General features: G+C 50.6%; 4 protein-coding genes across 6 annotated transcripts; 1 reads left to right on the forward strand and 3 right to left on the reverse strand.

Moving 5' to 3' along the window:
* Window positions 1-14,918: 14,918 nt before the first annotated feature.
* Window positions 14,919-21,303, reverse strand: IRF8 (interferon regulatory factor 8; the record flags this gene model as incomplete). The annotated part of the gene is made up of 8 exons (XM_080637979.1): window positions 14,919-15,331; window positions 16,402-16,517; window positions 16,837-17,223; window positions 17,903-17,950; window positions 18,262-18,373; window positions 18,832-18,920; window positions 19,961-20,144; window positions 21,130-21,303. 8 exons carry the CDS (start codon window positions 21,301-21,303, stop codon window positions 15,155-15,157), a joined length of 1,287 nt encoding a protein of 428 aa, XP_080494105.1. The 3' UTR covers window positions 14,919-15,154.
* Window positions 21,304-27,105: 5,802 nt separating this feature from the next.
* LOC308231995 (dual specificity protein phosphatase 22-A-like) lies at window positions 27,106-41,460 on the reverse strand (the record flags this gene model as incomplete). The annotated part of the gene is made up of 7 exons (XM_080637929.1): window positions 27,106-27,312; window positions 31,391-31,562; window positions 32,310-32,384; window positions 35,204-35,253; window positions 38,984-39,066; window positions 39,668-39,701; window positions 41,440-41,460. The coding sequence occupies 7 exons, from the start codon at window positions 41,458-41,460 to the stop codon at window positions 27,106-27,108; spliced, it is 642 nt and encodes a 213-aa protein (XP_080494055.1).
* Window positions 41,461-43,176: 1,716 nt separating this feature from the next.
* COX4I1 (cytochrome c oxidase subunit 4I1) lies at window positions 43,177-48,351 on the reverse strand. Of its 3 annotated transcripts, none has more exons than XM_080638238.1 (5): window positions 48,241-48,351; window positions 47,364-47,443; window positions 45,408-45,575; window positions 44,212-44,343; window positions 43,177-43,441 (listed from the first exon to the last, which is right to left on the reverse strand). In XM_080638238.1, the coding sequence occupies exons 2-5, from the start codon at window positions 47,440-47,442 to the stop codon at window positions 43,305-43,307; spliced, it is 516 nt and encodes a 171-aa protein (XP_080494364.1). In that variant the 5' UTR covers window position 47,443; window positions 48,241-48,351; the 3' UTR covers window positions 43,177-43,304. The 3 variants fall into 3 exon arrangements, with proteins under 3 accessions (XP_080494364.1, XP_080494363.1, XP_080494362.1); XM_080638237.1 differs by lacking the exon at window positions 48,241-48,351 and adding an exon at window positions 48,111-48,239; XM_080638236.1 differs by lacking the exon at window positions 48,241-48,351 and adding an exon at window positions 47,966-48,006.
* A 116-nt stretch (window positions 48,352-48,467) lies between these two features.
* On the forward strand, window positions 48,468-58,392 carry EMC8 (ER membrane protein complex subunit 8; the record flags this gene model as incomplete). Its single annotated transcript, XM_080638235.1, has 5 exons — window positions 48,468-48,677; window positions 54,035-54,111; window positions 55,502-55,571; window positions 56,094-56,188; window positions 56,464-58,392. 5 exons carry the CDS (start codon window positions 48,468-48,470, stop codon window positions 56,621-56,623), a joined length of 612 nt encoding a protein of 203 aa, XP_080494361.1. The 3' UTR covers window positions 56,624-58,392.
* Between the last annotated feature and the right edge of the window lie 2,556 nt (window positions 58,393-60,948).

Genomic DNA, 60,948 nt, shown 5'->3' on the forward strand with positions numbered 1-60,948 from the left:
GGTGACATAGTCTAGTGTGAGGTGTCCCTGCCCATAGCAGGGGGTTGGAACTGGATGATTTTAAGGTCCTTCCCAACCCAAACCATTCTGATTCTATGACTGCCCAAGCCCTGATGCAACCACAGGTTCTGGGGCTCATTCCCCCCATCTTTGCTCTTCCAAGGGGTACCCATATGTGGATGCACAACTCCGCAGAGCCGATGGCCCCATAGCTTCCCCTTTCTCAGAATACATCACGATGCTTCTCCAAAAAACAACAGAAACAACAGAAAACAGACCCCCCAGAAAAAAAAGCAATCCTGGAACTTTTACTTTTTTTTGGCCCTTTTTTAGGTGAGTTTTGCTGCTTTGCAGGTGGAATTTGGGAAGTTGCTGCAGGTTTGGTAGCTTTCAACTTCATATTTTCACTTTTAAAGTCTGCTGCAGTGACTAATATCTGCCTGCCCATATTACATTACCTTGCCCTGGAAATACCCACCAGTACATGGAAAATGATAAAAAACCATCTCTCAAGGAGCCTCTGATTTCCCTGAAGATCTTGTGAGAGTCCCAGGGGCTGTTGGGGGCCAGGAACCCATGGTGGGAGAGCGAGGCCACCTTTACCCTGCCTCTGATGCTGAGCAGCTTCCCCAGAGGTGGTGGCCAAGTGATGCCCATGGGACCTGAACATTGTCCATCTGACCTCACCAATACTGCTTCCCCATGACCCAAACCTCCATGGGGGCATACAGCCACCAGAACTTCAGCCCCCAGCCAGGTGGTGTAGGTTGCAGCCCACCATCACCTTCACCATCACCAACCCAGGGGATGCTCATGAGGTCCTTGGTGGAGTCTCAACCCAAAGAGCAGCTGCACTGAGCTGCTCGGCCCAAACCCCATCATTCGCAGTGTCTCTGCTGGTATCTCATCACCCTACGTATCTCACAGCATCCAAAGCTGCCCTGACCCTGACACACACACCGGAGCCAGGCTTTCCTTGCCGTGACGGCTGCTCTTCCCTTTGCCCTCCCCTGCACACTTCCTAGCCCAACAAGAGTGTGTGCTGGTCTTCAAAGCACAAAGCTCGGGATTTATAAATAAAAGAAATAAATAAGGTCTTTTTATGTTCAAAATTAGCCCCAGGCAGACAATGTGTACGCGCAGTGAAAGACTCGGTTTCCTGTCTGTTTGTTGAGGCTCTTAACAAGCTTCCTCTGTATCACAAACCCAGTCGGAGGGCGGAAAGGGTAAGGACCGAACTGAAATGTGTGGAGTGGGATTGCACAACATCCCTGGCCACCAGGCAGCCTTTGGGGTTCACAATCCCATAATCTGGGAGGCTTGGGGGTGCAATGTCCCTTCTGTATCCACCTACCAGGGGTGGTTGAAGACCCCCATTGGCTGCAAGGATCGGCATGGGACTGCCAAGGAGGCACAAGCTTTGTCCCAAGATAGTTCTTTAGATCCGCAAATGAGTCTTTTGATTTCTTGACCAAAAATATCTTCCTTCTTAACACATGGGACCAAAGGAAGAGCAGGACACCATCTGCACCAGGCACCTTTCACTGATGCTGCCCTTGGAGCCGCAGCCAGCATCAATGGATCCATAGCCTGGAGGATGCCTGGGAGGATAATCCCTGCTGGGAGTGTGGGAAGAGCAAAGCCAGCGCTGAGAATGATGATGCAGCGTTGTTCTTGCGGTATTTCTGGCCCAGCCAGAAGTGGGAAGTATCAGAAATCTCATGAGGCACAGCCTGGCCTTGTGAGATTTCCAGCTATTTTGCAAACCTCCCGAGGCCTGGATTCATCTCTGACCTGGTTTTCTCCCTCTTTCTATTGTTTATCCCTGTAAAACACCCTTTCCCCTTAAGGGGAAGTCTACCTCTGCCTCATCACCCCAGTGCAGGTACAAGAATGGGGCAGGAGCACAAAGGCTAATGTGCCATCACACCCTGCCACCTCCAGCACCAAATATTAGTGGTGAAAAAAAGGATGAGCAGTACAATGGCATTAGTAACAGCAGCAGAAAGGAAATACATCTCCTATTCATTGGCCTACTCAATAGGGCAGAAAAACCTTCCTCCTCAGCCCTGCAGCTTGTCTGGGACCGTATTTATTGAATAAACACAGTGTGTGATGGAAGAGAAGCTCCCTTGTTCATAGATAACTGTATTAAATGTGTCCCTCTGCACAGGGATGGGTCCTGCTGTCCCCAAGCTCAAGTCCCACACTCATGCTCAGCAAGTTGGGGGCTGCAGGAACATCGGGCACAGCCACCCGGAGCTTCCCAGTGTGAGGCCAAGGGAATCCACGCTCCCAGTAACCAACATAGCAGCTGGAATGATAGCTCCCCTCCGTCAGAACACTTTTATTTCCTTCAGGCCCAAACATTTGGTCAAAATGCCTGCTTTGAGTTTTGCTGGGGATGGGCAGAGCTTGAAAATTGCAGAATCGAAGATAAATGAGAGAAGAGCGTTATCTTCACTTTCCACTCTGAAGTTCCATGTGGACAAAGACAAACGAACCCTTTGATCACTTCTAGCATGCATCCAATGGGAAGGTACATCCTGGAGCTGATACCTACAGTTTCCCTTTTTCCTACCTCCTTCACCTCCCATCTCACCCGTGCTAGGCACACAGAGGAACGGATGAGGCTGCAAACACTCCATTTCCTCTCCAGCTGCAGTTTTGCCTCTTGTGAGCAATCCAGCCCAGAGGCAATGACAAAAAAGCAGCCCTAACCCCAGCAGTGTTAAGCAACCAGCATTCTTGGGGTGCAAAGCCATTATTTTGCAGGCTGCCCCACTGTGTGCCATGGCTACAACAGTCCCTCAGAACTGGGGACCTATGGAGTCACGCACGAAGGAGTTCCGCAGCAAGTCAATGCACCCTGATCCCTCTTCCCAGAGCTCCTCTGACTTCCCTGGAGGAGACGAACCTGCAATGGGACACAGCAAAGAGTGCAGCTTGACACGGACAACATGTTGCACCAACCTAACTGAGCAGGGATAATTCATTCAGGTGGTCCTGGAGACATCCCCATTGCTCCTGGAGGTATCAGAGGTGCCGTTATCATTGACAATGGCATTTGTCCCGATGCCTCAGCTCTACCTGATTTAAGCCGCCTCAGAAATGCTCAATTCCTGCAAACCTCTTGTTCAGAGAAGCTGCATGGAGACCTCATAGCAGCTTCCTGGATCTGAAGGAGGTTACAAGGATGCTGGACAGGGACTCTTCATTAGGGACTGTAGTGATAGGACAAGGAGGAATGGGTTCAACTGAAACAGGGGAAGTTCAGGTTAGAGGTAAGGAAGAAGTTCTACTGTGAGGGTGGTGAGGCACTGGAACAGGCTGACCAAAGAAGTGGTAAATGCTCCATCCCTGGCAGCGTTCAAGGCCTGGTTGGGCAGAGCCTTGGGTGACATGGTTTAGCGTGAGGTGTCCCTGCCCATGACAGAGGGATTGGAATTGCATGATCCTAAGGTCCTTTCCAACCCTAACCATTCTGTGATTCTATTAAATAGCAACTCTAACAATAGAGATGATGAAGGAGAGGCCAACGCACATGCTCAACCCCATTACTAGACAGCAGCGACTCCACTCACAAGCAGAAGAGGCTCGACAGCTCACAGGGCTTTTTGCCCTCTGCGTTCTCACTGCGAACCCTGAGAAAGACAAAGCAAATAGGGGAGGGATTTGGACCGAGGCCGGCGCTGACAGGAAAGCAGCTCACGCATGACTTCTTGCTCAAAGAGATGTAAATGAGCCTCGATGCCATCACCCCAGTGCAGACCCGGTGCCATCAGTCACCAGGTCCCAACGAGTCACCTTTTCTGCCCAGATTTCTGATGTTTTAAAGCAGGGGCATCCCCGTGCTCAGCATCCCACAGCAGGAAACCAAAGAGCCGATACCGCCATAAGAGCAGCGTGGTGCAGGTGAATTCATTCCTGGCAGAGGCCAAAGTCCAAGCTCAGACGCAAGGCTCTGTTTGCCATCAAAAGGAATGGATCTCATCCCGGTGTTGTGTCTGATCCCAGCAGGAAAATTCCTTCTTGCCTCTTCAGGGAGCCTCAGTTGAGCAAACTAAATATTTATTTGGTGGATTTTGCTTTTCTGCGCACACGGGTTTTGTTTAGTTTCTATCTATTTGCTTTTCAGAATCTGGTCTCAAGCCAGAATCCCTCTTCAAGTCTAGGTGCAGTAACAAACGCACACATTAAATAGCTGCACAAAGGGCAGGGGTTACAGGACGGAGAGGCATTTTCTCAGCTCATTTCAGTGAAACTCCAGGTTTTGGCAGTGTATCAAACTGAGAGCAGCTCTCGGTGTGTGGGGATTTCTATGTTCTTTGTAGCTTTGTGGATTTTTAAAGCTTGGGTACTTGTTTTTCATAGGAAGCAGGGGTATTTCAGGGCCAGAGGAGTATTTCCAGCACCTGCAGCATCAGAAGCTGAAGGGTGTGACGGAAAGATGCTGAGTTTGAATGTGAAACAGCAGCAGAGCCAGCTGAAAGCAGCTCTGGCTCTGCCAGCCTCCTCTTTTGGCCAAGAATACATATATATAAAATGGCTAAAATTGCAGAAAAGTACAGAATAGGAGAGAAATGATAGACTGACAACTATTTCTCATCTCAATTAAAACCAGAGGCATGCTTAAGTCAGCTCAGATTGGATTTATAGGCAAAGCAATGGGTCCATGGGTCACCACAGGCAAGATTCCCATAAAGCCAGGATTACCTCACCGTGCCCATCTGATGGCTCAGGATGGATGCAAACATTCACAGTATGTCAATAAAAGACAAAAGAAACATTGCACTTCATTCCCATCTCCTGTTTTAAGATCTGGCCCTGCTCTGAAGAGCAATCACCTCTTTGGCAAGAGCTCAGCATCCATCCATGGCAGCCATGCAAAATCAAGAGTGAATTATTCAGTTCCCTGGGCTCATTTCCAGCCTTACCTCCATCGATTGTCCCTGGGATGATAAGGCACACAAGAGTTGTGGTGTGTCAGTTCCTGCTGAAGGACTCCCGGAGATGAATGAAATCGTGATGGCGCAAGGTGATAACCAGTGCTGGCCCTGGATGATTCAGCCTTCAGCAAATAAACCTTCATGCACAGGCAAGGTTTTTGTTGGTCCTGCACTCAGAGCTGAATCACCATCACTGGAAGTGTTCAAAATCCATGTAGATGAGGCCCATAGTGACATGGGTTTGTGATGGCCTTGGCAGTCCTGGAGTAAAGTTGGACTTTATGATGTTAAAGGTCTTTTCCAACCTAGTTGTTCTATGATTCTATGATGTTGCTGTGCAGAAATGCTCTGTAGGCTGCATTCATGGTTTCTGTCTTTAGAAATGGACTGCTCTAAACTCTACCAGTTTCATAAAAAATTAGGGTGAAATCCTCAGTTTTCCACTCAAGAGCCAAAATTAAGACAAACGGCCAGAAAAGACACAGCCACGACCAGCACAGCAACCCCTTTTGTCCAGCAGCTCTAACTGATGTCACTTTACTAGAAACATGAAATGATTTGTGAACAAGGCAAAACCAAGGCAAGGTTTTGTTTTCATGCTTCTGTTTTCACACCAAAGGCTGAAAACCTGCTGTATTAGACCGTGACATTGAAAGGCAGTTTCAGACTCATGGCAATAAGAGCTCCAAGCTAGGATGGGCACTAGCAAACCAGCCCAGGCAGACTCCAGCCTATTACTCAGAACCCTCCTTCAATGACTTCTCTACGCTTTCTGGCTCATCCTTGGTGTGAGAAGCTTCACCCAGAAAGGCTGATAGAGGGAAAATCAAGAAGATGGGCTCTACCATTCACAACAACCTTGGAGCACATCTTCCACTGCTTTTTCTAAACACCCCAAACCATTGCCCTCCTCCAAAACCCATTTCACCTGAGCCACCACCACTATATGGTGATGTATCCCTGGCTCTTCAGAGACAGAGGAAGGGGATTCCAGGCCTTGGTTGAGGGCTTGCACTGTTCCTGCCCCACTTCACCCCATGGCTCAGTTGGGACTTGATGTTTCTCCTAGGGGAGTTGCACACCGTGACTTTGACTGCCCAGCACAGCAACCTGTAAAGCCCCTTGGTTTCTCACAACCCACAGCAGGGCTATAATTACACCAGAATTTCCAGTCTCTTGTAGAGACCGAGAGTTTCCCACAATCCACCCCAAGGGCACCCCAAGGCTGGGCACAACAGGTTCGTTTTCCCCTGCCATGCTTGGCCTCCTGCCTCCACGAAAGGAGACCCAACACCGTCTCTTGCTGTGGCCAGGAAAGAGGAACCAGTACAGCGCCGTGCATTAAAGATGCTCTCAGGCTCTTCAGGAGATTCCCCCTTCCCAGGAGTCACCAGCCGTGTTTTCTGCCCGTTGGGGATAACCTTCTCTCTCCTCTCCCCTCCCTTCTCCGTAGTCCACCTCTTGGCTGTCATTCCATAAGGGATGGCCAACACGCTCTTGAGCAGGTTAAGAGCATTAAAGACATCCATGGAGAAGAGCAGACCTAGGGACTGTAAGCCACCACATTGCAGGTGCAACCTGTGGTCCAGGCTGTCCCTCAGCCACTGGTTTTTTGGGGTTCAGAACCCCAAGATTCACCTGCCAGGCTTGCTCCTTCCTCTCACAGGGATCTATTGATTGATGTTGGGTGTAAGACCTGGGCTGGGTGAATACTTAGCAGGCCATGGTATGGCACATGCTCACCATTCTCTATTGACTTTCATCAGCTCCTCCTTTGCTCCATCAGCAGGAAATCTTTTCCTCCATCCATCTTCATCCCTCACCTTTTTGGTTTGCTGTTGGGTGGTGAAGACCACAGCCCACCTTCCCCAGCTTCCCCACCTTTCCCACCACAAAGCTCCTTCCTTCAGGCTCCCCTTGCCCTTGCTGGTGACACCACAAGGACACATTTCCCACTGCTTTTTCCTTCCTTGCCTTAAGTGCTATCAAATGGTCCTTTCTCCACCTGAAAGCACCCCAGGAGACAGAGCTGTGAGGCTTTGCCCATCTCTTTATGGAGTGGGTCCAGATCTCAGCAGCACCCTGGGGAAGGAGGTTGCGTTTAAGGTGATGGGCAATTGCAGCAGAGAAAACCTCAGAGCAGGAACTTGGGTAGAAGCAGCAAAGCAAAATGGCAAATTCTAAACATTTGGGATTTTTTTGAAAGAATAAAATAAAACCAGACTGTCTTTACTTGAGCAGAGGTGGAAAAATGTAGAATGGTTTGGACCGGAAGGGACCTTAGAGATCATCTGGTTCCAGCTCCCCTGACACCTTCCAGTAGATCAGCTTGCTCAAAGCCCCATCCAAGCATCTCTTGGAAGCTTGAATTTAACTCTACCAGCTTTTATTCCATGCTATGCGTTTACATCACTTAACTTCAAAGGCAAAACTAATAAAGATAGAAGCTTATAATTTCATTGATTCCCCAGCCTGATGTCTCTATTTTCTTACTGGGAAGGCGAGCTGCCTTTCGCACCCTGCGGACGTGTCCATGGGCCAGATTTATCTCGGGGAGAAGTGGTTACTTCTCAAGAGAAATACAGAACAGAAAGATCCAGGCAAGGGAATCACTTGTTTCGAACCACCGTGCTGGTTCCACATACCTTGGTCCCCCCACCCCAGGCCTCCCCCAGGAGCTGCAGCACCCAGCTCATGGGGACCTGCTCTGCATAAAAATGGGGAAATGCTGATTTTGGTAGGAACCTCGCCAGGAGCCTCAAGAAGTTTCGGGTCCCAGGGTGGGTTTGCACAGTGTTTTCCTAAGGTGCAAGGCTAAACAGGGAATGGGTGTGGGAAGAGACCAGGGTTGAATGAGAAGAGTACCCTTGGTTTAACGAGTGGAGGTGACTTCGCTGGCATGGAGAGACCAAGGGGATGTTTTATGGCTTCTGGACATGGCCACTGCAGTGTGGCATGGATGGAGCCTAGCTCCAGTGCACCAAGGCATCTGATTTCAAGGAAATGTGTGTTTTCTTTATGGTCTCAGTGAGCAGATAGGTTATTACTCAATTACAGCTCCAGTTTCTGAAATGGAGCTCAGCACCACACTAAGAGGTAGATGCAATCCCCAATCACAGCCAGATCCAAGCACCACATTCAGATCAGCTGGAGGCCAAAACTGCTGTTTAAGGGATATCACTGATCTCCCCATCCAGGTCTGCTCCAAACACCTCTCTCTGTCCAAATCATAGACTCATAGACTGGTTTGGGTTGGAAAGGACCTTAAGATCATCCAGTTCCAACCCCTTGCCACGGGCAGGGACACCTTCCACTAGACCAGATTGCTCCAAGCCCTGTCCAACCTGACCTTGAACACTGCCGGGGATGGAGCATTTACCACTTCTTTGGGCAACCAGTTTGTGCCTCAGCACCCTCACAGTAAAGAACTTTTTCCTTATATCTGACTTGAGTCTCATTTGTTTAAGTTTAAACCCATCACCTCTCACTAGGTCCTGCAAACATCTGTATGGCACAGCCACCTCCTGCAGCACTCGGCTTGCAAACAGAAGTCCCATCCACGTGCTTTGCTCTCCAGTGTTATGGAGGCTTTCTCTGCCATCTGCTCTCCCTCAGCCTTGAGTTACAGATTATGGGGTTTTATGGCAGATGAGCTCACAGTCTGGCTCAGCGGGACCCAGTCAGCAGCAGAGCACAGCTGGACTCACAGCAGCAGCTCCCACACCCAGGCATCGTGTCCATCACTTCTTGGCTCACTGCAGTGGAGATGCAGGAGATGAATCACAAAACTCCCTTTGAAGACCATCAGAAGAAGAACCACAAACTGCAGCACCCTGGAGGTTGGTATTATTGAAATCCATAGCCTGCTTACTCCATCATTCATTGTAAGGTGCTGGCACAGGGTGCCCAGAGAAGCTGTGGCTGCCCCATCCCTGGCAGTGTTCAAGGCCAGGTTGGACACAGGGGCTTGGAGCAAGCTGCTCCAGTGGAAGGTGTCCCTGCCCGTGACAGGGGTTGGAGCTGGATGAGCTTTAAGGTCCCTTCCAACCCAAAACAATCTGGGGTTCTGTGATTTGTGGTTCTCTGTAGAACATCCAGCACAGATAAAGGAAGCTTTACATAAGCCACGTGAATTACGCTCTCAAAAGAGCTGGATCAATTTATCTGAGCACACAGCTACTCTCACACAACGCGGAGGGGAAAAAAAGGAGGAAAGGGAATGATTCTCCACCTTGGATTGGGTTCTTAATTGCCACATTACAAAACTCTCTTTGTGCATCAGTCTGAAACGCCTTTTTGCTTCTTCTCATCTTCTTCCCATCAATAGAACTTCCCATCAGTTCTAGGGCTGGGTCAAAGTTCTTCCATGTTATTCTTCCAAAGAGAAGCAAAGGCTCAGATTACCTGGTACGCACAAACTATCTGGCTCTATTTTATGGTTCCAGACACTTTGATGCATCAGGGTGTTAGTGTTATTACAAGCAAATCACACGCACTAAAAACAGGCTCAGAGCAGGACAGACCATCTAGGTGCATGCAAACTGGAGGGGAAGGGAGGGGATTTCAGCCTGGACCTCGGTTTCACGCGCTTGGTCTCATAATAAACCCAAAGCTCTGACAAACCAACACAAGCTTCACCAAATTTCTTCTCTTTGTGTATTTTTGCAGCTGTGGCTTGGGTGGAGCCTGTTTTCATGACCTTGTGCCTTCTGTTATGGCAAAGACTCGCAGGAGGAAGGGGCCATCTGTCAAAATGGATGCAAGGAAATAAGTGGCTGTCATGCTTGCTGGAGCTTGGGATGTCCTTTTCCTCTGTGTGAGACCTTTCCGCAGCCAAGTTTAGCTTGAGGAAACACAGTCTGGCTGCCTCCCCATGCTCAGACCCTGCAGTTTCAGCATCCTCATCCTCAGCTCTTCCCACTGCCCTTTCTCTTTTTGGACAGTCCTGATGGAGCTGGGATGCTCAGAGCTGATGAGGTGCCTTTGGACCATCCCTCTCCTCCCATTGCCTGCTCAGGTCTGGCTTTGAGTGCTGTGGGTTGACACATGAACCAAGCCATGGCCACGTAGGTGGCCATCCAAAGCAAGTGTGAATTGGAAGTGCCACATAACTGCTCATCGAGCACTCACACAATGGTGCACATCCTTTGACTTCCGCCAAAGACAGCTCTGTGTGTGTTATCCTTCCACTCTTCCTTCACATGGCATCCCAGAGGTATCCTTGGTGATAAGACCACCAAAGGGGGCACAAACACTTTGGAGATAAGGCCCCGTACCTCTCTCTTCCCTTCCGAAAGGCAAGGGAGGAGATGTCCTGCCGGTGGTGACCATGCGAAGGAGGTTGCTTCCCATATTACAACACGCTCACAGGAAGAGCCCAGAGATGCTCGCCGTGGACAGGCTGCTGTGCTGAAACAGGGCATTGAGCAATCAGTGCTGGAAACCCTGGTGTCTAGAAATAAAAAGCGACTGTTTGTTTTCTAACGCTTATGGGGGCCAAGCAGCAGCAGGTTGGAGGAAGCAGCTGTAGCTGGTGCATGTTGTATTCCTGGGCAGTTCAACTGTGACCTGGGACCTGGGGTCATCTCTGAGTGCAGAGCACTTGGCCCCCAGAGATGGATGGAGGTATCTGCAAAGCTTTTCTTGTTGAAATGGGCAAGATCTTAGTAGTTTTAGCTGGACCAAACTTCACCTTCCTTCTCCCCACCACAGCAAGCCTGTTCTCCATGCACGTTTGTCACCAGGTTAACTCCTCGCATTGTACTTCAAGCATGTAGGAGGAATGGGTAGAAGCTGGTTGTATTCATAGACATGGAATTCTGCTCCTGAAGCCACACTCAGTGATCCTTTTTGCATTTGTTGAAGGGCATGTCATGGAAAACTACTGAAGTACATCATGAACACTGATAACACGGCAGGGTATAACCAGGCTTGTTTTCTCCCAAGGACAATGCTTCATGCCTTAAGTGATGACAAATCTAGAAGTAAGGTTGGCTTTGAACCCAAGTAACGCACCAAGTCAGTGAACAAAACATCAGGTTGGGGCTGCAGTGTTTATCAAGTCATTTGCAGTACCCAGAAATCAAAGCGTTCCATTAACACCATGGAGTAGATGTCTTTATGCTGGAAGACCTCAGAGAAGGGATCAATAGAAAATTCACCCATGTTGTGTGCCCTGGTCCATCCTTCTCTGAAGGCTGATACAAGGATTGGGTAAGCACACTGATCCTTCCCAAACATGCTTGAGGAGAACCCTGTATCTCCTGCAAGTAAAAGTCACTCTTCCTCCATGGAAGCCAAGATCCTCTCTCCTTCCCATGAGAAACTTTTGCTCTGCCTTTCTGCTCCTGAAGGTAGGAGTTTACTATTGGCATGCCCCAGAAAGTACCTTCCCATGTCCACAGGGACTGCAGCCCCCTCCAGAGGAGCAGCAGGACCTGGTACCTGGTTTGGCCTCCCCAGGAAGCAAGGAAGTATCTCTGCATCAGGCAGGACTTTAATGGTATTGCTGCTCCAACTCAAATACACGCTCAAGGTGTAGGAAACCACATGCCTTCTGGGGAGGACAGCCTTTGATCTTCTCATTCATGCTACCCAGGATAGTTCAGTGTAGAGGATGCAGCCTGTGCTACAGATGCGATGTGCATCCCCAGGATTTGGAGGCAGGACCCTCAGATGCAGACACAGGACACTCTTAGGACTTGCCAACACATAAGCCATTGATGAAGAAGCGCCGACACCAAGCACAAGGTTTCACTTCAGTGAAGTGATAGAGAAGAACCCAAGTGAACAGAAACCAGAGAAAGTATTTGAGTCCCAGTCACCCAAAACCACTGAGACTTGACACAGATGCACTGCGCAGCTCACCCGGAGCCAGGCGAGGTGCAGGGATGGGGTGAGGATGCTCCCGGACACCAACAGCACCAGGTTCCCAGCCAAGGTGATGGGATCAGCAGTGTTCTGCTTTCCTGGCCGAGGAAAAGCATGAGAGGTGGAGGAATTCCTCCTGGCTTTGACAAAGTCTGGGCAAGAGCATCCCTCTGTGCCATCTGGCACAGTTGCCCCAAACCTGCTCCTACCTGATGGAGCATCTGGTCCTTCGTGAGTAAGCAACAGCCTTGAAGGCTTCTCTCATATTGGAAATGCAGCTTGGGACAGGCATTAGTCACAAGCCAAACACTGCAAGTCCTACCTGAGCCCTGAGCAAACAAGGGGACCCCTGCCCACAGTAATGCACCCCACTGGGTTATCCTTCCTGCATCCCACCTCTGCCACGCGATGCTGTGCCGCAGTTTCCTTCCCATTCCCTCTACACCCACTAGTGGTCTCCTCTTGGACGTGGCTTGGAAGCTGTTTGGGACGGGAATGGTGCTGCTGGTTTTATGAAACGAGGCACAGAAGGGACCCAGACTGAGCTCTGGGCTCTGATGGTAGCACTAAAAACAAGCGGTGCAGCTGCATCCAACAGAAGGTACCTCCACTCCCTGCTGCTTCTTCGTGGTCTTGAGGTGGAAATTGAAAGAGCCCTGAGGATGCAGCACGTGGCTCCCGGCAGCTCAGGATGGTGGTTTCTGAGGAAGGACTCGCACCAGCACATGTGGGGGAACCGCAAGTGGCATTTATGGTGTCCCAGCCTGAGCCCATCATGCGCTTCACAACGGGGCACGCGTTATTCCAGCACACACCATAGCAGGTCCTTGCTCCCGCCTCACCCATGGTGGGGTGAGTCTTCTTCATGCTCTGAGAGAGCAACAAGGACTGGGATAGGATTAAACCCCATGGGGACACTGTGATGGTCCTCAGGAGCAGGGAAAGGCTGGGGGGGAATGGTGATGGTGCCCCTACAAGGTGCCATCTCCACCTCTGTGACCAAGCATCCCATAAGAGCTTAAAGGAACTGGGCACTTATTGCCCTTAGTGTCCTGTTTCATCCTCAGAAATCTTGCTCTGCACCATCTCCACTCATAAGCACCAAAGCGTGTGTAATGCCAGAAAGGGATGTGCACAGGGGAAGAGGCAGGACTAAAAGCATCCCACCAGCACGGTTGGGGCACTGAGCACATATTAGCCATAGAAAAGGCTGCTCATTGTATAAATACCTCGGAACGCAGGTTCCCCCTTAGTCCTAAAGTATAACCATAAAATTCCAGCTGGGTCTCCTATCTCAGAGCACCTTTAAGCTGCTGTATGTGTGTCTTCCTGTGCACCTACTGTTCCCTGGGACTGTAACCTCAGGGACTTGCCCTGAAGGGATGCAAGGGGGCCAGCTTCAAGTCCCACAAGAGCTGAGCACTTAATTCTTTCAGGGAGGCTTCATTGGGAAGACCAAGTTGCTCACTCAAACCACCTGGGAATCCTGCAGATAGAACAGCCCCTTGGCAGAAGTGAGCTGTGGTCAACTCACCCCAAGTCAAGGTGTGTAAGTCACCTTAAACGTGCCCTCCCCACACACGCTCATGTTTGGAAAGGTCTCACTCAAGCAGGGAAGACAGCTTTGCACACATCTCTTAAGGATGGATGATGCTCCAGCTGCTTGGATCTACAGGCATCCCCTTTGCAAATGCCTACATCCCACCCCAGGGTCACGCGATGAGGACTGGTACTTCCCTGCCTGCACCCATTAGCAGGGCTGACCCAGAGCAGATGGCACAACCTGCTGTGCGGATGGAGCCAGAGTTCATGTTTGTCCTTCACAGTGGGCAAGAGACAGACCAAACATGGTCCTCACACTGCTTCCAGGGCCTCTTGATGCATTGCCCCAAACACAGCCTTGACATGAAGGCAGGTGAGGGTGCAGATGCTCTGTCTCCCCCACTGCACCACTGGCCTCATTCTACAGTGGTGTGGTTCTGAATAAATACCACCATCCCCACTAAACCAGGCCCTGTGAGAAAGCTGGATGGGAAGGACAGCAACGAAATGCTCAAGCAGGCAATAACAGCAAGAGGACCATAAATTACTGCCCCCACCCCATGGCACAGCTCAGTGGTGTGGGAGATGAGCAGGGATCTATCTTCACACCCCCTGGAATTAAGGCTCTACAAATGACACCCTTTTCTTCCTCCATTGCATCACAGCATTTTGGCTCCATCCCCGAGATGGAGCAGGAGGGAGGTGACAGCAGATTAACACAGACCCCACCGCAGTGAAGACCAGGGCAGGAGCAAGTCAGAGATACCAGACTCCCCCCCATCAGGTTTGGGCTCCCACTTATCACAACCAAGAACCACATTGCAAGAGAAATACAAAACATAGCACTTTAATTGCAGGGGGATAAAAAAAAATACAAAAGAGTCAATAAACCTCAGGCATAAAATAAATAGGCAGCTTCGTAGCACGCACACATGTGCAGCCCTGGTTTGTGTCAGCTGCATGAACATGCTTTGTTGTCAATCCACAGAGCATGTTAATGAGGATTTACACATGGATGCCACTGCCTGGTCATGCTTGGGAGAGACCAACACATGCGTTTGGGAGGGTGAAGCCAAACTATTCAACTATGCTGCGATCTTAAAAATAAAAGATATTTAATATTTATATAAACTCTGTCTCTGGTTAGGAAAAATTAAGATTCCTAAATTCTTATATTCAACATTCACATATATAATCTCTGCATTTCCAAATTTCAAAATACTTCAGTATTACAGATAGCAAAAATAGAGGGATTTGAGAAGGTCCTGCTTGGAAGGCATACCCTGGCTTCCATCAGCAGGACTCTTGGTGGGGGGGGGGGGGGGAAGCTGATTTACAGAAAGAAATTCCTATATTTGAGCATCTTAAGGCCTTCTGAAGAGTTATCCCCTAACAAATTGCTACTCTCAGCAAGGCCTGAGCTGCAAACCACTAGAGCAGGGCGTTATAGCTGTTGAGCTTTGGATCTGCTTGACTGGCCACGAACAAAGACAACACAAAGCAAAGCCAACCCCAGCCCAGACACTCCCTCCTCCCCCTGCCATTAGCTACAGACATCGGTACTGGGACTACCCTGCTGGGTACAAGTCATTTCTATCAGCGAAGATCATGTTGGCAGGATGGACGCTGAGCACCCAACCTACAGCAATTTTTACTGTTGTATTTATAGACTCTGGACTGGAAACAGCAAAGAACAAAAGCCAACTTTCCAGAAAGGGAATTCAGGCACTGTGAGGACCAAACTGGGTCTAGATCACCCCAAACCACAGCACTATGACTGCAGAGAAGGAGGCTCAGACAGCAATCTGCTGGTTTTCCCTGAAGCGCGGCCGCTGGTGCGTTGCACAGATGTCCTGGAAGATCCTGTACACTTGGTCATGCTGCGTCTCATCAGCTGTGGGTAGCATGGGGCTGCTGCTGCAGGTCTTCCCAGCCTCCTCCGCCACCTGCCTGACACACAGCTGCTCCACCTGCACAAGAAGAAGTCACGAAGACACTGAACAAAGAGGAACCTCTCTGGGCATCTCCCACTGATGGCATCCACCCACATCAGCACAAGCAGTAGGAAACAGGGTGGAAGAGACACGGCAGAGTCATTGTGCTACCAGACATGGGTGGCCAAGTCCACCCAGGCCAACAGGTCCAACTGCACAAGCCACCTTGGCACAAATATCTCTAGAATAGGAGCGGTCACAAGAGCTCCTCTCCCAGCAGATCTATAGGGAGGTAGGAGACAGCACATGCAAAGTGCTGGCGCAGACACACAAAGCAGGAGGTGACCAGGGCAGAAAGATGTGCAGGAGGCAAAGGACCGGTCTCTGAACTTGTGAAATCAGGACCTCACAGACTTAGTGGGTCTGCTTGCTCAAGGGCAGATGCAGCATCCTCCCTATGTCCTCCTGCCATATCCCTCCTTCCACAGCCTTGTCAGCCCAAGGGGGTCCCACACTGGGTGCAGGCTTCAGAAACACCCTGGTTGTTGCCCCAAGGCTTTGAGATCCCAGAATTGCTCCAGCTCCTCCAGGGATTATTTGGCCAGAGCCATGGCGACTGCCCCTCTCATCCCATCTCCTCCTTCACCCTCCTGAAGGTTTCCCAACCCCACTGCTGTGCACCATGGTTGTTTACCACATCTATTGGCTGTTCAGCTTGAAGCTTTCACTTAACCATTCCAGGGATTTATTTCACCATTTCCTAAATGAGAGGGCACAGCTGCCAGTGCCAAAAGGCACAAACAGAAGGAAGAGAACAGATTTCTAGCACTTTAAAGAAAGCTTTTTCCATTTGGGAGCTTTGTTTGCAAACACGATCTACACAGATCAAGGAGTCTCTGAAAAGCAACAGCCCAAAGCACCTCTCAGGAGGCTGTGGATAAGCACGTACCCATGCCATGCCACCCCATCCATTCAGGCACCCAAATGACCATGGTTCTGGGGGGATGAAGCTAAAGCCCTATTTGAGGGGGAAAAAAAAAAAGGGAATACAGTCCAGACAAGGTGGGAAATCCATCATCAGAGCTCCAAAGGGCAGCCCTCCATACCTGCACAAGGATGAGCTTATACCGCAGCGGCACAGCATCTGGGAACTCCTCTCCAAAGCACAGCATGACTCTGCTGTCTGGGATGCTTCCCTGGTTGTTGTAATACTGCTGCAGCTCTGCAAGGAGAGAACAGTTGGAAGCTGCCTGCCAGCCTTTGCTATGCAAGTCTGGGACCAAGCACCCTGCCACAGAGGAAAGCTGAGGGCTCAAGAGAAGCTGCTTTGTTGTGCAGAGCCTCCAATCGGGATGCATTTGCCAAGTGACACAAAACACCAGGTTATTCCTCCCTAGATCTGGTAGCATCAGCTACTCATGCAGAACACTTGGGTGACCCATCAGTGATGGGCAGGGACAACTGCAGAGTGCTCTGAGGCAAAAGGGCTCTACCCTTTCAAACCCCACTGAGTGGATAAAGATGGGAATGCTCCTACAAACCTCTAAAGAACGAGTTGGTATCAAATATCTGCACCACCTCATCCCGGTCCAGCTTGTTGGGCCTGTCCTTGTAGATCATGGTGTTCCCGCTCCAGAAGACCCTGCCCTGGCAGAGCCTCTTGATGAAGATGCCCTGCTTGTTGCTGTGCAGCAGGACCCCCCTCTCCAAGTGCCCAAAGAGCTTCTTGGTGATCTGCTTCTGGCGGTCATTCTGGATGGCATCAGCAGAGGGGAACCGCACGTGCTCCAGGGCATCCGGGGCATAGAGCTTCTCCCCATGGCTGGAGGGCTGGCTGAGCGAGAGCCGGCAGCCCTCGCTGCACGACGTGGTGATGCGCCCCACCAGCCTCCCGCTGTAGAAGAAGCTGATCACCATCTGAGAATAGCCTGGGGAATGATGGGGGTGGAAAACACCATCAGGGGAAGACAAACCCTGCCTGCTCTTCACTGCAATGCACACACACTGAGAGAGCAGCTGAATTTCACAGGAGCGAGTCTCACTTGATGGAGGAGATCTCCATCATGGAATCAACCAGGTTGGAAAAGACCTCTAAGATCAAGTCCAACTGTTCCCCAGCACTGCCAAGGCCACCACTAACCCATGTCACTGAGGGCCTCGGCTACATGGTCTGGGAACACTTCCAGGGATGGCGATTCCATCACTTCCCTGGGAAGCCTGTTCCAATCCTGATGACCTTGCTAGAGGACATCTCCATCACTCAGGCTGGTAGCAGGGCTGATCAAGCAAGAGCTCCTGACACCAAACCCCTTCCTTCTGCCTTTGCTCCACACTTCCCTTACTGCAGGCAGATCTCTCCATGCCAAAGACATGGTTTATCCCAGGGCAACTCCCCATGCCAGGGCCATGGCCATAGGACACAAGGCAGGATGTGACCCTACTCTGCATGCAAAGCCTGTGGATACTCAGGAGGGTGCAGCACCCCCAAAGCAAAGCCTCCCTGCAAAGGGAGGGCACAGTCACCTTCTGTCACAACACACATGAGGCCAAGCCCCAAAGAGGCATCTGATGGCCACAGTCTGCAGCCAAGCTGGGGACCTGCCTTACCTGAATGATGCTGCTCGTAGCTGGAGTATCCATTCATCAGTGGCAATGCTGTGGGTAGAGAGAAAGCCAAACTGAGCCTATATGCCCAGCTCCCAAATGCCAGTCCCCTCCTCTCCATCAGCCTTCTGGTTTTCAGGCACATAAGGCTTCCCAGCTCCCACACAGGAGACACCAATAAACACTTCCAGGTGGATTTAATCTTGTGCAGTGCCTAGTTGGTTGCCTGGTACCACGCACAGTGCTCATAATTAGTACTTTAAGCATTAATAAGATAAAATACAACTGTTGTCCATTACACATTGTCTGCTGCTCCAGCCATAAATCTCAGTCCCATCAGACATGAGACAACAGCTACTTACCAGGGCTGGGCTGCTGCACCCACCAGTCAGGTATTGGGGGGTTTCTGCAGGTCTCCTGGGGTGGTGAGGGGCTTCTCTTGATGATCCCCAGGTACTCATCTACACAGGGGGGCTGTGAGACAGAAGGCACTGAGATCAGAACAGGTTCAATGCCTCAGGCAGCCACTGGCCTACACTGAGGCACTTGCAGTGCTCAGAGAAGGTCCAAATGGCAATGCCAACAGGATGCCAATGAATTTTGTTAGAAAGATCAAGTTTGGCCTTCCCAAGGTTGCACACTCAAATAACACCCTCCAGGGCTACTGAGCAGAAGCAGCCCAACGCAACACGGCCAAGAAGGGGATCAGAGCTGCAAACCAGCCTCCATCCTCCAGCAAAGGTCTCACTTGCCCGGATGCAAATAAAGCACGAGGTGTTCATCACAACCATGTGCTGGCTCACATGAATGAGCTGCAATACCCAGTGCTGCTCCCCAGTGCTTTGCAGACCGAGCTTTAGGAAGGCAACAAATGCTATCAGGCAATTGGACATGAGCCCACCTCCAGCAAGGCACCCACAGTGAAGGCTTACCTCTTTCATGAGATCATCTATTGCAGAGGAATTACAGTCCATCTCCGTGACATCATTCAGGCTGCTCCCATTGGCAATGCCTGCTTTGCCTGGAAAGGGAGGCCAGGATGCAGTGAGGACAGACACACTCCCACCCCAGCTACAGCTTGTATCACTACTGGGCTTCAGAAACCCTTCACCCCATGGAAGTTACGAAACTGAGAACCACAGGACAGCAGAGCCACATAACAGCACCTCAGGGGGGCTCACAGCCCATTCCAGAGCTGCATTTGCAAAACCCAGCTTGCAGCCCATTGCCCCATTGCACAGTGACCATCACCATGGCAAATCAAGTCCGGGCAGCAGCAGAGACAGAGCTAGAGCAGAGCAGAGGGCTGGGGTTTTTCTGAGCACCCCAGAGACCGGGGCTGCTGCTTCTCTTTTTTCCACCAAGCACAGTCATGCTGCTGGTGGGAACCTGCAGTGCCATTTGCATAGCAGCAGCACGTCCCCCATGTGAATGTGGCTGAAGGGGACCGAGAGGCTGAAGGCAGATTTCCTGACAGCAACACTTCTTAAATATTTTACACTTAAAAGGAAAAGCACACACACCCGCAACCACAATATACTTAGATATACTTAGTGTGACTTGTGCTGCACCAGACAGCACAGCAGCAACTGCTCTCTACTGCTAATCACTGCTGCCAAGAGATGGGATTGACTGCAGCTCCTTGACATCCACCTAGAGCAGGCGTTGGGAGGACAAAAGGTTGAGGCTCAAGTACCTTCATCAAAGGGGGAATGATGTTGGGTTTGCCTCTGCACCATCTTTACAGGATGGATGATCACAGCAGAAGGGTTGGAACTAGATGATCTTAAGGTCCTTTCCAACCCGAACTATTCTACAATTCTATGATGCTGCAATTATCCCTTGTTTCCTAAGCAGCTGTTTAGGGAGGCAGAAAAAAAGCCTGTCCTTCCTTGCTACCACAGTGACACAGGGGACATGTGTAAAGCAGGACCAGCAAAGCATCATAGCACAAGAGCAGAGACTGGCCAAGAAGAAGCAGATGGCTCAGATATAGATCAGCAGCAGGAGTCTGGCTGCTCACAGCACCAACGAGGGTCAGTGATTTATCAGAGCACTCACTTTTCTGTTCGTCCTCTGGCACGATCCTGTAGACCTTGTAGGGCTCAGAGATGTCGAGCTGGGACCTGTCTGTCACCTCCTCAAAGTCAGGGCTCTTGTTCAAAGCGCAGCGCAGCCGCGTCTTCCATGTGGCCGGTTCCGCTTTGTCACCTTCTTTGAACTTGCCTTTGAAAACAGCCCAGGCCTAAAACAAAGCAACCACCACCACAGAATAACCCTCCATGTGAGCTCCTAGACTGCAGACACGTGCACACATGGGGACAAGCATCTGGGTGCGGAGCAGCACCACCTGCCCCAGTGATGCTCCCAGGTGCGCAAAGGGCTGCAGCACCCAGGCTTTAGAAAGCAGAAGTCAAGATCATCAAATGTGGCTTCATCACTGCACCTACAGGTCAGGAGCTGCTGGGGATTTGAGGAATCACTGTGGAAGTACTGATAACACCTCAACTAAAATCAAAATAAACCTAATTTTCCAGCTTCTGGCTAATAAAGGAGAGCTGCTTTCTCTGTAAGATCAGAACATGCTTTTGGTGGGAGAATAAATTTTACCATTGAAAGAAGACTGAAAAATTGGGGGTTTTCTACACATATTTACTTTTAATAGATATTTCTATATTTTCAGATAGCTGAATTCAATGCCATCCTCATAACCCAGTGCTCCTGAACCAATCACTAACCAGTGGTCACTGCCTTGAAAGTGAACTTGCTCACCAGCACAAATATTTGGAAGTGGAGGCAGACAGAAGGCAATTCCTGACTTTTTTGGTTCAGGATGGAATTTTCCAGTTTTTCCCAAAAATTGGAAATCCCCACACCCCCCCCCCGGCCTTCAGTGACATCCAAGACTTCCTTCCCTCCTGCAAAGTCTTTTTTGTAAATCCAGCCTTTTAGTAACAGCCTGGTAAAATGTTTAGAGCAGTTTAGAGCACATCCACCTCCTCCTCATGTCAAACCTAAGAGTGGTACCAACATTTGGCAAAAAAGGAACAGATACCCCCAAAAGAGCCTGGGAAACCAATTACGGGGTGAAGCATCTCTTCCAAGGGTTACAGATGCAAAAGCTATAGACAGCATGGACATCTCGCACCAGCAGCACTATCAGCATGGGGAAAAACAGCACTATAGAGCTCAGGAACTGTTGATAAAACACATTAACCATCTGGCCTTACCTTGAAAATAGAAGCATCCACCTCCTGGTTGTAGTCCTGCTTCCCGGCATGTTTCCACGGGATGCGGAACATTGTTTTCTCTTCATTTTCCCAGATAAGCCCAGGATAGAGCTCGCTGTCGATCTGCTCAATGAGCCACTGCCGCAGTCGCCGGCCACCGTTGCGGTCGCACATCCTGCATGGAATGAGAGATCCAAGCCCTGTTAGGTCCCCCAGGATTGTCCCAGCACAGCTGGGGTACAAGGGATTGTGTTGTGCTCATGTCCCATGTCTGCACATTAAAACATCCCCCTGCTTCTTTCATAATGAAGGAAAAAATCAAGGCAGTTTACTCTGAGTTATTATGTCTTCCCCCCGCTCTATCAATTAAAGCTCTGCTCACAAAACCAGGGTGATCTGATGCTCTCCCGCAGCAACAAAAGGAATAAGTTACATGGGAAGCAGATGGAAAGGGACTAAAGCACCCGGTTCTGCTGTTAACTGAGCAAGTGACTCTGGGCATCCCAGGGGAGACATCCATTAGCATCTGCAGGAGACAAGGATGAGGGCACACTACCGACCCTCTCCAACAGAGGACGGATGCCAAGATGTGGGATGAAGTCACACCGGCATTATTGGGGACCTCTGGTCATTTTGAGCCAAAGCCACTGAGTAACTTCATGGAGGAGCCATGGGAAAGCTTCTCCTGCCCAACTGAAGGCATAGCACCAGGATCAGCCTTCCTGGCGTCCTCCATCACCTCCATGGTAAGACCTATACAGACTTCAGGAGCTGACGGCCTGGCAGAAGGGATCAGCAGCCCCAGGATCAGCTTTTGGGCTCAAAGCCCTGCTCCAAGTTTTACAGGACTGCCTTTCCCTGATTTCCTTTTCTTTACTGCCCCACAGGAAGGTTTTTGGGGTGAAAACAAGGATGTTTCCAGGACAGCCCGTACTGGTGGTCCCTGCTTTGCTCACACCAGCTCAGTGCCACCAACTTCTGTCCCTTCCCCACCGCCCTACTGCCACTCAGTAGGGCACACAAAGCCTTCTGCCATCAATAGCACACCCTGGTTTTGGGGATGGGGAGAGCTAATACCGCTAGCCAACAATGCTGGATCCCAGCTGCCCCTCCAAAGCTGGACACCCCAAAGCACATGTCATAGATGGGAGCACACAACCTCTGTGCATGCTCTGGAGTTGTACCAAGACGAAGAGCCTGAGAGACATCAGTTGAAATGAGACTCTCTTCTAGATCTACCTGCTTTCTAAAGAGCTTGTTCTCACCACCGGCAGAGGCCAGAGCTCCACTCCCTTCCATGGAAGGCTGACCAAGCCCTCCAGGCTGGCCCCAGTGACACAAATCAGCACACACAACACCGGCAAAGAGCTCTCCCTGCAGCAAGCAGGGCACCAGCCCCACACCAGGACAATCAGACAGAACACAGGGCTGGCAGAGGCAGCGCTGCACCACCAGCCAGCGGCCCATGGGGATGGGTTCATCCCAACTGGGCTGGGTTGGAAGCGACCTTAAAGTTCCTCCAGCTCCAACCCCTGCCACAGGCAGGGACCCCTTCCACTGGAGCAGCTTGCTCCAAGCCCCTGTGTCCAACCTGGCCTTGAACACTGCCAGGGATGGGGCAGCCACAGCTTCTCTGGGCACCCTGGGCCAGCGCCTCAGCACCCTCACAGGGAAGAGCTCCTGCCTAAGAGCTCATCTCAGTCTCCCCTCTGGCAGGTTCAAGCCATTCCCCTTGTCCTGTCCCTACAGGCCCTTGTCCCAAGCCCCTCTCCAGGTTTCCTGCAGCCCCTTTAGGCACTGGAGCTGCTCTCAGGTCTCCCCTTCAGGAGCCTTCTCTTGTCCAGGCTGACCCAGCCCAGCTCTCTCAGCCTGGCTCCAGAGCGGAGCTGCTCCAGCGCTCGCAGCATCCCCATGGGTTCCTATGGCCCCGCATCCCGCCCGTGGCCCCGCACCCGCTCCTCACCCGCTCCACGCCGCCGCCCTCACTTGGCTCACCCGCCCTACCGCCATTTTATAGCCGCCCAGAAGGGGGCGTGCCCGGCACCACTCACACCCGCGCACCGCCCAGCCAATAGCCAGCCTTACCCCCTCCTCTCTGCCCGCGCCCGCCCCACCCAATGGGGAGCTGCCTCCGCCTTCGCCTGTCCAATGGGGAGCCGCCTGGCTGGGCATGCGCAGCTGGCGCCGCGTTCTCCGAAGAGCGAGCCTTTCCGAGAAATCAGCCACTGAGAGGGGGCGTGGTCTGGAAGGGGGCGTGGCCTGGTTGGGCGGGGTTCGTTAGAGGGCGTGGTCGTCAAAGGGGCGGGGGCTCCAGGTGGGCGTGGGGGGTCCCCTCGTGCTCCGCCTGTCCCCGCGGAGCGCACAGCGCCCGGGGACGGCCCGGCCACAGGCACAGACCCGGCTCTGCAGGCCCCCATTGATCCCAGTCTCAGACCAGTTCCGGACCAGTCTCCCCAGTCCCAGACTGATCCATCCCCAGTCTCAGACCAGTGTCCGATCGATGCATCCCCAGTACTAGATCAGTTTCCCCCGTTCCAGAGTTCCCAACCAGTCTCCCCAGTCTCAGCTCAGCCCACCCCAGTCCCCAACTGATTCACACCCTGTCCTAGATCAGTCCATCCCCATTCCTAGATCAGTCCATCCCCAGTCCCAGATCATTCCATCCCCAGTTGCAGACCAGTCTCCCAGTGCCAAACCAATCCATCCCCAGTCCCCAACTGATTCATCTGCCATCCTAGACCTGTCTCCCCAGTCCTAGATCAGTCCATCCCCAGTCCCAGATCAGACTATCCCCAGTCCCAGACCAGACTATCCCCAGTCCCAGACCAATCTCCCCAGTCTGGTGATCCATCCCCAGTCTTGGAGTGGTCTCCCCATCCCCTAATCAGTCCATACCCCAGCAATTCCCAGTTCCCTCCTGGATCAGCCCCAGGTCCTGGATCAGCTCCAGATCCAGGTTAGTCCCTCTTTGACTGCTCCAGCTGGGATCAGAGCCCTGGCAGAGCCCGGCAGCCCCAGGCCATCCCCATCATACCCAGCCGGGGCTGCTGGCTGTGATGGAGCATAAAGGATCCTCTGCAGCCTGACCTCAGAGGGGTTTTTTTTGGGATTACCAGATTACACACACATTTCTTGGAAGAAAACCGTAATTACTCCCATGTGGGTAATAGAGAGAAATGGGAAATATATGGAGCTGCACAGCTGCTACAATAAAAACAATGATCTAAGGTACACAACCTTTACTGTCATTCCTAACAAATAACATCTGTAATAACCCTCGTTTTTAAACACTCGACTGACCCTAATCAGATCCCCCCCACTCCCCCATGAGATTTGAGGGGAGCCAAAAACCTCTCTTGCAATCAGACATGGTTGAGAGGGTTATTTTTGGAGGGGTTTTACTGAGAAACAAGTTCAGCTTTGGAGGGGGAGCTGCATCTCTGGCCCCCATGGCACCAGTTCTATACGGGACAGAGACACCCCCGGTTAAAAATGGTTTATTTTGTAAAAGTCGTGAGAAATTCAGGATATTTCCAAGGGGAATTGTATGACCCAGCTTCCCCATCGGGAGCACATTGACTAAACGGGACCCTGCTGCCAGTGGAGTGATTCCATCGCCTTTGCCTTCATTCTAGCTTCACAACTTCATGGGCAGCCTGGAAAGGCAAAATCTCAGCTTTCTGGGATGAGGGGAGTCACAATCGGAGGAGGATAAAACAACAAACCCCTCAAAACGGGGGTTTTGGCCGCTCATGGTGCCGGCCGGCTGGAATGGAGAGGGAAGGCAAGGGAAAAAGTGAAGCATGCCCTGGGGCAGGCGGTAGAGCCGGGAATTTCTTGTAAACCACTTCCCTGTGTGTGAGCAGCACCATGGGGAGCTCATTTACTCTTGAACTGAGCGGTTTCCCCTGCAGCAGAGGCACTTGGCAAAGAGAAATCAGCGGGGTTTACCTCTGTCAGGGCTTGCCTTCCAGTGCCGAAAGCCCTAAAGCCAACACAGGTCCCACCGATGTAGGCCAGAGTGTAAAAATACATATATTTGCCTGGGACACCCTCGAAATTCAGGGGAAATTGGGTTTAGGAGATGCTGTTCGGGCAATAGGTGCTGCTGTGATGTGGGCATGAGTGATGATGCTGCAGCTTATGGGAAGCATCCCTTGTGATTCCCAAAATCAGGGCATTTTCGCAGGGGTAACAGCAGCTTTGGGGCTGCAGTACCTTTGGGAAGGTTTCAGCCCCAGGATGGTCAGTGGTGGGATGGGAAGGGTGAGGTGACAGGACAGCAGTGCTGTATGGAGGTTATCACACCTACTGCAAACCTAATCCCTGCTTATCACAAATCTCCAATGACTTCCTATTTACACCAGAAACCAACTTTCTTCTCTTTTCCTCTTTTTTTTTTCTCCTATGAGAAAGTTCCATTTTTCTGCTTCCTAAAATGATAACAGAGGCATTAAATCCAATATTGACCCAGTTTGCTCAACTTCCCTTCAGTCCACCCCACCAAAAGCATTTATCCATTTATGGTCCTTGATCGCAGTAATTGCTTTGCTTTCCCATGTGCGCTGCAGGCACAATCCAGTGTGTTCTTCCATGCAGAACTGCAGCCAAAGGGACCCTTTCTCAGCCTAAAAAGACAGGGAATAATATCCATAGTCCTTTTTTTCCTGGAATCCTATGTTATGGCTAAACACTGAGTCCTTAAAACGTTTAATTTTGCTGGTGGTTCTCATCAAGCAAATAGGAAACAGGACATAGCAGCATGGCCATGTCAGTCCACCTCTCCATTCCCACCAGGAGCACCACAGATCAAGGCCAACCATCCTTATGGATTTAATCACTCTCCCCTTTATTAGGAGCTGGTCAAGTCACCCCTGGCACTCTCGTACTTAAGTACCCAGAATTTGAGGGAATTCCTGGAAATACTTTAAACGCTACTTCTTTTTTTTCCTCAGAATGGATATTTTTGAGAAGCCAAACAATGTATTTATAGTAAAAGGCAAAGAAGAGTTAAAGGTTTAAATGTAGAAGGGCTGCCTCTATGGATTAGGACCCTCCTTGTAGGGCAGAGATGAAGACCTTGGCAAAGGAAGCCCATGCTTCGGAAAATGATGAGTTTGGGATGAAAAAGGGACAAAGTCACCATCTTCCAATATTAAACAGGCTGTTAAACAGGGACAGCATTAAATTGGGCTGGGGGTCAACTGAGTCCAACCGAGCAACCGGCTTCTTTTGCAACCAGGGACATTCAGATTGGGCAGCAGGGGAAGCCCAAACCTGCTCTGGCTGCAGGGATGGAGGCAGTGGGGCCTGGAGGCCTCCAGCACCGCTGGATTTCCCCCTTCCCTGGGGAGATGGGTTAAGAAAGATGCCAGATGGACACGTGCCAAGTTCAGGCTGGACCAGGAGAGACACCAGCAGCACAAAGAGCCTCCAGCCCCTTATCCCCATCCCTTGGGTGACAACCAGGGCTCAGCAGCACTTCCACATCCCAGCACTCATCCCTCCCAGGGCTGCACCAGCTCCCAGCTCCTCTGCAAAGCAGGGTACAAGGTGACCTATTCTATGATTCTATTACATCGCCCCATCTCATCCCACCCTGGCTTTCCAAGGTCTGCGTTGGCATCCTTGTGCGCTACAGGAGGAGCTCTGGGTACCACGCTGCTGGAGAGAGAGATGGGGTTTGCTGCTGCTCAGGGTGATGGGAAAGGGGCTGCGATCCACTGGGAATGGGGGAACGGGTCAGAGCAAGACACTGTCGTTAATTTACTGCCTTGCCATGGGGTACACACAGAGCCGGCAGCCAAGGGGATGGTCTGTGAGCCCTGACCCCCCCTGCTCCAACCCTCGAACCACAGCTGAGGTTGGCGCTGGCTGCTTTCCGCCCTAGACATGAACCCCCGGAGGCACTTGGCAAAGGGAAGACCGGGTTTTCCAAGCCCCAGGGCCAACGTCTGCCTTGGAGCAGCCAGATGCTTATCTGTTCATCCATCTGCTTCTGCTGGTGCCACCTGCGTGGTAGGGGAGCGGGTAGGTGGGAGCTGGAGAGTGGAGCCAGGAGCAATCCCTGCTTCCCAGCTGCTGCTCCTTCTGCCTCTGCTCCTGCTGGGCCAGCAAGCTCTGCAGCTCCTCCTGGTCCTTAAATGGGTTCCTGCCGTAGTCACGGCGGATCCAGGCACGGTACTGACAGGAAAAAGCCAAGAGGGGTTGTTAGAGCCACTGGGGGATGAGACGCCCCCAGGCTGAGAGATGGGGCTTGCAACAGCGATGCCCACAGCATCCCAGCCACAGCCCCTGTGAGGCCGGGGCAACCCCAGCCACAACCAGCAAGCAGAAATGTCCCAGTTTCTCAGGAGCTCACACACCACAACCACATCGTTTGAGAGATGCAACGGTTCCCCCCTCAATGAGTGCTTCTCGCATTCCCAGCCCAGCACAGGCAGACCCGGGAAGTTGGCAGCATCCTCACGCCGGCTGCGTCTTTATTTACTTTACATTGCCAAGAAGCTGCTTCTGTTCCCTTGTGTGCCTGAATTCCTGTAAGGAAAGCTTACAGGAACAGCCTCCACAGCCTGGACTCGCTGCTGTAAGCAGCAGGGTCAAGTCAGCTCCTGCATGCAGAGGCAGGTTTGTTTGCAGAGCTCCTTGTTCCGTGCATCGGTTGATGGATGCCTCCTGTCCTCCCTTTATCCCTGCATCCAGCTGCAAAGGCTGCAGGAGCATCCCAGTGGCTGGGGATGAGCTGGCAGCAGGATGAGATCCAGAGGTGGCTGGGAAGTGAGTGATGGTCCATGGAAAGGCTTCCTGCTTCTGAGGGGATGTGGAACAATCCAGTGAGCTCAGACTGCATCACATTGGGAGCATGGGCAGGAATAGGCAGCTCTGCTGGACCCCACCAGGGCTTTGCCATCTTCCTAAGGAGCTGGGAACCAGCGGCTCCAGGGAGCAGGAGTTACTGGGATAAGTGGTAGGAATATATCCAGAAAACCCCTTAAAGATGGAGGACATGGAGTCAGGAATGTGACACCTGTGGATGCAAAGGGTCAAGAGAGGGACCAACCCTTGGAGCCAGGGTAGCACTGGGACAGGAACAGGCGAACCAGAGGGAGGGGGCAGGCAGCCCCCTGAGCCTCAGCACCCCCATGGTGAGATGTCCCTGCAGTGGTTCCAGCTTCCTGGAGTGCCATGGCAGCACCCCATGGCCGGGAGCCATGGAGCTCATGGCAAAGGTGTGGGATGCAGAAGAATGGGATGGTTGGTTCAGCCCCATCCTGCCAGCACTGCTGCAGGCATGGGGACCATGAGCTGAGACTGACTCTGGTGGCATCCGCACCTCCTGCAGCCAGGGGAAGTCAGCTCAGACAGGGGATTTCCACCAGGAATGTTGGGATTTCCTAAATCCACTCCCTCGGATAGTGGGATTCACCACGGCTGCTACACACTTGCCTCCTGCAAGCAGACAGACCCCTGGTTTGGGGTGGACCCCAAAAGCCAGACCTGGTTTCTTTGGGAAGTGAGTCCCAAAGGATCTGGGACAGGATTTGAAACATTCCTGCCGTGCAAACCATCCAGAGGGATGAAGCTCCACGGGGAGACCTGCCTGGCCACCAAAGCTCAGCACCCACGAGGACTCAGCACACATCATGCGACCAACGGGAGCTGGCTCCCACCATCCAGCAAAAGGAGGGAAGGATCCATTAGGAGGATGGGGAAAAGACCCTGCTGCTGCTGCCAGGCATTTCCCTTTAAAGTGAGAGCAAGATCTGTTACAGCCCATTTCCTCCATTGCTGACCACTTACCTGCTGCCCTCTCTGCAGCCAGGAGCATCCATCCCATGTGGGACAGCAGCAGGGCGGGAAGGCAGCCTGGCCATGGTGTGCCAGCACCACAGGGGACAGGCCCATCACCCAAATGCCCATCTGCGCCCTCTCTCACATTCATGCTGTCTTCTCTGCACTCACTTGCTTCCTTTTCTAACCTTACCCATCATGGTGCTGCTGCTCTTGGTCTCTTCCTTCCTTCTTTATCCATCCTGATAAGCACCATTTGCCAGCTTGAAACCACAACTGCATGCTCCATGCACGCTTTCTGGCCGGTCCCAGAGAGCATCTTCCCCATTTCTACTTCCCAGGATCCCATCTGAGGTCTCCGCTCCGCATCAAGTAAGCTGAGGCACTGAGGGATGCTTGTCCAGAGCCCTATGGAGCAGGGTCCCATGAGGGACATATTCCTCATGGGTTTTAACCAGCAAGGAATGAGACTTTTCCTCCTGAGCAGCCTGCCCAGTCCTTGTCCATGACTGCTCCCATGCACTGTTTCCAAATCGATGCCTGCTGGGATGGCAGCTGGGCTAAATGGGGAAATTCAACCTCTTCTCTACCCTTCATCAAGATCTGAAGCTCTGGTCATGACACCCTTGCTCTTGCATCCTACCTACACACAGAAAACAACCCCAAAGGCACAGGAACAAGGTGCAACCTTCCACAGCCAACACTAGCAAGCCAAATGCTGCTTAGCATGAGGAAAGGGGCAGGACCCATGTGGCATCAGGTCGTATGGGCTCCTGGCCATGCCAGTGAATGCTTACAGCACCCACCACCCCATGGGACCCTCAGCATCCACCTCGGCTGATCTTCCTCTTGCAAAGGGAGAGGATGCAGGGACGAGCTGGGAGCAGTTGGAGCATCCATCCTGGCTCTTCCCCTTCTCCAAATGCAGCTGAGAGTGAGCAGCACTCCCTGCTCCAGCATCCAGCAGCAGCCACTCCGCAGGCCCCTCGCAGCTTCCCTCCCACTGCTGTGACCACAAGGAATTCACGGTGTTCCAAGGAAAAGGCAGCTCTTACTAAACCCCATCCAAGCACCTCAACCCCTGGCCCTGCCTTTGGTGTCCTCAGGGAAATGCTTGCAAAGCTCTGGGCAAAACCTCGAGGAGATGAAAAAGCAGCATCCAAGGGAAAGGGGGGGAAATCTGGTGCCTGCCGAGCCCAGCCTGGCCTTTGGGGAGCAGGAGACAACAAACCCCACATCACAGCCTATGCTGGGACACAGCCAGAGCGTGGGAAGGGCTGGGGACAGGACCGGGGAAGCCCCATAGGGAATCTCCGGCGCTGTGGGTGTTTTGTAATCCCTTGGACCATTCTCTGCCCTCCTCCACGAGTGTTTTTGCAAGCCAGCAATAATGGGTCATGGCTGTGTACCGCACGTGACAGCGCCAAGGGAATGGGTGACATTTGTGACCATGTCACATGCTGTCCCTGCCTATGGCCTGGGGGACAAAATCCCCCTTGACCAACTCAGAGTGGGACCATGGGGACACTGTGTGATGCTCATGGCTGCTGTGGATGGGGCAGGCTTTGACTTCAGTGATGGGATCAAGTCTAGGGTTGATGTAGGCTGTCAGATGTCAGGTTGTGGGTTAATCTGTCCTTGCACAAGTCCATCAGGTGTGGTTTTGGACCCTGGTCCTCCGCAGAGCCTGAGGGTGGATGGAGGAGCAGGGCCCAGTGTGGGAGCTCTGCTTTTAAGTGCCTTTCCCTTTGCTTTCAATGGCTTTCAGGGTCAACAGTGCATCCCTGAGCCCTGCAATTAGTGCTGTCGTGATTAAACATGCCACTGTCATTCCCAGTGACTCAGCCCAGTTACATCATCCCTCCCTCACACTGGATGGGGATGCACCCAGCCAGGGCTCCTGCCCTCCTAAAACCTGCTGGTCCTCATCATTTGGTTGAGCAAAGATGACAACTTCTCCATCAACGCTTGCTGCTGTCTCTCGCCTGCTCTAAAAGCAGTGGATTTGGTGTCAAGGGAAGCCCAAGCACACCAAGCACACCCTGAAGCCGCTCACAAGAGCATCCCTCCCTCTCCTTTCCCCCTTTTCCACCTCTCACTGTGCTGCATTCCAGGGAACCAGCCCAGCGCCCTTCCCATGGTTCCCAGGGGACATGCTGCTCACCCATCCCTCCTGCTGCATCCTAACTGAGCCCTCAAGAAAAGCACTGGGGGTTAGAGAGTTTTTCTAAGTGCATTCACACAATGTCTAGGCCCTTTCTTATTTTTAAGGGCTTTTTGCTGGTTTTTGCATGCAAAACCCCAAAATCCCCAGGTAATAAATAGCACCCACAAAGGCCAGCTCGGGCAAACAGCTGGCTCTGCATAGAGCTGCATGCAAAAGAGCCATCGCTGCTTGCAAACCCTGCAGACAGGAGTATAAGGGGACATTGCAGACACATGCATAAGGGGACACGGATGCGGGACTTACCTCCTGCAGCAAGGTCACCTCGTACTCCTGCAGCTGCTGCTGGAAGCCGAAGTTGGGGCTCACATAGGACCTCACGGCCCTGGTAGCAGCCAGGCAGCGCTCCCAGCCCAGCTCGGTCACCGTCATGAGATAAGCCACCAGGACAGTGGTGCTGCGGGATACCCCGGCCAGGCTGGCATGGAGAGATGGAGCAGCATCATGGAGAGGTGCAGCAGCATCAAGGAGAGGTGTTCCCATCATAACGATTAACACACATCATTTGGGATGCATAGGGATGCACGCAACATAGGGATGCACGCAACATAGGGATGCATCTTCCTATGGACACCCCATCTCAGTGGGTTGCTAGCAGGGCTATGGTGGGGGTAAGGAGCTGCATGGACATAGAGCGCTGCTGGTGGCTATGGGTAGATGGATTCCCTCATCCCGCCTCTTTGGATGATCAGGTTTTCTGTGCATGGAGCACACATCGCTCCCTACAACTACCTGAAAGGAGGTTGTAGTGAAGTGGGGCTGCTCTCTTCTCCCAGATGAGTGATAGGACAAGAGGAAATGGGCTCAAGCTGTGCCAAGGAAGGTTTAGATTGGATATTAACTCTCTTATCTAATAACACTCCAATCTAATCTGAGTCGAATCTAAGCCAAACTTTTCTACCAGCTCATCTTGTTGCTGCTATCCAAGTGCCATAGTGGAGACAGCATAGCAAATCCTCATGAAATGCACCTTGAAAGTCAGCATGGCTTGCTGTCTCCTTGTCTCAGCAGCAGAAAACTTCCCCTATCACCCTCACACTCTTCCTTCTCATCTTCCTCCCCACCACAAGTGACATTTGACGCTGAGGACACTTTCTGGGACCCCATTCCCACCTCCCAGAGGACCGACGCCAAGGGAATGCAATGGGGTTCCAGCAGCTCTCACCAATGGACGAGGCAGCCTCCCCCGTTGAGCCGGCACTCATGGATGAACTGGATGCACTCCCTAAAATGCTGCATCCTGCAAGGAGAGAGGCAGGAGGTGAGGATGGGAGGCACCAAACCACCCCAGCCACAGCCATCACGTGTGCCCCCCGACGGGGCCACGGCATGGGATAGGAGCAGGGATCCTCCCTCTGCCAAGCGAAGGCAAAGAGGGTGATGGTCATCTGCAAGGAAGGAAATGATCTGGGAGGCTTCCGGGGGATTTCCTGCTTCCTGAGGGCTCGGGAACAGCGCGATGCTGTCAGCCAAGGCAGGGCAGGGAGACAGCCTCCAGGGAATGCTGTCACCTTGTGCCCAAGGGACATGCGCATCCCCCTGTCAGAGGCTGCCCTGAGCCATTGGCTCACCCTCAATTCCCAAATGATGCCAAAACCAACCAGTTCCCTCCAAGGGGAAGATGCTGGTAGGGAAGAAGGCAGGAAAAGGTGGCTCCCAAGGTGCATTGCCTGCAGACCCAGGAATAGTGCAACTCGCTTTTCCTTCTCACCCAAAGAGCACCTCCAGCCCCTTCCCACCCGTGCCAGGGATGTAGGATGTAGGGCTGCCATCCACAGGTAGCTGCCTGCATCCCTGAAAGCCCAACCAGCGTCCCAGCAAGGCAGAGGCAACACATTAACCCAAACCAGAGAGTTTCACAGCAAAACAGGGCAGGGAGCCAGGGCTTTCTGCTGCAACACCCTACGGTGCTTCCCTGCTTCCAACCTGGATGCTTGGCCCTACGGGCAGCACCCATCTCTTTGAAGGTGTGGAGACATAGAAAACAGGATAAACGATTCCACATGTGTTGATGAGGCAGAGATGGGTGCTTGTGGGAGGGTTATGCAGGGTTTGGTGAGACCCATCCCTCCTGCTCATCACTGGATGGGACGCTGGAAGCTGCTGCCAACCCTTCCCAAAGGCAATGAGCGTCTCCAAGAACCCACACAGAGTCAGGTACTCGTCTCCTCAGTGTGTGTTTGCCATAACCTGCTCACCCTCGCAGCCATGCTGAGCCCTGGGCCAGTTTTGAGGTAGAAAAGCTGATTTTGAGTAACTCGGGCAGTGGTGACTGCCCGGCCCTATAGCCCCAGCTCTCTGGGGAGGAGAAGAGCGTCCGTTTGATGCCTGGCTGGGAGTGCAGGAGCAAGCAGTGCTCTGCCTCAGCACCAGACTTCCTCTGGCTCCGCGTGATGGGGTGGGTGTCCTCCTGCACAGCCTTCCTGATTTCTCAGAAGCCAAGGCATGAGCTAGCACAGAGCCCAGGGCTCGCTCCCAATGGGGCTCAGAGACAAGGCAGAACCCTCCTAAACCTCCTCCATCCCTGTTGGCCCATCACAGGGTAAGCTCTTCACCCTGTTCTACACCTTAAGAAAACAGACAAGGACGTATTCAGAAATAGGAGGGGGTTCTGCTGGGATGGAAGTCTCCAAAGCTGTGGTCATGCTAACAAATACGGAGCTTTTCAGCCCTGGATGATGTCAGTCTATCGCTAATCATGGCCTCCTCGACCACTACAGCAAATGCAGCATCACCATCTGAGTGCCTTTCCCTGCCTAAAGCTTGTCCCAGAGCTTTTCAGCTCATCCTGCCCTGCAGAACATCCCCTAGGGCTGCTGCATGTGGTGCCTACACAGATCTCTGGATCCCAGTCCTGCATCCTTGGCTTGGACCAGCAGCGATGCACAGTGCTTGCGAGGATGTGATGCTTTCACCTCCAGATCCCTCTGCCATCCTCCAGCCCACTCCATGCACACAGCATCACTCTCCCACCTCATCCTGGAGGGAGATGAGCACTTCATCCACCCCATCCATCCTCACCCACCCCACGGGGGCTTTTCCCCCTCCAGGCATAGAAAAGCTCTCTCCATGCTTTTCCAGCCTCAAAGCATGGAATTGGGGCGTGAAGCCGGCAATGCTGAGAGCCGCAGAGATCCTGAGTCATAAGCATCTCCTCTGCAGGACACAAAGTTCACCAGGATTGTGAAATCCAAAGCATAAACTGACAAGCAGAAAATAGTTCCTTGAATAAGTCTTCCTTCCGGCAGCCACTCTTGTCTTTTTTTTTCCCTTCTCCCTTTTTTTCTCTTTCCCTTTTGGTAGATGTGCCTCAAACACAGTGAAATGAGAGAAAAAAATTACACCTAAAAAGCCCCATTTCTTGCTGAGGCAGGGTTTTCTTGTAAAGCTCCTCTTTCCGCTCAGCGGGAGCATGAGCAAGCAGAATCCCATCCCCGCGCAAGGCTGCTCACAAGGATGCTGGAAAACCGGTATCTCCACAACAGGGCTCCTTCCAGTCACTTTGCATTAAGTTTTGATGCTTTTCAGTGTTTGGAGGGGAAAAAAAATGCCCATTTTCTGGTTGCAGTGTGTGGTTTGTGGATGCCGAAGCAGTATCATGGTGCTGCAACCCCCGGTGCCATCACACCCCAGCATCGCATCCCATGAAAGCCTGGGGCTTCCTTGCAGCACCTCCCACCAGCTTCATTCTCAGAACGTTAGGAGTATCTGTGCTTTTTTTGTGGGTGAAAATGATGGTTTAAACAAATATTTTACTTCTCTTTCCAAGGAAAATGTATGGAAGAACGACACAAATCACTGTCTTTCTAATGCTCCAATTCTTAACCCTGCCCAGCAGAAAAAATCCGAGATTTCACGGAAAATTGAATGCAAACACACACAGAAACACATTTTAAGCCCTACAAATGCTATTTAACCTGAGAATGAGCCACTGCTTCTGTCAAGCTCTGCAACAATACAAAGCTTTTACAGCACAAACTGAACCTTCATCCTGCAGAATCTGAGCTTTTATTGATCAAAAAGGTCAATATTGAGGAAAAAGGATGGCAAATGACTTACAGGTTTTGACTGGAAGAATCTGAGGCCGAGATACAGAGATAGGTCATGTCCTGCAATACAACGATTGAAGTAACAGGATAAGTAATAAGATACTTGCAAGAAACACAAAAAGCCTTAATTTCTCTCTTTTTCTCTTTCCCCATATGACCCTTTAGGTGAGGGGGAAGCCACAATGAGCTGCTGGATACCATCACCCTGCTCCCTATGGACAGAGAGAACCATGACAGGTCACATCCAACCCACCCCAGCGTCTTCCCCCCCATGTCATCACATTGGAGAATCCAGGCCATGGGAAACTGCTATAGGAGCCCCTCAAATCTGAGCCACCCCTCTCCTGAGGCCCCAACCAGCGAGCCCCATGAGGAAGACGTGTATGAACACGCACCGACGAAGCCGCTCTCATCAATGAGTTATTTCCTCCCAGCCCTTTCTAATACACAATAAATCATCCTGCCGCACGTTGGCGTAGGTCAGATTACTTTCCTTTCTTTAAAACATCGCTTCCTCGAGCCTCCCTGTTCCGAGCTAAAATTAGATCCTTTTCATACGAGGCTCTTTTCCCCCCCCCCCCCCTTCGTGTTTGTTTATTCCCTTTTCTTAGCAAAATAGATGGAAATCCTGAGAGACAGAGCCGAAACAGCCGAGCACAGGGATCGTCCCATCTCCAGTGGCATCACAGATTGGTTTGGGTTGGAAGGGAACTTAAGATCATCCAGTTCCAACCTCCTGCCATGGGCATCACTACAGAGAGGTCCCCCTTAGGCTGACCAACCCCATGGGGTAGCCTCAAGCCCCAGGTAAACTGGGAGGCTGGAAAACCAGGATTATCTAAAGAGGGAAGGGGCAGCACGGGATGGGCAAGGGGACATCTCCATGCTGGAAAGATCCATGCTGCAAGCACAAGGATGGGCAGGCATTCCCATGCATCTCATGTCCATCCTATCCATCCTCCCTAGCCCAGTCCCATGCTCGTCCCTACCATCCTGCAGCCTCTCATGGGATGAGGACAAGGTGGCACTTGCCAGCTCCCCATGGAATGCCAGCGGGATGCTCCCTGCCTGGAAAAGCAGTCAGAAAGGGAAGGATAGGGGGAAAAATAGAGCCGGTGAGGACCTCATCCATGCCGCAGCCAAACTGTGGCTCCTCAGCACACAGGGGATGGTGGATGCAGGCAGGAGCTTGGCAGGTGGAAGGGGACCACACGTCAGGCAAGGGCATGAGGACCAACAAGCAAACAGCAGCAAGTTTGGTGGGATGATGGATCCCCAAAACCTGGGAATCCACCAATCCTGGCCATGGATCCCCAAAAGCTGAGAAACCATAGATCCTGACTGCTGATTTCCAAAATCTGGAAATCCACCAATCATGGCTGTGGATCCTCAAAACCTGGGAATCCACCAGTTCTGACAATGGATTTCCAAAACCTGGGAATCCATCAGTTCTCTCTGTGGATCCCCAAAACCTGGGAATCCACCAATCCCGGCTGTGGATTCCCAAAACGATGCCTGGTACAAACCAAGCATCCCCACAGCAAGAAGAGCCACCACGCTGTCCAAGCCACTGCACCAACCGGTACAGCAGCGAAACTGATCCCGCTCTTCCCTGTACCCCTACCCCTGAATAACTGCTGGGCTCCCAGTGGCTTCCCTTTCCCCGTGGTGCCCCCATCCCACCTCGGGGAGCGGGGCCACTCGTGGGAACAGTGCTGGGGTTTGCGGTTGCGGAGCCGGGGCTGTGATTGACACATTGCTCAACCCACCATGCCTTTCCGGTTCCCCTTTCCTCCTGCCTCCTCCTGGCTTGCTCCGTGTTGTAAGTCACCGTGTGGTTTGCCATCCATCTGGCCGTGCCCTGAGCACCGCCAGCACCAGCTGCTGCCCCTTCCCCAGCCTCAAGCCGTTTCTCTGCACCCATTTCATGCAGCCTCCTTCCTCCTCTCTCTGCCTCACTGCACCTTACCCAATGCCTCAGTGAGGAAAGGGCTCAAGCTGAGGTTTTGATGGGGCTGCCTATCCATTGTGGTCCCAAAGGATGAGGGGTACCTGCAGTCCCCTTCACCCTCTGTGACATCCCAGGGTGATGGATCCCAGCAGTCCCTTTTGCCCTCTGCAGCATCCCAGGATCATAAAACCACAGAATGGTTTGGGTTGGAAAGGACCTTAAGATCATCCAGTTCCAACCCCCCTGCCATGGGCAGGGACACCTCACACTAAACCATGGCACCCAAGGCTCTGTCCAACCTGGCCGTGAACACTGCCAAGGATGGAGCATTCACAACCTCCCTGGGCAACCCATTCCAGTGCCTCACCACCCTCTCAGTAAAGAATTTCTTCCTTAGATCCAATCTAAACTTCCCCTGTTTCAGTTTGAACCCGTTACCCCTTGTCCTGTCACTACGGTCCCTAATGAAGAGTTCCTCTCTGGCATTCTTATAGGCCACCCTTCAGATACTGGAAGCTGCTCTGAGGTCTCCACGCAGCCTTCTCTTCTCCAGGCTGAACAGCCCCAACTTTCTCAGCCTGTCTCCATACAGGAGGTGCTCCAGTCCCTGATCATCCTCGTGGCCTCCTCTGGACTTGTTCCAACAGTTCCATGTCCTTTTTATGTTGAGGACACCAGAACTGCACACAATGCTCCAAGTGAGGTCTCACGAGAGCAGAGCAGAGGGGCAGGATCACCTCCTTCGACCTGCTGGTCACGCTCCTCTTGATGCAGCCCAGGATACGGTTGCTTTCTGGGCTGCGAGCGCACACTGCAGCCGGCTCATGTTCATTTTCTCATCGACCAACACCCCCAAGTCCTTCTCTGCAGGGCTGCTCTGAATCTCTTCTCTGCCCAACCTGTCGCTGTACCAGTCCCCATCACCCCCTGCAGCACCCCAGGATGATGGATCCCAACAGTCCCCTTCACCCCCTGCAGCACCCCAGGATGATGGATCCCAACAGTCCCCATCACCCCCTGCAGCACCCCAGGATGATGGATCCCAACAGTCCCCTTCACCCCCTGCAGCACCCCAGGATGATGGATCCCAACAGTCCCCATCACCCCCTGCAGCACCCCAGGATGATGGATCCCAACAGTCCCCTTCACCCCCTGCAGCATCCCAGGATGATGGATCCCAACAGTCCCCTTCACCCCCTGCAGCATCCCAGGATGATGGATCCCAACAGTCCCCATCACCCTCTGCAGCATCCCAGGATGATGGATCCCAACAGTCCCCATCACCCTCTGCAGCATCCTTTGCACCTCCGGCACCAACCCTCCTGCCTCAGTTTCCCCACCCGTATCCCGAGGGCTCCGCAGCGCTCCGGGCTCAGCGAGGTTCGGATGGGGACACAAGGACCGGGACCCCTGTCCTGGGGCGGGAGGGGCTGCTCCGGTCCCGCTGTGCCCCCCCCGGCTCCTCCCCGTCGGGGCCATTGGCGGTCCCGGTGCCGCCATCCGCGGGGCGCCGCCGCCCTCTCGCGGTGCTCCCGGCTGCAGGCCCTGCCAGCGCTGCGGCCCCTAAAACCCAACGAGCGAGAGGCAGTGCTCCCTAAAACACCCGGGTCCCCCTTCTTAAAGCGAAGGCTGAGCCCCTTTGGGTGCAATTCAGCATCGCAGGGTGCGAATCAGTGCAAGTCAGTGCGAATCAGTGCAAATCGCTGCAAGTCAGTGCAAGCCCAGCATTGCTTCTCTGCCCCATGCCAGGAGAACACTGTGTGTGTGTCCCAGTTGCACCCTCCCAGTCCTTAACCCCTCTGGAGTGGCCCCACAGAATCCCCCAACCCGAGCACTGACCTCCAACACTGGCTTGGCACTGTTGTGGATGGAGAGGATGTGTGTCACCCCGTTCCTCTGCAGGCTGTCATGGTCCTCAGAGTCTGGAAATGGGAGAAGCACATGAGTTACCTGGGAGATCTGATGGACCAAGCACCCCCCAGCACCCCATATCCATCATCCCAAGCTCCTTTGTCCCCCATTCCCACTGCTTTTCACTCTGCATGGGAAGGAAACCAGGCATCATGATGCACCTCCTTCAAAGCAGAATTCCCCTTGGATGAACTGGATATTCAGCAGACTCCCCCCAAAACCAGAAATTATGCTCTTGGAAAAGGCTGTTGTGTTCTCACTGTTGGAGGAAACACAAGCTTCCTGCTCCCTGCAGGGCCCAGAGGTCCCAGCAAGAAAGCCAGGCGCTGTCCCACTGTAAATATTGTCTCAGCAAACACAGGGGAGGTTTCCAGGCATGCCGGGGTTTCCCAGTGCTCTGGCACTCCCTATGGATATCCATTTCCTGAGGTAGAGCTGCACAGGGCCACTTGTGATTGGGATGGGGCTATCTGAGGGATTAGGATCTCTGGATAATGCTGAGGTCCTCAACAGGGAGCAGGCACAGGGAGCGCAGAGGGATTCCTCCAGCCCCATGGATCTCACAGCAACACAGAGGTGGGAACACAGGGAAACACAGGGAAAAGCACTCACCACGGATGTTGCCAAGATAAAGGCCTTTGACAACCTGGGAGGTGACAGAAAGGAGAGAGATTTAAGGCAGTGTCAGGCACAACATGCATCAGACGTGGTGGGAGCATCGAGCTGCACGTGTGGTACCAGCAGGACCAGAGCATCTGGCAGGAAACCCCACCAGACAATGATAAACCAAGCATCTAATTAATGAACCACCTTCACTAATGACCAGTAAAGCTGAGCCCACTGAAACCACCACCCCAAACCCTTTCTGGAGCACAGAGCTCAGGAAAACTCAGCACATCAATGTAAGCGGCTTGCGCAGGGTCCTGTTTTCCTATCAGAAATGGGCTGAATCAAACAGCTCAGCCCATCCCAGCTCCTCCTTGAAGGTTGGGGTCCAGCAGGGACCCCCCTCCCCATCTCCTGCAGGCAAAGCAGCCCCGCTGCAGCTGGGGTTTATTTATCTATTCTATAGCAACCACCTCTTGCAAACAGTTTCAAAGGTTGCCTTTGCCAGTGAGGGATAAATAGGCAAAGGCACAGGCTATTTATAACACCTCTCTGGGCAGGATGCTGCAGTAAGTGCCATCAAGTATGTGGAGCTGGGCAATGACTCACTGCTGCAGCGTTATGGAGGAGAAAAAGGGGCAGCTCAGAGTATTTCTGGGGTGCAAGAGCCCACCAGAGCCATTTACCGAGGCATAGAAAGGGAGAGCTGACCTGCTCGCACCCATCTGGCAGAAGACCCTTGGTTTGAGAGGCTGTAGGAATGGCACCGGGTCACATCCAGCCCCCCTCTAATCCAGCTGAACCCCAGCCCATCCATGGGGTGCAAACACCAAATGACTGTGGCCCAGCATGGCACAAGCTGTTGCCAATAGAAGGGGGACACTGAACCCTTCAGCTCATCAAATCAAAGCAGGACAAACATGTCTGCACCAACCCAGCCCCTGGCAAAGGCAGCCTGGGCTCCCCAAGCAGGGTCGGTGGCACCGGGGGGACTGTAAAAGCCACTCTGTAGGTGAGGCTGCACGCACAGGGCATGAAACCCCGGTGTTAAACCACACCAGAGCCATGCAGAGAGAGTTTGCCCTGATCTGGTCTCGCTGTTGTTGTCTCAGGATCTAATTTTAAACTGAATAACGCACATACCGAGCGGTTATTTAAGGATAGCAGCAGAAATCAATCCCCTCTGTCAGCCCTGGAGCTCAGCTGAGCAACAAGCAGCAGCAAAACACCGCATTCCCCTTTGCAGTGTGTGGCTGCTGGGCACAAACATGTCCCAGGGGTGGCAGGGAGAGGAAATTCCCCTGCAGGGACCCCCATCAGCCCTGGGGATGCTAATGCCACCGCCTTATCACCCAAGGGAGAAGCATATAAAGCTGTACCAGTCCCCTTCACCCTCTGCAGCATCCCAGGATGATGGATCCTAACAGTCTCCTTCATCCTCTGCAGCATCCTTTGCACCTCCGGCACCCACAGGCACTTAGCTCATCACCTCAGATATAAACCCAGCGATCACTGTTTGCTTTCTTAATTCCCTTTCTTAAGTGCTTGGAGCTTCAAATGGGAATGAGAAAGGGAATATTCAAAGGGTTTTATTTAGAGCATCGTGGATGACATGGTCTAAGCGGAAGGTGGGCAGGGGGTTGGAACTGGATGAGCTCTAAGGTCTTTTCCAACCCAAACCATTCTATGATCATGGTGGCTCTGAACAAGCATCCCCTTGTGCTGCGGAAGGTCCTGCCTAAGGACAAGCTGGCCACCATCCCACTGGCCCCCAGTACCTTGGTCATTCCACTTCCCATGGTTTTCCTGTCCCCAGGATCAGGATTCAGGTGGCTTCTCAGTATCCAAGGCTGTCTGCAAACAAACACCCAAAAATCACAGTCAGCACGGTGAGATCCATCACCTCCCAACAGCGCATCCCTCTGCCAAGAGCAGGAGGAAGGGGAACATGTAGAGCACTGGCAAACTCAGCTCACTCACTGGCCATAGGCTGCTCCAGCAGGTCCCTGCGCTGTGCTCTAGGGTGAAAGGGTTGGACGAGAGTGGCTGGTGCCAGGCAGGGGAGGAGGAAATAAGGATCCAGGGCCATGGTGAGGCTCAGGTTTCTATCCTGGGCTCGATGAGGCTTTCACAGCCCTTTAGGGAGAGTGAAGGGGAGGATGTTCCTGGCAGGAATAACTCCGTTGTCCCAGAGATGCTTCTGGGCGTCATTCTGGCATGCTACAGGCTGGTACAAGACCTGCACTCCATGGGATTTCTCTCCCATTCATGCTAATTCATCCTAGTCACAGGAATGAGAGCAGAATGCAGAACAGGGAACTTACCTCAAAAACCAGAGCGTGGCACAAATGACGGGCAGCTAATGGAGCACGGGGAATAAATCCATCTCCCCCTCCCTGCAGGAATGGAGCTAAGAGGAGCTGTAAAGCAGCGCTGCTATTCCAGCACATGCTTCAGAACATCCATTTCCAAAGCAGATCTGCCTAGCAGCCTGCTGGCCCCTTCCCAGCTCAGCGCCAGCAGCCTGCCAGAGGCACCAGATATATGAAAAGCAGAGGAAAGCAAACCACAAGTGGAGCAAAAACCTCGCGGCCATCACCAGGCTGGGGTTGTGTCATCCTTGTTACATCCTCCTCAGCATCCCAGAAATAAGCACTTCACCTAAGGGATGTTTTATATGTAGGAAGGGGAGCTCATGGCTTAATTCCCATCAGGTCATCACATCTTAAAAACCTCCATCTCTCTGGAAGGGAAATGCTGGCCAGCCCCAGCACATGTGGCTGCGGCCACCCCAGGGTTTCCACCTCCGCTGCTAAACATGCATACGGATTTAAACCCAATGCAGGAAGAGAGCAAACTGAAGTTGAAGCTTGTTTTAGTCTTCAGAGGGGTGTTTTTAAGCTGAAGGCAGATTTTTGCCTGCAGAAAGACTAGCCAAAGGGAGAAAGTCAGCAGCTACAGACACAGCAAAGCAAGGGCACCACCTTTCTTAGCTCAGGCCCTGGAAACATTAAGCTATGAACCAGAGCATGTCTAGCCCACTGTGTTTAATAAAATTCCACATGCTCCCACTAAACACAGTGATTTTTTTCCCTTCCCACTCTGCAGCAATCCCCTTCAAGCACCATCACCTCACACACAAGGCAAGGTGTGGGGTTTCATCTAAACCTATTCTTGCCTGAACTAGATGTAGCAATTCCCCCTCTTCCTCGCATTCCCTTCACAAGGACAGACAGATAGACAGAGCAGAGCTGCTCTCCACCACACACCCTGCTCCCTTCAACTTGGCCTTTTGGAGCACTGACATGCTATTTTTGGAGTGGTTATGGGATGCAAAGGCTGGGATCTGCTTACCTTACATGTAGCTCTGACCTCTGCACAGCAGGGCGGCTGGCTGTGCCCCAGAGACATTCCCTTGAACACACACCATCTATGATATCGAGATTATCCAGGAAAGCTCTGCCCCTCAGATTCCCATCACACCACACACATCCATACACCAATAAAAGGACACCTTCAAGTTAACCAGACATTTATTAGCCTCTATGTAGGTGGAGAGGTTGTTCCAGTACACAACAACGATGTCACACACAGGTGATGGAATCATTTCATATTCAAGCAGTACAGGCTGTACTGAGTTGCTTTATTTCTTCCATTCGTTCTTCTCAAAATCCCACTGGGAAGAGATGCCTTCCACGGGATTAATCCGCATGTCCAACATCCTCTTCGTCTGCGCCGACACCCACTCTTCGGAGAAGGTGTGCGGAATAGGGCCATACACTGCAATTCAAAGGCAGGTGGAATCACATCACGATATGAGGCTGGCAACTGAAGTTTCACTCATGAAAAGCTTCTTCCCCCCCAAAGCCATAGGTGCCAATCACCCACACACCATCATCTCTTCAAACCTGCATTCCCTACATCCTAGTCCTGCAGCACTCAGCTCAGGCCGGATTCCCACATCGATTCCCTAGCCGTTTCCGTTCACCTCTAAAGGCTTGTACCAAGACAACAACCCTCTACTTTCACTGCAAGTAGACGAAGCCTCAGGACACAGAACAGCTCATTTAACTGCACGCTCTGCCTTGCGGCAGCTGGAAGGCTCCCCTGGGGGAGCAACGTTGGCTGGGAATGAAGCCAAACATGGCAGAAACCCAAATGTTTACTACCAAGGCAGCAAGAAGGTTTTGCAACAGCAGGTTTCAGAGAGGCGAAGCCCTGGGATCAGTGGTATCACCGCTCTTTCCCCTCGCTTTCTTTTCCTCCCACCAAAGCTCTCTCCACCACCTTCACCTTTCAGTGAGTGAGTTTCTTGAATACTCACTCTCACTACACCCCTGCTGACCTCCGCGAAGAAGCTCCAGAACTGAGTTTTCAGAGACTAACAAACAGCAAGTGCCAGGAAGGCACCAGCACAGCTGATGGATACAACACAGACTCCCTGGAGTGGCTCACAGCAAATCTCCCGTTTCCCATCACTGTTTTCCCCATCAGGTATCAACTGATCTTGCTCTTCATTTAAGAGTTAACAATGTATGATGTTTACTTACTAAAATGTTTCTGCCAAATGAGGATCAAACCAGTTAAACCAAGAAAGAACAGCACTCCACCAACAACAGTCTTCCATTCGTTTGTTCCTTTCTTCATTTCTGCATAGGTCTCATTAAATTTGATACGATACACTGCAAAAAAATACAAATTAAAAGCATCAAACTATTCCTTTCCCTTTTGCTGTGACTTGGGGGCCACATGCCACGCTCCAGAAGGAGGTTACCAAAGCTTAAAGCCAACCAAAAGTGATGTTAGAGAGCATCTGAACTGGCTGGACTCTTCTGCGCCAAGACCAAGGCCCTCGTGCCATGGTAAATGAGTTGTTTCACCATCACCATATGACTCATCCCCCAGCAGGATGATGTTTATCTCTATTTTAGAGATTATTGTAAAGCTGCATTATCAGTCCAAAAAAGGAGGAGAAACAGAGCTCTTCTTCCTCCCCTCCAACTCCCAGCAGTTACTGCAACGAAACTTTCTGAGCACAAATCACTTGAACAGAAGCACTTGTATCTCAGAAGGTTTCTCTCTCCTTTGTCACCAAGGTCCAACTGAATTTGACATTTAGAACATCACACCTGGAGAGGGCTTATGCATATTAGAGCCATTCTCAAAGGAGTTTTAAGCCTTCCACTTTTGACAGGGGCAGACACAGCATGTTCTCAGAGTGGGCTCTCACTGGCATACCATGACTGTTAGTTTGAAAAGACAATTCAGTTTTATTTGCAAGTCAAAACACCTGCCTGGCACTTTAATCAGCCAAAATTTGGCAATGCTGAGGTCAGTGGTCATTAACATTCCAACGCCCAGGGCTCATTTTTACTCAGCTGGACTAACTACTGCATACTGTTGTAATGAGGAGATTTGGCTTGTTGAAAGTAGACAGGAATCAATAAATAAGTACTATTTTCTAGAAAAAGAAGAAATTGCTGGACTTGACCTCAGGTACGTAACAGACACCACAGCAGGAATGTCTGACTTTGAAACAGCACCAAGGATCCCAGGAACACCAAGCACTGACTTCTGCATGTGTAAGCACAAGCAGCTGCATTGGAATTAACAAAGCTCCTGATGGCAGAGCCATCTGGAGGCACAGGGATTAGTGGCTGCACTACCAGGTGTCAATAATTAACACACAACAGGTTAGATCACTCTGTTGGTACGTGTAAGGTGACTTAAAGCCCCCACTACTCACGTTCAACTTTCTCATCAGCAGACAGAGCAGTCCAAGATGCCTTCTCCTTCTCTTTCAGAGCCTGCTGCTGAGCAGAGAGATCCCTCACAAAGGCCACTTCAGGCAGGGGAACATCACGGCGGTCAACATAGGCTGGGAGGCTGAAATCATCCGCTTTGACAACACCAGCTGCACAGGGGAACAGAAAAGACAGTTTCTGACTCCTGCACAAGCATCTCCTACTGGTTACAACACAAAAAAACCCCCAACAGCTCAGTCAAAAAAGTCATGTCAGTTAAAGAATCCAGGAGGGAGAAGACTTCCAGGTGAAGCATTTAAAATGGGTGCTACTTTAAGAGTGAAAGAATAAAGCAGAAGGGGGATATATATAAAAGGTAATCATAGAATAGTTAGGGTTGGAAAGGACCTTAAGATCATCTAGTTCCAACCCCCCTGCCATGGGCAGGGACACCCCACACTAAACCATGCCACCCAAGGCCTCATCCAACCTGGCCTTGAACACCGCCAAGGATGGAGCATTCATAACCTCCCTGGGCAACCCATTCCAGTGCCTCACCACCCTCACAGTAAAGAATTTCTTCCTTAGATCCAATCTAAACTTCCCCTGTTTAAGTTTGAACCCGTTACCCCTTGTCCTGTCACTACAGTCCCTGATGAATATAGTCCCTCCCCAGCATCCTTGTAGACCCCCTTCACCCTAAATCACTTTATTAATCATAGAATCACAGACTTGTTTGGGTTGTAAGGGACATTAAAGCTCATCCAGTTCCAACCCTGTCCTGGGTTCAGCAGTAGCAGTCATTTTTCTCCTTCTTAGTAGTGGTGCAGTGATGTGTTTTGGCTTTAGCCTGAGAACAACACTGATAACACCGATGTTTCAGTTGTTGCTACGTAATGCTTACTCCAATCAAGGACTTTTCATTCTCATGCTCTGCCAGTGAAGAGGGGCACAAGAAGGTGGGAGGAAGCAGAGTCAGGACATCTGACCCAAAGCAGCCAAAGGGGTATTCCATACCACAGCATGTCATGCCCAGTATGGAAACTGGAGGGAGTTACCTGGGAGGCCCAGATGACTGCTCGGGTCAGGCTGGGTATCGATCAGCAGGTAGTGAGCAATTGTGTTGTGCATCACTTGTGTTTGTTTTCCTTTTCCCCTTTCAGTTTTATATTCTCTCCCCTTGTTATTACCTTTATCATTATTATTACTGGTGGTAGCAGTAGTGGGTTTGTGTTATACCTTAGTTACTGGACTGTCCTTATCTCAGCCTGTGGGAGTTACACTCTTTCAGTTCTCCTCCCCATCCCTCCAGGAGTGAGGGGAGGAAGAAGGGAGGGAGCGAGCAGCTGTGTGGTTGTGAGTTACCAGCTGGGCTTAAATCACAACAAACTCCCTGCCAGGGCAGGAACACCTTCCACTGGAGCAGCTTGCTCCAAGCCCCTGTGTCCAACCTAGCCTTGAACACTGCCAGGGATGGGGCAGCCACAGCTTCTCTGGGCACCCTGGGCCAGCGCCTCAGCACCCTCACAGGGAAGAGCTTCTGCCTAAGAGCTCATCTCAGTCTCCCCTCGGGCAGGTTAAAGCCATTCCCCTTGGCCTGTTCCTACATCCCTTCTCCCAAGACACTCTCCTGATTTTCCCCTTCAGGCACTGGTTGCTGCTCTAACATCTCCCCAAAGCCTTCTCCAGGCTGAACCAGCCCAGTTTCTCAGCCTGTTTCTGTTTTCCATCCTGGTTTCTGCCTAGCCCTCGGCCCTGCCTGCGCCTCTACAATGCCATCTGCTGGCATAGCCTGCTCGGCTCTCCCGCCACCAGCCCCACCATTCCTCCTGTATCCCAGCCCTCCTCTTACCTAAACAACAAGCAGCAGCTTTTTGTGTTCTTCCTCTAACATGCTCCTCCCATAACCCTCACTAAAATACCAATGCAGTATTTGGTATTTATAAAATACCACCTACCATGTCCATGAGCTCTCAGGCAGATGGAGGTGGAAATGGCTCTCTTCCCAATGAGGCTGAATGCTCTGGAAGCCAACATCCTGTCAGCACAAAGCAGCAGTAGGTAAGTCAAGGTGAGGCAAAGACATAAAATGCACAAAGGTGACATAACACCGTTTTCCTTGAGTCTATAAAAAAGCCAGACTAGAGGCTTCCTGTCCTTCCAGCACTCGGTTTTCAGGGTCATTCCCTCACCAAAGTGGCTGGATGAAACCTTCCTCTCCCTGTTCCAGGGCCAGCCCCCCGTACTTGAGCTCAAAGGCATTCCCTTAAGTCGGCCTCTCTAAACGCTTTCACTCGGTAACAAATCGTTACTTAGCACAACCCAGGAGCTCGAAGCGAGAATCTAACCGCATCCCGCATCCATTAAACGCATCCCGCATTCACTAAACGCCTCGGCAGCGCCCAACGCTGGCGCGCCCGGGACAAGGACACACGCCCCGCTAACGGTGTATGCCGCAGACGGGCACCGGCGCTGCAGGACACGGTTCTACCACCCCCACAACCTCACCAAACACCCCCCAAACCCCGCTGCGAGCCTAGCGCGGAGCCCGCCGCCTGACCTTGGGCGGGCCTCACCCCCAACGCTATCACGATGACGCCCGACACAACGCGACAGCGGCGACATGCCGCCGCACCGACTCGGGGCCGCGCTGAGGGGCCTTCAAGGGGGTGCGGAGACCGCAGCGAGCAGCGCTCCTCCCATACCCTCCATCCCACCATGACCCCAGCCCCTGGAGCGAGGGGGAGGCGCGGGGGATCCCCGCTGTGCCCGGGGTCCCCCCTTGGTCCCGGTGCCCCCCGCCCTTGGTCCCGGTGCCCGCCGCGGCCCGACGACCTGACACCGTCCTCTACGCCGCGCTGCGACGGAAGAGCCCCCGACCGGAAGCGCGGTGCACACCGGGAGGAGCGGCCCCTTCCGAGGGGCTGATGGGATACCGGCGGACTGTCTTCCTCGCTTTTACGACGGTGCTTGGCGGTGTTTGGCGACGCTTTGCGGCAGGCTAGCGGCCTGAAGGGAGGCGGCGGGGCCGGTGACGGTACCGGGGCCGGTGTCACGGCAGGATGAAGTTGACCACGCAGGCCTACTGTAAGATGGTGCTGCACAGCGCCAAGTACCCGCACTGCGCCGTGAACGGGCTGCTGGTGGCAGAGCGGCCCTCGGGAGCGCCGCGCCGAGACCAGGCCGGGCCCCCCTCGCTCTTCGTGGATTGCATCCCGCTCTTCCACGGCACCTTGGCGCTGGCGCCCATGCTGGAGGTGGCGCTCACGCTGGTAAGGGGCCAGACTTGGCGGCTGTGGGATGGTGGACAGGGGAGGGATGGCCGCCACGGCCTGGCTGAGCTTGGGATGAGGAGGGGCTGGTGCTGAGGGGCCTGGAGTGGCTCTGGTACAGGGAGCGGAGCAGAGTCTTCCTGAAGTGGGGAATACCGGAAGCCTATCCACTGGGGAAATAGCAGATACAGAACCCTTTAGTTTTGTCTAATTTCTTTTTAAGTGCAGGGAAGCTGCTGTTTATATTGGTGTTATTATTCCTGAGTAACTCCCAGAGGGAATGACCTTGTTCTACAGCAGAAAGAGTATATCCCAGTTTACCTTTAAGGCATCTCGAAGCAGTGTCAGCTGGTTGGAAAAGGGCACTCCTTGACTGGAAAAGGGTACTCTGAGTACAGAGACAAGCATCTCTTGTGTCTGAGTAGCTCTTGTTGTCAGTGTCATGGACAGTGGAATTGAGGACACCCTCAGCAAGTTTAATAACACCAAGCTGCGTGGTGCAGTCAGCACACTGGAGGGAAGGGACGCCATCCAGAGGGGCCTGGACAGGCTCGAGAGGTGAGCCAATGCCAACCTCATGAAGTTCAATAAGACAAACTGCAAGGTCCTACACCTGGGTCACGGCAATCCAAGTGCAAATACAGATGCAGAATGGGTTGTGAGCAGCCCTGGGGAGAAGGGCTTGAGGGTATTGGTTGATGAGAAGCTCAACATAAGCCAGCAGTGTGCGCTTACAGCCCAAAAAGCCAACTGTGTGCTGGGCTGCACCCCCAGAGCATGAGCAGCAGCCGAGGAAGGGGATTCTGCGCCTCTGCTGCACTCTTGGGAGACACCATCTGTAGTTCTGATCCAGCTCTAGAGCAACAGCACAAGAGGGATGTGGAGCTGTTGGAGCGGGTCCAGAGGAGGCCATGGAGATGCTGCGAGGATTGGAGCAGCTCTGTTCTGGAGCCAGGCTGAGAGAGCTGGGCTGGGTCAGCCTGGAGAAGAGAAGGCTCCTGAAGGGGAGACCTTAGAGCAGCTCCAGTGCCTAAAGGGGCTGCAGGAAACCTGGAGAGGGGCTTGGGACAAGGACCTGTAGGGACAGGCCAAGGGGAATGGCTTTAACCTGCCAGAGGGGAGACTGAGATGAGCTCTTAGGCAGAAGCTCTTCCCTGTGAGGGTGCTGAGGTGCTGGCACAGGGTGCCCAGAGAAGCTGTGGCTGCCCCATCCCTGGCAGTGTTCAAGGCCAGGGTGGACACAGGGGCTTGGAGCAAGCTGCTCCAGTGGAAGGGGTCCCTGCCCCATGGCAGGGTTTGGAACTGGATGAACTTTAAGGACCCTTCCAACACAAACCATTCAATGATAAGTATGTATTTCTTAATTCATTTTGTTGTACTTTCCCCATTTATGGAAGCCATTAGCCTAATTAGGAAGAAAGAATTATGTCTCTTCATACTGCAGGTCTTGTTTGGGTGTGAAATCTCGTTTGGTATCTTGCCAGCTCACTGTCAGTCCATTAACCATGGGGTAGCTAGGGGCAGCCAAGCACTCCTGGTTTATATCCTGCACCTTGCCCACTGCTGTGAAAGGGCCTTACAGTAAGTCATTGTGGGATAATCCGTTTCTCCCCTCTCAACATCATACAAGCAAGATGAGAGTGATGTCAGAAATGCAGGATCAGCACTTTCCCATCTCAGCTCCCTGTTCAGGAAGAGCAGGAGCCACCCTGCACTGGGCCACAGCTCCATTCCACCAGGCATCTGGGGAGAGTCCTCAAGCCAGAAGGAATGGGGAGCAAAGCACGCTTGGATATATTGTAATAGGGAGTCGGCGTGGACTGGGGCAAATCTGGAGGCAAAGAAGTGCTTTGGCACCTTCGCTGTAGGCATAAAGTGAGATGTGGGTGTGATTCGAGCTCTGGACTTCTCTATCCGTTTTGAGACTTGTCATTCTTATCAGGAGAAAATCTGTCCCTTTCTCATACCTTTAAAAATAACTAATTTCTGATTCTTCTAGACTTCTTGTCCTGAATGTTCCCCTCAGTTTAATAGATAGCTTAATGGAGAAAACATATTTGCTCATAAATAAATTCCAGTTTTCTCTAGTTGAAATGATGCCATGGGAATGTTGAGATCTTTCCAAAGCCTGGAAATGATGATGTGCAGCCAGAGGCGTAGGAACAGGAGCTGAGCCCAAGCCCTGGCCTGTGCCCTTGTGAAGCACACAATATTTGTCAGTCTTAAACACATTTAGACCAGTGTAACAGTGTAGGAGTAACACTGTGAATGTAATCATTTCCTGCTTATGGTTTTCCTCATGGTACAGCCTGGGAAAATGTAATAATTCTGTTTAGAATTGTTTTAATGTAGGCAAGGCTTGACTTTACCTTTTGAAACAGCAGTAATTTGTTCTTCCTATGGGAATGAGTGGAAGTTGCTAGTGAAGTATAAAATAACATGCATAATAAAGTATGTGTAGGATTTGTCTTTAAATTGGGATGTTTTCTACGTGGTTAGTTGCAGTGAACTTTCATGAATTTTAGGCTTTTGGTGTAGTTTTCTAGTGTGGATCTTGTTCCAGGATCAGATTATTAGCAAATAAATCCTCTTTCTTGTAATATCCAAAGTATCTTACCATATCTACAGTGAGCAGATCATTATGGAACCAAAGAAACGCCAGTGGCTTATGTATTTGCTCTTGGGGTTTGATACAAAAAGCCAAAGATGGGAAACCCCTGGCATTTCCCACATTAATTAGGACTTGCAGAGGGCTTTGCAATCACATTTGATGACTCCTGTGATACTTGGCAGCTTTAAAACTCTCTGCTCAACAAGAGCCTGGGGCCTTTTGCTCCCATTCTTTGTTTAAACAGAGGCAAAGGTGTCAGTAAATACTGGCTCGGCAGCTAAGAGATTTGGGGTTTATTGTTGTAAGGTTGAAGAGGAGAGTGTTCTGTACCACATAACACATGGTTACTGAATAAATCAGTGAGATTAGCATTGAAACTGAGTGTTTGTAACAAAGCACTTCTTTTTCTAAAGGATTTTACAGCTTTGGCAGGTTTTGATGTGATCCGTCTCTCTTCAGTTCAATTACTGCTGATTCTTGGTCAAGCCTGTGGTCTGTGTGAGGGTTTTATAGAACCAGCCCCTTGAGTTGCACCTCCTCATCTCACCTGAATTATCTCAGAACATTAAATGGGAACAATAGTCTCCAGATTTAGCCTGAAAATAGGCTTGTCGTGGTAACTCCTAAAAATTGTGAGCAGCACTTAGGTACAAGAAATCCACAAAATTAGATGTTGTTAAACACGCAGCAGCACCTGAAGGTTTGTAGCTCTGAAGAAGAGAGCAGAAGCGCGTGCATTTAATTTGCACTTTGGCTCATCAGTTTGAAATCCCTTTTGAAAACGGAGTCATTAAAGAAAAAGTGAATTAAGTTTCACATGGAGGGGTTGGGGAGTTGATTTTTTTTCTTGTGCTTTTGAATTTCTCAGCTAATTGATGTGGGTTTGCAGCCACATTCTTCTCAAAAAGAACACAAACAGTACCACACCAAGCAGCACTTCCCGTGGTCGGCTCCCCAGTGCTTGGACCTATGGTCAGAGGGTGGTAGGTTACAGCCTTTCCCCTCCCTGGGCTCTCCAGGCCCTCCTACACACACTTTAGTGGCTGCAGGAAACCCAGGGGCAGGCTGCTTTTGACACATGCCGTATGGAAGTGAGATACAGTTTATCTCCCGCTGGCTTGTCCTTGGCAGGGCTGGACGTGACTAAAAATATCAGGGAGTAATTGCTGCTGAGGCTACATGTGCTGGCAGGGCCGTGGTTAGAGAGTGTTTGGAAAGTGCATGTGGAAATGGCTTGAATTCCAAAAAGATGGGTTTTTCCTTAGTTTTTTTTAACAGAGGCAGTTTTTAATTACCACTCAGGGAACAGAGAACTTAAAAATCGTGCTCTCTATCATTGTTTTAAGTCATTTTTCAGTACACAACAAAAATTGATTCAGAACTAAGGTTTTTAATTTTTAAATTGGTTGACTTCTCTTTTTTATTATTAATTTTAGAGTCTGGGCTTCTGGCTTTAACGCCAAGCTTTCACGCCACTAACAACTAAAACCGTAGTCCTAAGCCCTCAAAATGGGTTTGTAATAGAAACAACAGTTGGCCTTTCAGGTATAGGAGGGCTACACAGCTCCTCTTCTATCACGTAAATCCATGTCATCCCTTTGTAGAGGCAGGATTATTTCACATGGCTTTGTTTGTTTATGCAGTCTAATACTATAATTACTGCTAAAAATGAGGTTGATTTGACTTACAGGATGCGACAGGTCAGCATCAGTTATTTTTGGACTCCATTTTTATATAGCTGTTGAGGTTTTCTTGATGCATGCTCTCTAGGGACTGCAAAGGAAAATTCTAGGTGCTTTCTCCACTTCTGTCTTTCAGGGCTTTGTATTATGCTGACTTGATATCCTCAGTTATAAGGAGAAACATCATATATATAAGTATTTTAAAGAAAGACAGACTCAGCAGGGAGAATTAAGATCCAGCGTGAACCAGAAAGAGCAGCAGCGTGTGCGTGCTGAACCTGCACTTAATAAAGCCCCAAAACAACATAAAGTTTTGTTCTTGTGTAAATCAAACATTACATCAATTGTGTGCAAAGAAATGCTTACATTTAAGCATTTACATGCAGGTGTTAAATAAGGAGGAACTCTCAAAGGAAAACAATTTTATCGCAAAAGCCTTTTTCGTAATGGAGTGGGTTGAAAAAATGGTAAATGGGACAAACTTTTTCTGCTTCACACCTTTCACTTCAAGCTTTGTTTTCTAATGAAGGTAAAAAAGGTTACATTTTACCCTAGAAATACTGCGTTATTATACTGCATAATACTACATAGAAATAAAATCAACAATCTCTTTTTGAATGACAGTACAGTCACACATCCACATGGTGAATGTTTTCTAGAGTCTACCGAATAAACAGTAACAGGAAACACCCACCAAGGGCGTTTGGTAAGACCCAAGACTCCTTTCCCAGGCAGCATTGCAGAAGTTAATAGTCCTGTCATTAAAATTTAGGCCAGGCTTTGACTGAGATAACTTCTTGCTCTTTTGCTCCATTTGGTTAATGTTTTCCACAATTCTCTTAAATGTTCAGCTTGATTTCTCTGTTCTAGTTAAATTAGCCAAACTGTGTGAATGTACACATAAATACATATAAATATGTATATATTTAAAGAAGCAATTGGCAAAGATACCATAATGCTTCAGTTACAATTCCATTTGCAGGGCAAACATGAGATTTACTTAGTTCTGTGGGGGTTTTCTTCTTTATTTTTCCTGGTCTTACTTGTTCCAATTACTTTTTCAGATTGACTCTTGGTGCAAAGAGAATAGCTACGTGATAGCTGGATATTACCAGGCAAACGAACGCGTGAAAGATGCCAGGTGTGTTGGTGCAATATTTCCTTCTGTTTGCTCTTTTATGTTGTACTTTGTACTCTGCCAGCAAAAATCATCGACATAAATCAAGCGTGTTGATTAACTTTGACAACTGTCATCTGCTTTCACATTGTCTTTGTGGAGCTTGGTGGGTATGGCCTTTGTTCAGGTGCAGAAACCCCAGTCTTTCCAGAACCACTCCTCTTCAGTGGATACTAAAAAAGGCCAGTCTTTGAATGACTGCCAGCCAGTTTAATTGCAGTTGTCAGGGAAATAGCCAAAATTTGCAGGCATGTTTGCTTGTTCAGTACAGATCTTGTAGACTCAAATGACTCCAAGTATCTTTGAAAGTCTTTCCGAAGTGACCTAGTTCTTGCTAAACTAATAAGTCTCCAAGTTTTATTGAAGCATTTTCTTACGTGGTGACACGACGCTCTCAGAATGGAAGGTGATGTCAGTCACGCGGCAGTATCTCTTTTCTCTCATTTTCCCCACAATTAGTCATTTTTTTTTTCCCTTGTAGCTAATGCAGATTACTCAATAAGCAATAAAGGGGCCTTTCTGTGAAGGCACAATAGTTTTGGATATGTGTGTCAAATATTTTCCCCTCTATCTATTAGACAAATCCAGTTTTAGGACTAGTGAGAGCACATCACACTTTCATTTAAAATAAATATGAACAGCTTGTTTAAAGTATTATGCTGTGTTGTTAATGCATATCCTTCAGTCTCAAGTATGTTATTTAAGTAATCCTTGTGACTGCTAAGGTATCTAACAGGGATAAGAGCATTATTTATCCTTTCCTTACATGGGAAATAATTCTGCTAGGGACGTTTTTAAGGAGAAGATACAGTTTGTCTGTTCTATTTGAGGTTTGAAAGAATATCACAGGCTTGGTTGGGGTTTTCTTTGAATTCTGATTTCATTTCTGAAGATAACTGGCACCACATAGAGATTGACATTCTTTGAAACAGGATAAAGGTTTTTCTTTAAAAGATTATCTGATTTTGGTAGAGAAGCTGGGCAGCGTGTGGGTTCAAATGCAGACTGGGGAGCAAACTTGGTTTCTTTTTTAAATACCTGCCTGGACAAAGGTGGCTGCAGTCTTTGGTCTGGTGGGAGAAAGTAGAGGGCCACAAAACATTGATTCAATGAGCATTTTGCCATTCCAAACCCCATTGCCTAAGTGTAGCTGAGATCCAGATCATGTGCTGAAGAGGGGAGCTGGGGCTTTCTTGGCTTTCTGACTTCACTCAAGTGTAGCATTAGCTTAATATCTGGTTCCTGTTTGTAAGCACACAGTGTAATTTTCACATCTCTTTAAGCATATTTCCTGCTGTTTTCAGCTGAAATGTCTTGCTTCACCTAACACAGTTACTTTTACCTTCTGTTGCAGCCCAAACCAGGTTGCAGAAAAGGTGGCCTCCAGAATTGCAGAGGGCTTTAATGACACAGCACTCATAATGGTAAATTATTTCATTCCCTCCCACCTTTTTCTGTATGGTTAATGTTATGACTGTGGTGTTGGACTAGCCATTTAAACACTAGTCTCTGGGTCCTTTAACAGTGAAGTAACTAATTTTCTGTTTCCCTCCAAATGCTCTGGGGAGGAGATGCAGTGACCTGTAGCCAGTGCAGTTCTTAGTATGTCTACAAAGAAACTATGGTTACCTTGCTGCCATCTAAAAGGAAATAGAGGCTTTCTATGCTTGCAGGGCTAGAGTGAAGACAGTGTGTTCATTAATTCAGACCCCCTTCTGTGACTTAAACTCTTGCTTAACTCTTGTGAGACTCAGAATGCTTTGCCTCCTTGCTGCAGTGACTAAGGATGTTGGCAGTTTAAGTGTAAAATTCAGCTCATTTGAAGGCAGAACAGTGGATGGGTTAGTGTAAGGTGCCCTGTTAGTAAAAACTGACTGGGTTTTATTTCATCTCTTTACTTGAGATCTTGAGGAGGAAACTAAGTGGTGTTTTACTGTGCACAACAGGTCGATAACACCAAGTTTACGATGGAGTGTGTGGAGCCTGCCATTCACGTGTATGAGCTTCACGAGAACAAGTGGAGGTGCAAGGACCCGCATGTGTGAGTAAACTTCAGAGTTTATTTGTGTTTGGGTAGTAAGGAAGAACAGGTTGCCCAGTTAAGGGCAAAACGTTGATTGTAGCTAAGTGACGTTGTAAGGGCGGTGGGTGTAGCTGACAGTGATTTTTAAAGCTGTTTTTGCTGTAGTGACGGAACTGGCTCCTGCAGCCAGGCAGAATGACCACCATGACCGCACTGCAGAGAGTGTGGCTTAATTTCCAAAGTGGAGATTTTCCTGGTGATTACTATTTATTCCTGGTTATTTTACATCCTAGTGATTTTTGTGAAGATTGGACCGAAGCCCAGAGAATCGCTGCATCTCTCTTGGACAGCAAGTCCTACGAGACACTGGTAGATTTTGATAATCATCTGGATGATATCCGGAACGACTGGACAAACCCAGAGATCAACAAAGCTGTCCTCCACCTATGCTAGAAGAGTTTCTACTGACTAACTTACAGGCATTCCCACTCTGTACTGAAGAGAGAAAATGCTATTTTTAAATGTAAATAGAATAACACTCAGTACCTTGTGTGGAAACCTGATTGAAAAGCAGTGGCATGTCACATTGCAGGGTGATGTGTCCGTAAGCTGTTGAATCCTTTTTGCAAGATTCCTTGAAGAGCTGCAAACTGTCAGTTACTGCTGTCCTTACGGATGCCTTCCCAATTGTAGTGAATGTTGCTATTCCTTCGAAAACAAAACTACTACTGCTTGTCCCTACTGTTCATAATACAGAGTTTTGACTAAGCTTTTCTAATCTGTAGAGAGGTTACTTTTCAATGATTTATCAAAATACCTTCTAAGGAAAATTAGTCTTGTGCTCAGATGGAAAAATTTAGGGTCAGATATGTGAGGGTAACGGTTAGAAATACAGTTCTTTTGACACACTAAAATGCAAACTGCGGAGAACAGCGTACCATGCTCATGTGTTAACTGTTCTGCAGTGGTTTAGCATGACACAGCTACTACCAAGAATGTGTTAAAGCAACATTCCCAAACGCTACGGTGACTCCTGCTCTCCATGGGCATATGGCCACAGATATTTCTTGAATATGTTAAACTCAGCATAAAAACCAAGTGTTCACCTAGTGATGTGTAAAAAGGACTGGAAGTGAACTAATGAGTTCTGAACCAGTTTGAATCTACAAAAGTAGAGTGAAATACCTTATTAATTGTATACAGTCTTGTTGGGGTTTATAAACAGATCTCATTTTCAGCTGATTCATATGCTGTCCATTTAAGTAGGTCCAAATTGTGTCCCTCGAAGTTGAAGGTGAGTGATCTAAATACATTGCATCAAGGAGCCTAGATACAGTCTTGTTCAGCTTCTGTCTGTCTCTCTAATTAATGCTTGTTTTATACGAAAAGGTTTAATGAAGCTTTATATCAGACTGGCACAGTTCTTGTTGCCTTACTCTTCATCGTTGTTTGTCAAACGAGTTAAACATAAGCTCAACCTGCATCAGTTTCTCTGGGTTTCTTTCTCTTCCTACCCAAAAGTGGAAGATCCAAATGATCCGCCTCTCTCCAAGTTCCTGCCTTTTCCTTAGTGTTCTGGCTTTGAAACGTGAGGGGTGGGATTGTCAAAACCTCTCATTCTACTTCTGCTCCTAGTTAAATAAGCACAAGTTTTACTCTTGGTCTCAGTGAGAGGTAAGGTGTAAGGCTAAAATCCTGTTCTGAAGCAGTGAATAGAATCAGGATGCTTCCATCTAGGTCCTGCTGTGGTGTTCCCTGCAGTTCTGATTCCACAAAACTGGGAGGTAAGATGTGAGGTACAGGTCCATATCCAAGAAGAAGGGAAGAGTTGAACAGTTGGGTTTGTCTCCCTAAGGTGTGTTAACAAAAGGGATTGGCACTTAGTCAACAGCTTTTCCTAAGCATAAGTCAGATGTGCTTGTGGGAAGGGAAAATGTTTTCACCTGTTGAACAAGAACATATATCTAGCTCACAAACAGTGAGATAAACACATTCCAGTGGCTGTTTTCACTGCACATCCATGGCTGTATGAAAAGATACCCTGGGAACAGGAATGCTCTGAAATGCATGTTTGGATCCGGCTCTGCAGGCAGAGGACTGTTGGCTTACTTTGTACAAACAGCTCCTGAAATCTAACCTATTGTTCCAGAGGCAGATGTTATCTTAGGGAGATGCAGTACCTTAGTTACGGGAGATTGTCAGTCAGCACTGCTATATAACCTGTTATGTCTCCTGAGCCACAGGAAATGTATTTCTTTGTAACTCCGTGTCATATTCTGTCTTTGATCATATATATGCTAATACAGTTTAAATCTTGCCATTCTCCCCCAAAATGTATATCATCACTCTGTAACCTGATGGAAACACTCCCTGTGACTAACAATGAGACACATTTCTGGAAGAGGAGCAGTTTTTAGTGCTTTGTCTTTTCCCTTTCTTTATCTTCTGTTTGCTTTTCAATGAGGTCCTTTGAGTGTTTTGCCACCAGTAGAAGCCCAGGCTGGCTTTAAGGCAAAAGGACAAGCTCTGCAATGCTCAGATCTTATCTCACCTGTCCTATTTGCATTGAAGGCAGGACAAAAGGCAGCAGTTTCATAAAGCCAGGCAGCCCACAGCCACCATGGCTCTTGTGAAAGAATGAGGAAGCTGCAGGCTGTGTTCCCCTTTCCTGCTGATGTACCAAACCTACCTGCAGGAGCAAATGCTGGTTTCCTGGCTGCCCAATCAATTGGATTCATCAGAGCTCAAGGTAACTCCCTTTAAACCTTCAGGGGGGAAGAAATCTTGGGGCAGGCATCTGTGTCTCCACTGCTGGAGCCCTTGTGATACCTGGGAAGACAGCATAGGGAATGGGTGTCCTACTCTTTTGTTAGCAATTAATGACATGAAGCATTAATTATTTTTTCCCCTTAATTCACCAAGATTTTGAAATTTGGCATTTGTCTGCCCAGACATTTAAATCCCAGCATTTTACCTCATCCATAGGACTTTAAACACTTGGAAGTGCAAAATGTGGGATTCTTTTCTTTCCACTCTCAACCCTAATATTTCAAAACAGTGATAAAGAGACCCCACAAGTACCTCAAAATACCAGTTCAAAGTGCTTGGGTTCAAGTGGGAGGGGACACTACTCTTTGCTGGACACACGTGAGTGCTTGCCTTGAATCCTTTAGTCACGAGGGGGAGAACAAAGAGCCTTGAGTTTACATTGCTCAAACATCCATTCTGTTTGAAATCGAGGACCAGAATGACCTGAGACCCAGCAAGCCACAGGTAACCCGTGGCACTTCCAACAGTGGCAGAAACTCCATGTACCCATCCAGCTTGAAAAACACAGAAGAGAGTAGAGAGTTTGGGAGGAGCTGTAGGGGTTGTTTTCACCAAGAAGTGAGACCATCCTAAAATTGTTTGGAGAGCTAGGGCTAGATGCACGGGGGAAGTGGTTTCTGCTCCTTCTGGCTTGTGCAGCATCCTAAGTGGGAAGAGCAGATGGGTGGCAAGAGCCGAGGGGTGTCTGCTCCGCTGTTCTCAGGGGTGATCGCAAGCAAGGTACCTGTTCCCAGGGAATGCACTGGTATAATTTTCTCTCTGAGCTCATTGATGTGCGCATGTATGAGGATTTTAGGGGGGTTTTCCTGCATTCAGGAAGTGAAGCAGTGTTCTGCTGGGGTTTTTCTCTCTTGTCCCTACCATCTGCCAGCTGAGCTGTTCACAGGATGTTCCCTAGTCTATGTCAGTGTGAAACAAGCAAAGACCTACCACTTAACCTCCTCCAGCTCATTAGAGCTCATGGGAGGATGGAACTGGATGATATTAAGGTCTTTTCCAACCCAAACCATTCTATGATTCTATGTGGGTGTGGGAAGCAGACGAGCAGGATGAAGGAGCCACCACCTCTTCACCCAGCACAGCTGGAGCAGGGAGCAGACAGATGTGCACAGCCCATCTCCAGCACTGTGAGGTACCCTGTGAGACAGCCCCCTGCCCCCAAGAATTCCTCACTGAAGTGGAGGAGAGGTGACAGTGACAGATGCAGGAAGTAATCCCAGGTATGCCTGCTCCCTGGCTCGAGGCCTAATCACTGCACTCCAGTGCTGCTGCTATTTGTAAAACGTCTCGAGATGCTCCTCGGTGGAGGGCATTGCTGATAGGGAAGAGCACGTGAATGCTAATGGAGGAGGCTGTTAATGGGGTGGACTTGCGGTTGACTGCAGCTTGGAAACTGGCCTCAAGGGGAAATGTGCTCAGCGTGCATTTGTGAGCTCTGCTTCTCCATTGTGTTTTAATTCAGCTCCTGGAGCGGAGCTCGGTCGCCCACTGTATCCGGTAGGAGCTGGGCTGACCAGGCTGGGCAAGCTGCTTCCTTGCCATCCATCCCAGTCTCTGCTATTCCCATCTTGAGTTAAACATCTCCACACATCACACTCCTGCACTGCAAACTCCTCTTTTGCTTCACCAATCACCCTGCAACCAGTCCTCCCACATCGGGCAGCGACCTCACTGAGCCCAAGTATCCGCTGGAGTCTTGATCGATCTATTCTCCTTCTTCCTGTCGCTTTTAGACCACATTTTCACCCAGCCTCCTCATCCCAAAGTGCACCCTGGCTGCGTATATCCCTTTGGGTTTCAGCTGGGCAGCAGACGCGGATCCGGAGAGGACGGAGTCAGTTTGCTGCTCCCATAACTGGACCGGTGAAAGCGATCCGTGATCCAGGCAGCCTGCTGGAGCCATGCTGAGGGAGGCAGGGAATGCTGCTCTTAAGAACACCCGGTAGGTG

Source organism: Psittacula echo (genome assembly GCF_963264785.1).
Source record: "Psittacula echo genome assembly, chromosome: Z".
NCBI classification, from domain to species: Eukaryota; Metazoa; Chordata; class Aves; order Psittaciformes; family Psittacidae; genus Psittacula; species Psittacula echo.

Bases quoted from the DNA above. Each gene is read 5' to 3' on its own strand.
- COX4I1 (XM_080638238.1), bottom strand. From the start codon at position 47,442: ATGTTGGCTTCCAGAGCATTCAGCCTCATTGGGAAGAGAGCCATTTCC. The intron at 45,576-47,363 runs GTAGGTGGTATT...TCCCCTGTGCAG, and splicing joins CCTGAGAGCTCATGGACATG to CTGGTGTTGTCAAAGCGGAT. The intron at 43,442-44,211 runs GTAAGTAAACAT...TTTGAATTGCAG, and splicing joins CATTTGGCAGAAACATTTTA to TGTATGGCCCTATTCCGCAC.